Source organism: Triticum aestivum, chromosome 6D (assembly GCF_018294505.1).
Source record: "Triticum aestivum cultivar Chinese Spring chromosome 6D, IWGSC CS RefSeq v2.1, whole genome shotgun sequence".
In the NCBI taxonomy this organism is placed as follows: Eukaryota; Viridiplantae; Streptophyta; class Magnoliopsida; order Poales; family Poaceae; genus Triticum; species Triticum aestivum.
The window spans coordinates 41,038,680-41,110,768 of record NC_057811.1 but is presented as its reverse complement, the minus strand read 5'-3'; the positions used below and the strand labels follow the sequence as shown (position 1 = coordinate 41,110,768).

The window sequence follows — 72,089 nt, the reverse complement described above, 5'->3', positions numbered from 1 at the left end:
TTTGCAAATCTCTATGTCTCCCTCCTTGACTTGATCATGGATGGAGTTGAAGCGTCTCTTGATGTGTTTGGTTCTTTTGTGAAATCTGGATTCCTTCGCTAAGGCAATTGCTCTAGTAATGTCACAAAAGATTTTCAATGCACTAGGTATTACACCTAGATCGGATATGAACTCCTTCATCCAGACTCCTTCATTTGCTGCTTCCGAAGCAGCTATGTATTCCGCTTCACACGTAGATCCCGCCACGACGCTCTGTTTGGAACTGCACCAACTGACAGCTCCACCATTCAATATAAATACGTATCCGGTTTGTGACTTAGAGTCATCCGGATCAGTGTCAAATCTATCATCGACATAACCATTTACAATGAGCCCTTTGCCACCTCCGTAAATGAGAAACATATTGTTAGTCCTTTTAAGGTACTTCAGGATGTTCTTGACTGCTGTCCAGTGATCCACTCCTAGCTTACTTTGGTACCTCCCTGCCAGACTTATAGCAAGGCACACATCAGGTCTGGTACACAGCATAGCATACATGATAGAACCTATGGCTGAGGCATAGGGAATGACTTTCATTTTCTCTCTATCTTCTGCAGTGGTCGGGCATTGAGTCTAACTCAACTTCACACCTTGTAACACAGGCAAGAACCCTTTCTTTGACTAATCTCCATTTTGAACTTCTTCAAAACTTTATCAAGGTATGTGCTTTGTGAAAGTCCTATAAAGCGTCTTGATCTATCTCTATAGATCTTGATGCTCAATATATAAGCAGCTTCACCGAGGTCTTTCATTGAAAAACTTTTATCCAAGTATCCTTTTATGCTGTCCAGAAATTCTACATCATTTCCAATCAACAATATGTCATCGACATATAATATAAGAAATGCCACAGAGCTCCCACCCACTTTCTTGTAAATACAGGCTTCTCCGAAAGTCTGTATAAAACCATATGCTTTGATCACCTCATCAAAGCGTATATTCCAACTCCGAGATGCTTGCACCAGTCCATAGATGGATCGCTGGAGCTTGCACACTTTGTTAGCACCTTAATTTAGGATCGACAAAACCTTCTGGTTGCATCATATACAACTCTTCTTTAAGAAATCCATTAAGGAATGCAGTTTTGACGTCCATTTGCCAGATTTCATAATCATAAAATGCCGCAATTGCTAACATGATTCAGACAGACTTAAGCATCGCTACGGGTGAGAAAGTCTCATCGTAGTCAACTCCTTGAACTTGTCGAAAACCTTTCGCGACAAGTCGAGCTTTGTAGACAGTAACATTACCATCAGCGTCAGTCTTCTTCTTGAAGATCCATTTATTCTCTATGGCTTGCCGATCATCGGGCAAGTCCACCAAAGTCCACACTTTGTTCTCATACATGGATCCCATCTCAGATTTCATGGCCTCAAGCCATTTTTCGGAAACTGGGCTCATCATAGCTTCTTCATAGTTCATAGGTTCGCCATGGTCTAGTAACATGACTTCGAGAACAGGATTACCGTACCACTCTGGTGCGGAACATGCTCTAGTTGACCTACGAGGTCCGTAGTAACTTGATCTGAAGTTTCATGATCATTATCATTACCTTATTCTCTAGTTGGTGTAGGCATCACGGGAACGATTTTCTGTGATGAGCTATTTTCCAATTCGAGAGAAGGTACAATTACCTCATCAAGTTCTACTTCCCTCCCACTCACTTCTTTCGAGAGAAACTCCTTCTCTAGAAAGATTCCATTCTTGGCAACAAAGATCTTGCCTTCGGATCTGTGGTAGAAGGTGTACCCAATTGTTTCCTTAGGGTATCCTATGAAGACGCACTTCTCCGATTTGGGTTCGAGCTTATCAGGCTGAAGCTTTTTGACATAAGTGTCGCAACCCCAAACTTTAAGAAACGACGGCTTAGGTTTCTTGCCTAACCATAGTTCATATGGTGTCGTCTCAACGGATTTAGACGGTGCCCTGTTTAACGTGAATGCAGCTGTCTCTAATGCATAACCCCAAAATGATAGTGGTAAATTGGTAAAAGACATCATAGATCGCACCATATCTAATAAAGTACGGTTACGATATTCGGACACACCATTACGCTGTGGTGTTCCAGGTGGCGTGAGTTGTGAAACTATTCCACATTGTTTTAAATGAAGGCCAAACACGTAACTCAAATATTCGCCTCCGTGATTAGATCATAGAAACTTTATTTTCTTGTTATGATGATTCTCCACTTCACTTTGAAATTCTTTGAACTTTTCAAATGTTTCAGACTTGTGTTTCATTAAGTAGATATACCCATATCTGCTCAAATCATCTGTTAAGGTCAGAAAATAATGATACCCGCCGCGTGCCTCAATACTCATTGGACCGCATACATCGATATGTATTATTTCCAATAAGTCATTAGCTCGCCCCATTGTTCCGGAGAACGGAGTTTTAGTCATCTTGCCGCTGAGGCATGGTTCGCAAGTATCAAATGATTCATAATCAAGTGATTCCAAAAGTCCATCTACGTGGAGTTTCTTCATGCGTTTTACACCAATATGACCTAAACGGCAGTGCCACAAATTTGTTGCACTATCATTAGCAACTTTGCATCTTTTGGCATTAATATTATGAATATGTGTATCACCACAATCAAGATTCAACAAAAATAGACCACTCTTAAAGGGTGCATGACCATAAAAGATATTACTCATATAAATAGAACAACCATTATTCTCTGATTTTAAATGAATAATCGTCTTGCACTAAACAAGATCTAGATATAATGTTCATGCTCAACGCTGGCACCAAATAACAATTATTCAGGTCTAAAACTAATCCCGAAGGTAGATGTAGAGGTAGCATGCCGACGACGATCACATCGACCTATCGACCTTGGAACCATTTCCGACGCGCATCTTCATCTTGTCCTTAGCCAATCTTCGTTTAATCCATAGCCCCTGTGTCGAGTTACAAATATGACCAACCGAACCAGTATCAAATACCCAGGCGCTACTACGAGCATTAGTAAGGTGCACATCAATAACATGTATATCAAATATACCTTTGTTCACATTGCCATCCTTCTTATCCGCCAAATACTTGGGGCAGTTCCACTTCCAGTGACCAGTCCCTTTGCAGTAGAAGCACTCAGTTTCAGGCTTGGGTCCAGCTTTGGGCTTCTTCCGGGAATGGCAACTTGCTTGCCATTCTTCTTGAATTTCCCCTTCTTTCCCTTGCCCTTTTTCTTGAAACTAGTGGTCTTGTTAACCATCAACACTTAATGCTCCTTCTTGATTTCTACCTCCACAGCTTTGAGCATTGCGAAGAGCTCGGGAATAGTCTTTTCCATCCCTTGCATATTATAGTTCATCACAAAGTCTTTGTAGCTTGGTGGCAGTGATTGAAGAACTCTGTCAATAACACTATCATCTGGAAGATTAACTCCCAGCTGAGTCAAGTGATTATGATACCCAGACATTTTGAGTATGTGTTCACTGACAGAACTGTTATCCTCCGTCTTGTAGCTATAGAACTTGTTGGAGACTTCATATCTCTCAACTCGGAGATTTGCTTGAAATATTACCTTCAACTCCTGGAACATCTCATATGGTCCATGACGTTCAAAACGTCTTTGAAGTCCCGATTCTAAGCTGTAAAGCACGACACACTGAACTATCGAGTAGTCATCAGATTGAGCTTAGCAGACGTTCAAAACATCAGCATCTACTCCTGCAGCAGGCCTTTCACCTACCGATGCATCAAGGACATAATTCTTCTGTGCGGCAATGAGGATAATCCTCAAGTTACGGACCCAGTCCGTGTAGTTGCTACCATCATCTTTCAACTTAGCTTTCTCTAGGAACGCATTAAAATTCAAGGGAACGGTAGCACGGGCCATTGATCTACAACATAGACTAGTAAATTGTACGTGCTTTGCACGTCATTTAAATATATAAAAGGAACAAAGGATGGAAAAATACATTTGAATATGTATTTCCTTTCATAGAATCATATTGGGAAAGATACAACTTTGGTTCTTACCTCTCTAGAATCCAGATTATTCTAGTCTCTTTTTATTAGACAATCAGATAGGCTTGTGGAAAGATGCTTCTAGAACTCATGAGAATGATAGAGTTGGGGGTTCAGTTAGAAGGCTACATGGCTGAATCCTATGAGTCGAAAACTTTATCCAACGGATAATAATGCTCGGATTTGCCATCTCTCGACCGTTGCATGGAGCATATCCAGCGACTAATATTTGAAGCTATTGGCACACTATATAGTGGTATAGATATGCAAAAACTATCAGGACTAAGTTCATGATAAATTAAGTTCAATTAATCAAATTACTTAAGAACTCCCAGTTAGATAGACATCCCTCAAGTCATCTAAATGATACGTGATCCAAATCAACTAAACCATGTCCGATCATTACGTGAGATGGAGTAGTCATCAATGGTGAATATCTCTATGTTGATCATATCTACTATATGATTCACGTTCGACCTTTCGGCCTCCAGTCTTCCGAGGCCATGTCTGTACATGCTAGGCTCGTCAAGTTTAACCCGAGTATTACGCATGTGCATTGCACCCATTGTATGTGAACGTAGAGTCTATCACACCCGATCATCACGTGGTGTCTCAACACGACGAACTTTCGCAACGGTGCATACTCAGGGAGAACACTTATACCTTGAAATTTTAGTTAAGGGATCATCTTATAATGCTACCGCCGTACTAAGCAAAATAAGATGCATAAAAGATAAACATCACATGCAATCAAAATATGTGACATGATATGGCAATCATCATCTTGTGCTTTTGATCTCCATCTCCAAAGCATCCTCATGATCTCCATTGTCACCAGCTCGACACCTTGATCTCCATCGTAGCGTCGTGGTCGTCTCACCAACTATTGCTTCTACAACTATCGCTGCCGCATAGTGATAAAGTAAAGCAATTACATGGCGTTTGCATTTCATACAATAAAGAGACAACCATAAGGCTGCTGCTGGCTGCCGATAACTTTTACAAAACATGATCATCTCATACAATAACATATATCACATCATGTTTTGACCATATCACATCACAACATGCCCTGCAAAAACAAGTTAGACGTCCTCTACTTTGTTATTGCATGTTTTACATGGCTGCTACGGGCTTCTAGCAAGAACTGTTCTTACCTACGCACAAAACCACAATGGTGTTTCGTCAAGTTTGCTGTTTTAACCTTCAACAAGGACCGGCCGCAGTCAAATTCGATCCAACTAAAGTAGGAGAAACAGACACCCGCCAGCCACCTTTATGCAAAACTAGTTGCATGTCTGTCGGTGGAACCGGTCTCATGAACGTGGTCATGTAAGGTTGGTCCGGGCTGCTTCATCCAACAATACCGCCAAATCAAAATAAGACGTTGGTGGTAAGCAGTATGACTATCACCGCCCACAACTCTTTGTGTTCTACTCGTGCATATCATCTACGCATAGACCTGACTCGGTTGCCACTGTTGGGTAACGTAGCATGCAATTTCAAAAAAAAAACCTACGCTCACGCAAGATCTATCTAGGAGATGCATAGCAACGAGAGGGGGAGAGTGTGTCCACGTACCCTCATAGACCGAAAGCGGAAGCATTTGACAATGCGGTTGATGTAGTAGAACTTCTTCTAGATCCGACCGATCAAGCACCGAACGTACGGCACCTCCGAGTTCTGCACACGTTCAGCTCGATGACGTCCCTCGTCCTCTTGATCCAGCAAAGGTGTCGAGGAATAAGATGAGTTCCCTCAGCACGACGGTGTGGTGACGGTGATGGTGAAGTGATTCGCGCAGGGCTTTTCCTAAGCACTACGAAGATATGACTGGAGGCGTAAACTGTGGAGGGGGCGCCGTACACGGCTAACAATTGTTGGTGTGTGTTCTAGGCGCCCCCTCCCCACGTATATATAGGTGGGAGGGGGAGGGGAGCAGCCATGTGGGGCGCCCCAAGTAGGAGGAATCCTACTTGGGGTCCTATCCCAATTCGCCCCCCCCCCCCTTCCTTATTACCGGAAGGGGGAAAAGGGAAGTGGGAAGGGAGGAAGGAAAGGGGGGCTGAACCCCCTCTTCCTTCTCCTATTCGGCCTCCTGCCTAAAGGGGAGCGCGCCACCCATTGTGGGCTGGTGTGCTCCCCTCTTATGGCCCATAAGGCCCATTATTCCCCCAAGGGGTTCCGGTAACCTCCCCCCCCCCCCCCATACTCCGATAAATACCCGATACTATCTGGAACACTTCCGATGTCCGAATACTATCATCCTATATATCAATCTTTACCTCTCGACCATTTTGAGACTCCTCACCATGTCCTTGATCTCATCCGGGACTCCGAACAACATTCGGTCACCAAATCACATAACTCATAAATACTAAATCGTCATCGAACGCTAAGCCTGCGGACACTACGGGTTCGAGAACTATGTAGACATGACCGAGACACCTCTCCGGTCAATAACCAATAGCGGAACCTGGATGCTCATATTGGCTCCCACATATTCTACAAAGATCTTTATTGGTCAAAACCGTTATGACAACATACGTTATTCTCTTTGTCATCGGTATGTTACTTGTCCGAGATTCGATTGTGGGTACCTTCATACCTAGTTCAATCTCGTTACCGGCAAGTCTCTTTACTCGTTCCGTAATGCATCATCCTGTAACTAACTCATTAGTCACTTTGCTTGCAAGGCTTCTTATGATGTGCATTACCAAGAGGGCCCAGAGATACCTCTTCGATACTCGGAGTGAAAAATCCTAATCTCGATCTGTGCCAACCCAACAAACACCTTCGGAGATACCTGTAGAGCATCTTTATAATCACCCAGTTACGTTGTGACGTTTGATAGCACACAAGGTATTCCTCCGGTATTCGGGAGTTGCATAATCTCATAGTCAAAGGAATATGTATATGACATGATCAGAAAGCAATAGCAATAAAACTGAATGATCATTATGCTAAGCTAACGGATGGGTCTTGTCCATCATATCATTCTCCTAATGATGTGATCCCCTTCATCAAATGACAACACATGTCTATGGTTAGGAAACTTAACCATCTTTGATTAACGAGCTAGTCTAGTAGAGGCTTACTAGGGACACGGTGTTTTGTCTATGTATCCACACATGTATCAAGTTTCCGGTTAATACAATTCTAGCATGAATAATAAAAATTTATCATGATATAAGGAAATATAAAATAACAATTTTATTATTGCCTCTAGGGCATATTTCCTTCAGTATGCTCATGACACTGTTCTGGTTCTGCAAGCTGAGGATACACAACTTCTTAAGGTCAAATACCTCATTTTGCACTTTGTTGAGCATACTGCCTTAAAGTTAATTATGACAAAATCCATCTTGGTGCCTATCAATGTGAGACCTGAAAAAGTTTAAAGATTGACTGCCATCTTTGGTTGCCAACAAGGACCTTTCACCTTCACTTATTTGGGTTTGCCACTTTGTCTATCCAAGTCAAAGATTGAGGACTATCTCCCTATTGTCCAAAGAATAGAAAGAAGGCTACTAGGGTGTTCCTCTATGCTCTCCTATGATGAAAGAATTCTCATGATCAAGTATGTGTTCTCTACACTACCCATCTTTTTTACGTGTTGTCTCATGCTGCCAATGTCTACAGTGGATCAGATCAACAAATACTTGAGGCACTGCCTATGGTGGAAGTTTGGCATGGAGGATAGAGGATCTGCTCTAATTGCATGGGATAAAATTTGTAGGACAAAACACCAAGGAGGGTTGGAAAGAAAAGATGTTCACACTCACAACAAAGCCTTACTCATAAAAAATCTTCATAAGTTTCTGAATAAAAAAGACATGCCTTGGGTCAAACTCATCTGGGAAAAATACTATGCCTCGGATACCCCTGGTAACAAGTTGGAAGGTTCTTTTTGGTGGAAGGCTCAGATACCCCTGGTAACAAGTTGGAAAGCTCTTTTTGGTGGAAGGCTCATCTTAAACTCTTCCTCTTTATAAGGAGTTTTCAAAATGCAATATTGGCAAGGGTGACTCTGTTTTTATCTGGCTTGATAAATGGACTGATGTTCCCCTGTCTGCTAAGTTTCCAGAGTTTTACTCCTTTGCCCACAGTGACTCTATCTCAGTGGCCTCTGCTTCATTTGCTGAAAGTATCCTGGATCTCTTTCACACTCCCCTTTCCATTCAGGCCTATGATTAGTTTATAGAGCTTGTTGAAATTATTCCTGACACTCACACTGCTGAAAATGACTGTTGGTTCTTCAATAGCCCTAATAAGAAGTTTTCTGCCACTCAATATACTCTTCCTTAATAGTAATCACATGGCTCATGTTTTGTTCCAGAACCTATGGAGGACTGCCTGCATACTAAATCACAAAATAATTTTTTTTGGTTGATCTTGCATGACAAAGTTAAATCTAGGGCCATGCTAAAAAGAAAAAATTTCTTCCTCCCCAGTTAGAGTTGTGTTACATGTAATCTGGATACTAAAGAAACTCACATGCATCTGCTGTGGGACTGTGATTTTGCTCTGAACTGTTGGGACTCCATGGTTCCTAATAGAAGAAGGGGTACGTTGGTTTATGATGATTCACTTCTGCTTGGGGCGTCTCTCCCTGCAGAGATTAGACTGGAGGTGATCATCCTTGGGTGCTGGCATATTTGGCAGCAAAGAAATGTTCAGAAACATCCAGCCATCTTTGACTTCTTGGAAGATCTGCTTTAGAAGGGATTTAGAGCAACTCCTTTTCAGAGTTCAAGACAAGTATGTTACTCCCTTTGTCCTAAAATAAGTGTCTTAACTTTGTACTAACTAGTACAAAGTTATACTAAGCTTGAGACACTTATTTTGCGAGGATGGAGTACTTGTCTTCAGAATTGGATCCATAGCACGTTCTAAATGATGGTTATTTTTCTCAGGACTGGTCTAGGCTACTTGGTTTCCCCCTGTTTCTGGATAGCTATTTTTTTGTTCCTTCCTTTTCTTCCTTCCTCCTTGTACTATACTTTGATATTAATGAAAAATTACCGTGGAACTATTGTTCTACGGTGTGAGGCTTCAAAAAGAAAAGAAAAAGGCTCAGGATCCGGACCATGAAATAATTCGTAGGAACCCACACCGGCTCAAGGTCACGGGAGAAAAAGACTCGCTCCAATGTGACAGCGAGTCCAGTACTACGTGGCTCGGACGTACGTGTCGTCATGATGTGGGGGTTACCGACACAGCTGCTCTCTTTCGCTGCTGCTGCTGCAGCAGCTGATTCACCATACACTTCGCTTCCAGGACTGGGGCCGGCCGGCCGGCCATGCACTCGATGATGCCGAAACAGCTTGGATGGCAACGAATTGCACCATGGCAGCGACGTCTCTGGCAAGCCATTTTTTCACACAAGATTGCGTCGTCAGTTTTGACGTGTGCGATGACGATCATACATCGTACTACATGCACAAGTGCCGTGCTAGCTATGAGTATAGAAAGAACTGGCCGATGTAGCTAGCGACCCGAAAGCTAAGTAGAAGCAAAAAAAAAAAAACCTCCTCTTGAAAGAGTGTATTTTTAATTTTGTTGGAAGTCAACATCTTTTATTTTGACCGTATTTACATAATAATACATCAATATTTGTGCCATCAAATTAGTTGCATTAGATTCATGATAAAATATATTTTTATCATATATCTATTTGGTTTCACAAACATTGATATATTTTTGCATCAACTCGGTAAAACTTTGAGATAGTTTGACCCTCCAACAAAGTTGGAAGTCCACTCTTTTAAGGACGGATGGAGTAAACTCAATTAACCCCACGCATCGGTTCTATTGAAAAATAGATATTAACCATGAGTTGTAAAGCTTGTATATTTTTTTATTGGCGGAATATGAGAGAGCTTTATTTGTTTTATTTATGTGAAAACATCGTATCTATTATAAAAGTTCATCGGAAGTACAAAACATTTTAAACATAATAAAAATTACATTGAGATTCCGAGACCACTAATGCCGCTAGAACAAGCCGCCGACGCGCCGCTGTCGCCACTCCACTACCGGAGTCGGCTTGATCTTGTCAATGACAGCCGTGAAGTCTTCGTGCACATGCACCAGCACACTGGAGCCGCAGTCATCGTCGTTGAACCCTTGCATAGATTTGAAGCATCTGACAACAAATCTCGTCACATGCCGAGAAACCCTAACCTCACCGCTCCACGAAGACAGCGGGAATCTACGTCGGAGTTCCATCGACTACGTCCAGACGGATGAACCCGAGGAGAATCGAAGCCCGGAAGACAAACTCGAGGAAGAAGCACCGCCATCCGCCTGAGCGCCGCACTTGCGAGGAGTGAAAAAACCCTAACCTAAACTACTAACTGGAGCAGAGGCACCGAAATTCTCCTCCCCGCCACCGGCCGTCAGAGCAGCAGGCAGAGAGTGGGGGGTGCAAATCCAGCTCACCGATGAAGTCTGCAGGGAAAACTTTGCCCTAGCTTCCAAGAGAGAGCTTTATTCATTAAAGGCATTTCTAAGAGTTTCAACGAGCCAACTCTCAGTCATATTGACAGTACAAGCGAACTTAACACACATGTGAGCTAGGAGATCAGTCGATCTGTTTACACGATGGATACTAAAATTAGAAAACTGAAATGCTAGCCCTCCAATTTCATCTAGTAGAGCATCACAGGGGCCCAGTAAGCGACAGATCAACAAGCTCCTTGCAGTCCAATTCCATCATCACATGTCTGAAGCCTCGGAGCTGTGCAAATACAACATCATAACCGGTATATGTGAATATTATAAGTGTCCTTCTTTTCTAGACATACAAGAAATGGGCAATTTTTACAAGGAACCGCATATACGGTTGTATCATATACAAATACAATTTGGTCCCCGCAAAAAATATACAATTTGATCATCCACTCTAACACCCTCCCTAAGTCAAAAACGGGTGTCTTGCGATTACTAAGACTATCCCAAACATCCAAGAAGAGTGGAGCTGCTAAGCCCTTGGCAAAAATAAGCATGATAAGGTACGGTGCCGGAGCCTCACCCATGGCCACGCGATCTCGAACAAACTGTGGATCAATCTCTACGTGATTCACTCTTTGATGGTTAGCTCGATCCCGAGTCATGAATACCGAACTGACATTATCGCATAACACTATTGTGCGCTAATTAGATTCTTAGAGTCGGTCCACTGTCTCCTGCATAATAGGCATATGCATAGTGTTGATCATTTACGGCTTTACTGTTGCAGTTATGCTGGGTTTTTTTTTAACTTTTGTCAGATTGATGGTGTGTGACTGTGTGCATTCTAACTATGTAGATGTCGGGTGTTGCTCATTATGCTTTGTATCCACTTGGTGCTACATTTTGAGTTAATAAAAATACCTTTTATTAAAACAAAAAATATTAGAGTAGCCAACAAGATTCGCAACAACTCTATATTCAGCGTTTGCACTCGAGTCGTGAGACATCATGCTGGCTCTTCGCAGGCAGGACACCAAATTGGGCAAACGCATCCTCATAAGATACCTCTTGGAAGTTGGACCATGTCCCAATCCGTCAACAAGAATCTCACATGACATGGCAAAATTTCAGTCACGTAATGCGCTGTACCCCGTGTGTAACCAAGTAGTAACAAAAATCTGACCGGAGCATGGGTGGAAGCTCCACAGCTCTTGACTTGACTAGTGAAAGTGACAAAAGTGCACATGTTACACGAATGTCTACGTTCGTGAATCTGTGTCTAGCTTCCCTAGACACAGATTGTCAAAGTTGTTGATTACACCAGTCGCCAGTCAGTCCTCTCTTTTGGCATACGTACATTTTGAGGAGCTGTCACCTGTACTGTCTACTAGCTATAGCTTAGCTAGTGTACAAGACTAGGTATTCCATGTCCCCCTCAACCCGGCCAGCTCTCCCTGCAGCTCCGTGACTGTGGCCCGGGTTAATTCATGCCCTCTGAGGCAGAGACGCCTCAGCTAGTTGCGGCTGCCAGAGAAACCGCGAGCGCGTACATGTCAATGTCCCAATGAATATACGTGATACTTTTCACACGTAATCATCCGTGTCTGCTGCCTGGACAACGTAGGGCGACCGGCCTCGAAGACGACTTTTACCCGGCTTGAAATGGGTTCAGTGAAACAGCGAACTTCTGGACTACCTTGATGACTTTTCGGCCGATGCTTCAATAAACTTCTGAGTCTCAACAACTTTGCACCGTTAGGATGAAAACACATAGACCACAACGAGCTTGGCTCATGGCGCACCTCCGGTGGATCCAGGAGGAATAAAACTTCGACACCCACATAGATGCATTTTTCAGTTCATGTAATGTTGTTTATCATATACTCCCTCCGTTCCGAAATATTTGTCTTTCTAGTCATTTCAAATGGATTACCACATACGGATGTATGTAAACTTATTTTAGAGTGTAGATTCGCTCATTTTGCTCCGTATGTAGTCACTTGTTGAAATATCTAGAAAGACAAATATTTAGGAACGGAGGGAGTACTAAAGCATAATATAGGTCAAAAATAGATAAACATGTTAGAAAATCCGACAAAAAATAGAAAGTTTGTAAAACTTTGAAACTTGATAAAGAGTGAGGGATAAATTCACCAAGTTTCAAATTTTAAAACATAAACCCTAAACAAAAACTTAATATTACAAATTGAGCCAATTCATATGGAACTTGCATTGGTGAGACTTGGTAAAAACTAAATATTTCAATTATCAAGTTTCAGTACTTGAAACTTGGTAGAAAAACAAACTTGTAAAAAAAACGTATTTAAGAGTGGTCTTGTTTGGAAGCTCTCATCGCAAGGAATATGCACATGCAACTTGAAACATAAATTCAACTTTTGGTTCAAAGATATAATAGATACTCCCTCCCTCCCATAATATAAAAACGTTTTTCATATTATGTTAGCTTGAAAAACATTCTTATATTATGAAATGGAGGGAGTATAATTTTAAGGCACAAAAGGAAAAAAGGTATGAGAAATGGGGGAAGACTAGTGTGAGATCAGGACTTTGTGTGAGATCGTGCGATCAAGCGATATGGGCCATTGGATATGAAATTCGTGGTACAGATTGGTTAGGTGAGAGGGGCTTGACATTTTTGCGCAAAACCCCCTGATTTCATTGCATAGCGTTGCATGTGATCCTATCCCCGTAAGTTATAAGTTGGATTTGCAGAAACAGCCTGTGCATGTGATCGCTCACGGAACTCATGAGCCATCGCCCATCAGCCATCCATGCTCAAACTGTACTCTTTTTTTTGTGTGTATGTGAGTCTCAAACTGTACTCTTTTTTTGTGTGTTTATGTGAAAGTCTCAAACTGCATGCACTCTCGTACTGGAAGCATTCAAGAAAATGTTGAGCTAGTGGGGAAGTGTTAGTAATTTTTTTACTACATCCACGTTCAATTAACAGATTTTTTTCTATAAATATCAACTCTTTTCTTCCATCACCCTATGAGCAGTAAAAGCAATAGTACCAAACGAAAAAAATTAGCTAACAGGAAATAGAATAGTTATATTTAAAATATATATGCACGAGTCGAGTTTTAGAAGATGTGATGGCGAACATACTCAGTCCTTGGAATCAGAATTGCAACCATGTGAGCCAACAATAAGAATGGAAAAAATAATTAACAACCATTTTAGACAGCCATTTCCGTACCAAAAAATTCAAAATGTGCCACATGTCACAAACTAGATCTAATCTCGAGGAAGTGTAGGTTACTGGACTAAAATTAGTGCTTCTCAGATTGTAGCAGGACTGAAAAAAACCAAACTTCTTTTCAAACAACAAGCACAATTATTTACTCAGCAAAACCCATATTAAGGACAGCATCGCTACCTAGTTCACTTAACAAAATTAGCATTGTGCATAAAAAACTGCTACTAGGTCGTAGGAAAAATGTGATGAAAAGTGTGGACTGAATATATTGATTATCTCATAGGTAACATCAGTCTCACGACAAGAATGTCATTGTATTCGTTCATGTCTACAGTAACTCAACAAGTGTGTACTGAATAGGCACATATGTCTGAAATTTTTCAGTACACAAGAAGATTAAAAAAAATCAGTACACCACAATCAGGGCTAAGAACTTTTTTGTTCAATTGTGTACTGAAAATTAACGTGAGTTTTTCAGAAGCACCACTACCAGATGAAAATTTCTTGATTGTACAGTAAATGGTAGCAGGCACCAAAATTGGACACTCAACTAACAAAAATCCAGTGCTAGCAAAGTGTAACGTGGGTGGATTAGGAGATACAGTTCTACTTGTATGTGCAAACAAATTGTACTTACCACCGTGTCTCGCTTGGAAAACTGAACAGAAGATGTTCTGGCGCTGAGAATCCTCCACTGCCCTCGCTAGGCCCCAATAAGCAGGACAACAAGCATGGAACTGCACCATATGAGCCGGTACTCGTCGACGCTAGATGGAGACAGATGTGAGGAAGGGATTTCATGGTCTAGGGTTAAAGTACATTGAAGAGTTGGCTGGAACAAGGCCTCAGAGCAGTCGAAGGGAGGAGATTCATGGTCCGGGGATAGAGATGGAGAAGATCTAGCTGGACTAGGGCACTACTATCGACTGGGTGGTACGGGGGAAATCCGCCGCCGCCGCCGGTGGCAGAGGATTTAGAGAACGGAGAAGAGGACAGATCTTTTTCGCTGGAGGGTTTTCTTCGTCAAAGTAGATCATGTGTAGGGTGTAACTGAAAAATGTACCACCGAAGGGGCTGGAATCCCAGCTGAACCTATCTGTACCGTTCATTGCACATCTAAGGACCCATATTACTGGATCGCATGATCGCAGGTAAAGCCCAGATCCTATACTAGTCTTGCCCTGAGAAATGGGGTGGGTGGAGCATGCAGTGTCTGCTAAAAGAGCCAAACACTTGCAGGCTCCCAACCAAGTTTACATATCGCGAGGCAAACACGTGGCCGACCAAGTGTGCCCCTACCCATGCTTGCCACTACGGATCTCGTCGGAATCGAATCATTCAGGGTTCAAACCCAAGTATGTTCCATATAGTGTGAAATAAGCATCTGACGCAGTGGCAGAGTTTTATTTTCAAAGTACCAAATTTCTCTTTCTTCTAACTAATTCAGCTCAGACATCAGCATCTTTTTTTTTTGTCCATGACATCCTTTTAGATAATACAGTTGGGGGTGTACCATTGGATATGGCTTTTATACCCTTGTATATATGCTCAGTGCAACGATGAGCTCAATAAAAGCTTCAACTATCTAGTGAAAATGCACCAGTGAATTTTGCACGTGGCTCATCCGTGACACTTTGCTTTGTGCGGCGGTTTCCCGGTTCACACACCAGACACCACTCAAGGCACTCGCACATCAGGGAATCGATGCTGCGATCGAGCTCTCCTCTCCCTATAAATTTGCGGGGCATCCCTGCACAGCCCGCATCATCCATCCGAAGACCTGCCTAGTAAAGAGCCATTTGCATCAAGGAACTGATGGCTGCTGCCCAGATCACCTCCTTGTCCTTCTCCGCCCAGCCAATAATGTTCCATTCGTCTTTGCCAGTGGCCGGAAATGGTGGCCCGAGAGGCCGGCCAAATGCTTTCTTCTGCCCCTGGGCGCCGGTGATCTGCCATGGGCGACGGGAGGCCACACCCCATGCGCTGTCCGATGACTGTGACTTCCAGGTATATAGTTCTCGTATGACACAGCAATTAACTCACAGCGTGATTAATTAGTAGTTTATGGTGTATAGCACGTTTCTAAATGTGGTTTTCTTGTTACAAAGGATCTGCTCTCCGTGCAGCACCAAGAGGCCCTAACAAGTGTGCAAGCGTTGTTCCTTCAACATCCAAAAAGCAGCCGTGGCATGATGACCATTGTTGATCACCTCAAACACCTCTGCATTGACCAATATTTCCAAGACGAGATCGGCAATGTCGTGGACTCATGCATGGATCTCATACGTAGTGATAATCTCCTAGATGTAACCCTTTCCATGAGGCTGATGAGGGAAGCTGGATATCATGTTTCGGCTGGTCAGCAAACTACATTTTATATATTTTTACAAAATAGTGTGAGTGGTATAATAACATAGGTGTAGCCAACTCCAGAATAAAATATATTGTCTTCCTTAAGCAGATTTTCCCAGATAACATTTTTTTTTCATTATATGTACTTGCCTGAAAACCCTTCTCCTCACCGCGGCAGATGGGGTTCTTCAAAAGTTTGCAAATGGCAATGATGATTTCAGCCTAGCTCATAGCCAAGATATCAGAGGATTGTTGAGCTTGCATGATGTGTCACAACTCAATATGGGAGAAGCTTCACTCTACAAGGCAAAGGAGTACTCAAGGAAACACCTTAGATCTACACTGAATTACTTGGAGCCAAATCTGGCAAGATATGTAAAGCAGTCACTAGACCATCCCTATCATGTCAGCCTGATGCAGTTCAAGGCCAGGCACCACCTGAGCTACCTCCAGAGCTTGCCCACTAGGAACGCTGCAATTGAGAAGTTGGCAGTTGCAGAGTTTCAGATTAACAAGTTGCAGCATCAGAGGGAAATGCAAGAGGTTAACAGGTACTCTCCTTCCATAATTAATTTTATGGAGATTGTCTAATCTACTCATTCTCTTGATAAGAGAAACGCTAGAACTCCTGCAAATTTTCTATAAATTAATAATTTTAATTGCTCATGTAATCCCACAATTAAAAGTGGGGTGATTTTTACTATGAAATGTTCATTTCACACACAGATGGTGGATGGATCTGGGATTGGCCAAAGAAATACCGGCTGCAAGGGACCAAGTAGTGAAATGGTACATGTGGCCCATGACTATCCTCGAGGGTTACTCCTTCTCTAAGTATCGAATTGCGATCACAAAGATCATCTCAATGGTCTACATTGTGGATGACATCTTTGATCTCGTTGCCACACAAGAGGAGCTCTCCCTCTTTAATGAGGCAATCATAATGTGAGCATGCATGTTCCCATTATAGATTAATGCATTTAGACTCACCGCATAATTCCGTCCTGCACAAATAAATAGCCTCCTAAAACGTCCACTTAAACAATCATACTTTTTCTAACATTGACATGTTGCCACGGGAATTCGTGTTAAAACAAGTGCATAAATAGGTGCTTAAAAACAACCAAAACTAATGGAAAAAACAATGTGAGATTGTCCTTGGTTTATATTTTAGAAACAATAGAACATATGAATATCTGACAAAATTTTGTATAAAAAGAGAGAAGAAATTGAATTGAACTTAACGCGGCACATCTTCTAACAAAAATGTGAAGCATGAACTATATAAGTTTGCTCCAAGTCTCCAACACATATATATCATTCATGCCCACACAACAAATTAATGCAAAAGATTATAACATGCATGACTTGATTCCTCTGGAAGAGAATGACTTCATGTGGCATGTTGTACATGGATAGATTAGTGCAAAAAATGTATTTACGAGTATATGCATGACTTGCTAATGCCACAAGATTTTGATCGGACGGCTATCCGATCAATAATTGAGGTCGCATTGAAGCATGCACATGTCCGTAGAAATCTAGTAATGGGGGTTATTTATTTATATATAGAAGATATGTTAGTTAAACATACGAGGCTTGTGAGTATTTTTTGTAGATTTATACTTTTTTGTTTTAAATGGAAATAGCATATGGTAGAATTTTTGTGCCAATAGCGGCATCTATTTGCTAATGGAGGAAAAAATCGTGGTTTAATTAATGCCTTATACGATGATATATATAAGTACATGTTCTTAATTGTGATAAAAGTTTCACACACAAAATGCACATTTTGACAGGTGGAATCTTGAAGCTGCTGATTCACTCCCAAGCTACATGATATCATGCTACAAGGCTCTCTACAATATAACAAATGATATCGCTGACATGTCCATGAAAGAGCATGGACTGAACTCAATCAATCATCTCAAGAAAGCCGTATGTCTTCTGGAATAATTCTTCATTTTGTTTGCCTAAGAAATTAAATATATTAATAGTATCACCTCATATATTTGTATTTATGTATGGCTGTGTGTATCTCCTGATGCAGAGGACAGGGGTAATCCTTCTTTCAAAAAAATATATTTAAATTTATGTACTACAATTTTTTATTGATCATTTTTAAAAGTCTTACGAATATAACACTGGAGCTTCCTTGGAGAAAGCTTACCTCCTTTCCTTTATCTTGCAGTGGGCAACTTTGTTTGATGGATTCATGATTGAGGCAAAATGGTTGTCTGGTAATCACGTCCCTGCACGGGAGGACTACCTGAGAAACGGCATCATCACCTCAGGAGCACCACTTTTGTTTATGCATCTTCTCTTCATGCTAGGCCATGATATAACGGAGGAAAACAACGACCACATGTCTCGGATTATCTCATGCCCTGCAAAAATCATGAGGCTCTGGGACGACATGGGCAGTGCAAAGGTCAGAACACGCCAAAAACTTTGACTTGACATGCCCATGAAATGCATGTACAGCTGCACATGCACATATATACATCATCGTATTTTAAAAAAGGATTACTAATAGTAATTTTATGTGAATTAATTCACTCCATAACATCGACACCGGCTAAGCCTGATCTTAATTTTTTTTTTCTCTATGTCCCATGCAGGATGAAGCGCAAGAAGGGCTTGACTGTTCGTACAAGGAGCTCTACCTAAAAGAGAGCCCTCATGGGGACGCAGAAGAGCACATGTTGGAGATGATTGCAGGTGAGTGGGAGGGTCTCAACAGGGAGTGCTTCTCCAGGACAAGGTCATCACTATCCCCTACCTTCATTCGAGCATCACTCAATTTCGCACGGATGGTCAGCGTCATGTATGGCTACGACCACGAGCACAGGCTCCCTGTCCTTGAGGATTACACAAGAATGCTACTCTTCTGAATCATACATGACCAGTACATAAACTGTACAAAAGTCTTGTAATTGTAGTGTATCCTTGTTGTGGTGTTACATATATTGGAGTTAATACTATGAGGGAGGCTAATCAATGGGTGATCATGGGGATGCTCTCTTCCCTACAAACCCCGTGGTTCTGGAGCTCTTCTCGAACTTTACCTTCTGCTCATCTCATCCTGACGCCGTTCACCCGCCTTCCCTCTACACCTATCTTTCACCTCAAAGATCGAGATAATTGGACCCCCAAAAAATGAAATTATTTCAACTGAACCATCGAAAGATTATTTATTTAATTTTGGTGAACTTTGAACAAATATCCATAGGACTTTGAACAAATTTTAGAAAGTTCCGCCAACTAATCAGACCAAGATTTGAACTAATTACAGAAAATTCGTACCTGTACTTTAAGAATCCCCAACTAAATCTATATAATATAACCAAAATCATCAAAGCTTTCACCTAATCCCTGATGTCCTTCCAACCAAAAAAGAAAACCCCATTATCCCTACCCATACCTCCTCCCCGTGGCAAGGGTAAGCCCATCCCATCCACGAGCGTGTGGAGGCACCGTCCGTGGGGCCACATGGTGCAAGCGGCGACCATCGACTAACGGTGGTTGCGCGCATGGTGCACTAGTACCCTGCAAAGTGTCGCAACACACGTGTTAGATCTAGGTGGCCCAGCGGTGCACATGACGGGTTAGTGACGTGCAACAATTGAAGGGAAGGAAGCCTAAGGACTCCCCCAAACTCAGCGAGGGATTCCCCCCTTTTTCCGCGAGCGTTGTGATGAGAAGGATGACAACAAATCGCATGACTCACATGAGGCGCATCGTGCAGTTGGCAGGCAACTAATCGGGATCTAGCGCCAGTCGCCTAGCACCTAGCCCCACCCACTAAACAAACAATACATATTAAACATTGTCTCTCATACTTGTGCTAATGCCTATTTTTATTGAAACACCGAGTACAATATATTGTGCTAATGTCTCTTTGCGGGAGTCTGAACCTCCACCGCGTAGGACTTCGATCGACACCCCTAGCCCACGAAAACCACACCTGGATCCCGCGTCTATATCTTGCCTCCCTTGCTCTGCACCCGTTTCATCCCTGGACGACGCCACCACTGTACACACCTTGGCCGCCGGGTCGCCATGCCGCTTTGCCTACGTCGTTGTTCCACCTCTCATCCGTCCGTCATGCAGCAGGTACCATCCTCCTATGTGGATGTCGTCGCGTGGGGATCCCCAAGCCCGACAAGTGTTTGGTGAAATGGCCGTGCTAATTTTTTGACAAATTTTCTCCCTTCTTTGAAACGATGGATTCGGACTAGTGTCGCATTTGAATATTTTTCACTCATCAAAGATTGATATGCTATTATTTTGAGCGGTGCGGACTTAGAAAAACGGGGGCTATATAGGGGGCAGGGTTGGAGGGCCGGCTCCCGTATCCGTGTTCGCGGACGAGTACATACCAATTTGGCAAATATTGTGTCCGTTTTGAGAGTCAAAGATGCCCTTTATGCATGGCGGTTGATTGATAACCCATCATTATGCGCTACTATTCTGAAGGCCAAATAGTTCCCGGATAGTGACCTTCTTAATGCAACTTTGAAGAAACGGTCCTCCTATACGTGGCAGAGTATTATGTCAGAAGTTGATTTTTGTTTAAAAGGGACATATTTAAAGAGTTGGGAACGGAGAAAAAATAAATATCTAGAAAGATGCGTGGATTCCACAATCACCTACAAAGAAGGTTCTTATGAACACAGGCAGTCAACTTCCCTCTCATGTGAGCGATCTTATAGACCCGACCACTATAGATTGGGATGTTCAACTAGTGAATCATACCTTCTGGCATATTGATGCTCAAAGAAGCTTAGGTATACAGAAATGGCTTGTTTTCGGTTCGTTCTGCTTACCATTGTGAATGGGAAAATCAATATGGGAATACACTGGTAAATGAGAATGATGTAGGTACTTACGTTCCTAGTTTTATATGGAGTACGGTATGGAGTTTATTATGTCCATTAAAGGTCAAAATATCTAGTTGGGGGGCTTTGTGAAGCCACCCCTTGCCGTGCAGTCCTAGCTAATAGGCACATCAAGGTGCAGGCACATTGTCCGGTGTGCAACGCTAGTGCGGATATCATCAAACATCTTGTCTTCGAGTGTCCTAAAGCAATGATCTCTGGAGTTTACTAGGAGTTGAGGATTTCATAACAAAAGCATGTCATGTTGATCATTCTGGTCCAACGGTACTAGAGTTCCTTCTTAACATACCTGGCCATGAAGTTTCCGTCATTGGACAAGGAAGATTTAGAGATATTATTGTGGTTACTTGTCTGTACCTCTAGTGGGAGCGAAGGAAATTCAATCATGGGGAAGAAATGCAACAGGCAAACAATATCTCTTCTTTTTTTTTTTTGAAATGGAACACTCGTATTCCATTAAGACACGGCGGAATCGCCGGTTACAGCACGGGTTACATCATCAGGGTAGCTATCAAACCATTGACGATCGGCACCGATTGCTAACCCTGTACCCAACGCGGCCAACACATGGGCTGGCATGTTACAATCACGGCTAACATGTACTACACTTGCTTGGATGAACTGAATGGCCAACTTCAGCTTAAGTTCTCTGAATAGGTTGCCCAAGGGTGCATAGTCAAACTCATTGGAGGCTATAGCTTCCACAAGGGTCGAGTTGTCCGTTTCAAACATGGCTCTGGCCACCGCTTGGCGCAAAGCCTCTGTCTCAGCATGCAGAGCGCAAGAGTAATCTTGCCCAGCCCCTGCTGCTGCAAACTGAATTTCTCCTGAGTAGTCTCTGCATATAAAGCCCAAGCCACCCTTTCATGTTTCTGCTGAAAACGCCGCATCCACGTTTATCTTCACCATGTCCTGCGGCGGTGCTTTCCAGGAACTGCGAGGGATTTGCTGGGAAGAAAGCTTTGGTGCTAGAAATTATATCCACTCACTGACATGCCTACGGACTGTGAATTGAAATTCTTCAGTGTTGAGTTGGCGTTCGCCATGCCTGCCCTTGTTACGCTCCTGCCACCAGCACCATAAAAGCGCCACTGTAAGCAATTTCTTTTCTTCAGTCAGCCTCAAGGTAGCGTGCACCACCTCCTTGGCCGAGCTGCAATCAGCTAGGTGCCTTCTAACATCTTCCAGTTGTAGCGCTCGCCACCTCTGTTTGACAAACTTGCACTTGAGGAAAAGATGGCCACCATCTTCAAACAGTCGCCCACAAACTGCACATCTCGTATAAAGCTCAACTCCCCGTCTACTTATATTCATATACATTGGGTGGCTGTTTAGAGCTAATCTCCACAGAAAGTGGTGCACTTTGGGTGGACATGCGACCTTCCAAAGTTCAGTAAACATTTTTACCATATGGTCATCAGAGGTAGACCCCTGTCCAATTTGTCTGCTTGTCTCACGCTTGAGCATATTCACATGAACCTTGTATGCTGATTTGACTGAAAAGACGCCTTTGCTGTCAAAGTGCCAAGCCAAGAAATCGTTTGCATTGTCGCTGATGGGTATGCTCAGAATTGTTGGGACGTCATCCGGATGAAAGCACCCCTTTACCAGGTCATGATCCCATGTTCCATATATTGGGTTGATAAGTTCAGATACACGAGAGAGAAGACCCCGTCCCTGGTGGGATGACGGCTGCCGTGTCTCTCCTCGTGGTAACCATGGATCCTCCCATATTCTAATGTCATTGCCGTTGCCAACTCTCCCTATTAAACCTTCTTTTAATACCCCAATTCCTTTAAGTATGCTTCTCCACACAAACTCATGACCTGTTTTGGTTCGGCAGTGAAAACATTACCAGTGCAGCCTCCCCTAGGACGAGATGGGATCAGAAGGATGGTTGAAGCCAAGATGGATCAAAGCACTTGTTATAAATTTCATATATTGTGTATGTTGATATATTTTTTTTAAAACTCGGTCAAACTTGTACTCATTTGACTTTTAAGAAAACAAAGAGTACATTTTATATAAAGGAGTGGAGGGAGTATAGTCGTGGGAAGTCGCATGCATTTTCAACGCTGCCACGCTGACCACTTCTAATGGGCACGGCAGGGAAGCCGCCGGCGCAGCCGGAGCCCGCGTCGGTGGCGGCGGCGAGGAAGCTGCACCTCCTCCTCCGCTCCCGCGACCTGCGCCCGGCGCTCGAGTACCTCAGCTCCCTCCCCTCGCCGCTCACCCTCCTCCCCAACCACGCCCTCAACGCCCTCCTGCGCGCGCTCGCCGCCGCCGGCCGCGTCCGCGCCGCCACCGACCTCTTCCGCCGCATCCCCGCCCCCACCGCGCACTCCTTCAACTCCCTCCTCGCCGCCCTCCTCCGCCGCGGCCGCGGCCGCGCGGCCAACGCCGTCCTGGCCGCCTTCCTCCGCTCCCCACGGGCCACACCCGACGCCGCCACCCTAAACACCCTCCTCCACGGCCTCTCCACCGCCTCCCCGCGCCCGTCGCCTCCCGCGCTCGTCAGGCTCTTCCGCTTCCTGCCGGAGACCTACGCCTTCGCCCCCGACGCCATCTCCTACAACTCCCTGCTCTCCGCTCTATGCCGTGCCGGTGACCTGCACGCCGCGCGCAAGCTGTTCGACAAAATGCGCGTCGGAGAAAAGGACTGCAAAGCTTCTGTGTCTCCCAATGTCATCACTTACACGACCATGATCAAGGCGTACTGTGTAAGGGGCCTGGCCGACGAGGCGCTCGCGGTCTTCAACATGATGTCTGCAGATGGTGTGGCGCCAAACAGGATCACCTACAACACGATGATCCAGGGGTTCTGCGAGGCCGGCAGGATGGAGCTGGTGAAGGGGTTGCTGGAGACGGACTCATTTAAGCCAGACACGTGCACATTCAACACACTGATGGCCGCACATTGTGGCGAAGGGCGGGTCAAGGAGGCGATGGAGGTGTTCGGCCAAATGGCGGAGCTCCGCGTGAGTCGTGACTCTGCGAGCTATAGCACGGTGATCAGGGCATTGTGCGACAACAGGGAGTTCGTGAAGGCTGAGGCGCTTGTGGATGAGCTTTTGGAGAAGGAGGTGCTGACGAAACGAGGGGGTTGTGTACCGCTCATTGCGGCATACAACCCAGTTTTTGTGTACCTGTGTGAGAATGGGAAGGCAAAGAAGGCAAGGGTGTTGTTTGGGCAACTGTTGGATCGGAGGAGCAAGGTCGACTTCGCTGCATTCAAGACATTGATTCTAGGGCATTGCAAGGAAGGAGATTTTGAAGAAGGGTACCAGCTGGTGCTCTCGATGTTGAAGAGGGATCTCGTGCCTGATGATGAATGCTACATTGCCATCGTAGAGGGATTTTCACAGAAAGGAAGGATGAAGGTTGCGTGGGAGGCCCTACACAGGATGCTGAATAGTGGTCTCCGACCTAGCACTAGCACGTTCCACTCGGTTCTCTTGGGACTTCTGAAAAAGGAAGGTTGCGCAAAAGAAGCTGCAGATTTGATCGAGATAATGCTAGAGAGGAAGATCCGCCAGAATTTGGATCTTTCGACCAATACGATTGACGCATTGTTCAAAAGCAACCTAAACGACCGTGCTTACAAAATCATCACATCTCTATATGACCAAGGCTATTACATCAAGATGGAAAAACTAATCGGGGACCTCTGCGAGGAAAAGAAGTTCACAGAGGCAGCCGAACTCACCTTGTTTAGCCTGCAGAAGCGTCATGATTTGGGTGTGTCGGTATCCAGTACGGTTCTGGATGGCCTTTGCGCAACTGGTAGAGCTTCAGATGCGTTCCGGCTTTTCTACGAACTCATTGAGAGCGGAAACAGTTCTGGTGCCGTTGAACCTCGCAGTTTGGTTGCGCTTCGTCATGCGCTTGATGAAGATGGGAAAAAGAAAGAAGCTGATTTTGTTGCTAAACAGATGAGGCGTGCGGCTGCCAGAATTAGGGAAATGGTCTAAGAATTATCATTTTCCCGGGAACCAAGTCAAACTCTACGATGATCCGTACACACTCGGCCTTGATTGAACAGAGCAGGATGCTGAAGCTGGACTTCCAAGCTCTCGGCTTGATCAACTGCCTGACAAGAAATGGGTCATCGAGGAGTGTTTGATGTTGTAAGAACGCAGACAGCAAATCAGATCAATATATGTTCGTTAACCATCCTTAGAATGGTTTGCTTGGGTCATTGGATGGGCAGACTTCGAGACAGAAAGAACCCTCTGCGCCTGCGACAACATAAGCTTGTCAAGGCCGTCTGATCTGGTACCGTTCTTCTCGAGGGCTGCCATGTCCACCTTCCAGATGAAATGGAGTGATTGGAAACAAGACGGCAAGCTGCTCTGAAGACTTCGAAGAGCAGATTCGCCGGAGATCAAAGTGTGCGTCCACACCGTAATGGCTTTGCCAAAAGGTCCATATGAGCTATGGTGACTTGGAGAGTTTACAGTAATGGCTGTCAGACACATTTGGCACGAAATGCAGAGGCATTGCCAGAAATAAATTTATTTATTTTTGAAAGAAACGGCATTGCCAGAAATAATGTACACAGTTGTTTGCAGTGTGCGAGTCCTCATCCATGGCTTTCTTTTATCTTGCGGGAAGTACCCCTGTCGTTGCTCCCCGTGCAGTTAGGGTGCTAAGCATGGATGTGTGTGGAAGTGATTTCATCGTCTTCATGTTCTTGCTTTGAAGATCGATTGCGCAAGATAGGGCGATGACCGAGCCTTGTTCGGTATTGACATCAACAGGGATCTCAAAGAGGAAATCACGCCTTTTTTTGTTAGTGCGAAACACAAGTTTATACTCCCTCCGTTCCTAAATATAAGTCTTTGTAGAGATTTCATTATGGACCACATACGGATGTATGTAGATGTATTTTAGAGTGTAGATTCACTCATTTGTTTCGTATGTAGTCTATAGTGGATTCTCTACAAAGACTTATATTTAGGAACGGAGGGAGTAGATCATTAGCAAGAATGCCTGCGAACTTTCAGTGCTGAGATATAAGTTCTTTTTTCTAGGCAGAAACAGGAGTTTACAGAATCCTATGAAATTAGATCGCAATGCTCATTATCTCAGATCACAAGTTATCTTGTTTAGTTGCATCAGGTGTTACTGGCAATGATTGTACAACTTTGATTTAGCTTAATATCCCATCATCTATTTGGTAAATTCAGTCTCAAAAGTGCTGCGCCGCACTTATGTTTACATATGTTCTGGAAACATTAGGTTCAAAGAGTACTCTCGTTCAGAGTGACAGCCACAAAGAACAGGTACATAGCAATCAATCACATCAAATGTCTCAAGTGTCAAGTCTCAGATACTAGTTCGAATGTCGCCACTATTACAGACAGTTCTGGTTCCAGTTCCCTACCAGGCGACCACTAAGGAGAGCTTCATCCCACGCACGCACAGCTCAAGATAATAGCACAGCAGAAAAACTATTCTGCTTGGTGTGCAGCAGACACTATTTTGCAAGATGGCACGGCTCACATGATCGACACGCTCAAGTAATCACCTATCTGCAAACCAAGGTAGCATAATAAATGACATTATGTGCCAACCAAGAAAAAAAGAATGAAGTAACATACTGCGGAACTTATGCATACCTGGAAGCCAAGATCCCCAAGAGATTTGGCATCATCCCCTCTTCCATGACCATAAGAAAAGGTCGAACCCACCTTCACAATTGTCCAACAAGATGAGTTATCGCAGGTTGAAACTTCAACGGTTATGATTTATGAATGCAAGGGAACATAGGTTGTACAATGGAAATTTGTGGATGTAGCTAGCAGTTTAAGCACAACGCTCAATGGACTAGTAATAAGCATCAATTTCGGTATGGAACTGGCGATTACCATACTGTCTGGAACACTTTGCAATGGTCATATTGCCTAGGGTCATGTTGTTGCCCATTATTAGGAACGCATAGTTGAAACATAATTGCTTAACGGCGCAAGCTGCAAGTAGTAGCTCATCATGCTACTAACTAGGCCAAACCAGGAATAATGAGACAGCGCTAGAGACTTTTAATATCAAATGGAATTATACAAGATTATGAGCTCATAAACAGTAGCGAGAACCAGAACTAATAGTTAATGTATCCTGCTATTGATGTAACTCGTTCTTGAAAGTAGAACTAGCATCTCCTGTCATCCATAAAGGAGTGAATGAGGTATCAGGAATTTTGGATTTAGGACAGGGTGCTCTGCATTTGTAAATTACGAGTAGTATTGAAAAAACAACTAATTTGCTAGCTTATCACCATTGGGTACCGTGATATACAGAGCAACAATTAATTTGGTTGGCATTTGTAAATTGGTATTGAAGAAACAAATCAGTCAAGAACTTACCTGTTTGACAACAAAACGACCATTCTTATCCGGGTATACAAAAGCAAAAGATAACCTAGCGTTTCTTTTCCTTGCTGGAAGAGCAACCTCTTTGACCTGAAACATGATCAAAATTGTGCTGATTAGACTCTCATCCAAGCACTTGGGATTACCATACTGTCACACACCCAGTGGTATTTTATGACATGGAGGCCCAAGCACTAATTATAGCTGTCACACACCCCCAGTGGTATTTTATGAAATTCCCAAAAATGTCAAAAGTAAGATATGTAATATTACAAGATCAGTGAGCTCCCGGAGTGTGGCATCCTTCCACGTGTAAATCTGAACTTCATCTTTTGGCTCCTTCCCTCTCTCAGAAAACTCTTCATTTAGGTGATGGCCACCAACCTGGAAAAAAATAACCAGGATCAGTTTTCTGTATTACTGTGTGTTTATTCACAAATCTGCAGTCTGCACTGAGAAGACATTGTTCAGAACTGTTACAGAAGATAAAAGTTGGATAGTGTAAGGATCTCTACTTGTCTGATAAAAGTTGGAGAGTGTAAGGATCTCTACTTGTCTATTTTCCAGATCGCCCACAACAAAAAATTCTCAGATTTCTTGAGCACTACATGCTTACTAGAATTCTTTCTGGCAAGGATTAAGAATAGCCATAGCTGACTTGAAAATCAAAATGCAGAATCCAGTGAGTACATGAATAGCATCCATCTTCCTAAAACAAACAACAACAAAGCCTTTAGTCCCAAACAAGTTGGGGTAGGCTAGAGGTGAAACCCATAAGATCTCGCAACCAACTCATGGCTCTGGCACATGGATAGCAAGCTTCCACGCACCCCTGTCCATAGCTAGCTCTTTGGTGATACTCCAATCCTTCAGGTCTCTCTTAACGGACTCCTCCCATGTCAAATTCGGTCTACCCCGCCCTCTCTTGACATTCTCCGCACGCTTTAGCCGTCCGCTATGCACTGGAGCTTCTGGAGGCCTGCGCTGAATATGCCCAAACCATCTCAGACGATGTTGGACAAGCTTCTCCTCAATGTTGGACAAGCTTCCCAAAACATAACGTCCATTTTTTCAGCCAAAGATGGTGAACCCAACATTGACAGCTAAGTACTTCCCCTTAAATTGAGCTCACAGTTCCAACACCAACAGATACTCCTTTGAGCAAATGAACATATGTGGGTTTAAATTGTCAGGTTGAAAAAATGTATGACATGTAGTGACTTAGAATGCTCGTAAATAATGGAATTTGCGAACTGCATGTCTGTCAGCCATGATAAATAGGCTAGTGCTGAGCTGCTGATGGCCTTCACAAAATTTTGTTAAGATTCAATAACTAAGACATCCAAAATGTGTGATTTATATGTTCAATCCTTAGAGTTTATTACGGATAAATGGGTCTAGCTATGTTTACATGCCTTTTGGCCCCTGATTAGCCAGGTTTCATGTTGAACTAAAACTATAAGGCCTCAAACAAAACCAACATTTTGACAAATAAGTTTTGGGATCCTCCTCTGTATTACTGAGTCATGATAGTTATTTGCCAAAACTACAGTTAAACACCTAATCAAACTTCGCTACCGACCACCCATTCACCAGAAGATCCAATAAAATATTGCACAAACCAGGCGAATCGAGGATATCATAAGGCGCTCTCGACCATAAGTGCACTAAAAGGAACAAGAAAGAGTAGAAGAAAAGAAATCACTGGGCCTTACCTTGGTGAAAACCCGGAGCAGGAGAGGGCAGGTCTGCACAAGAAGAATTCAATCGATTAGTCAGTGCTCGCATTCCTCAAAATGCAAAACCTAACAGGCCTAAATACAGTGCTTCTGAACCGCACAGTAGTATAACAAAGTAAAATCGTTAGGGTTGCGGAGGAGGCCTGGCTGACCTTCTCGCGGTCGATGGGTTCGGGGCGGGGGCGCGCCATGGGAGGCGGGCCGCGGTGCATCGGCGGGCCCGGCCGCGGCCTCATCGACATCTCGCCCATGCCTGCCATCTCCCTCCTCGGAAAGCTAGAATCCGCCGCCCTGCTCTGCTCTGACCCTGCCGAGATCGATGCGACACGAACCAAGGAGATGCCTCAATCCACCAACCTTTTCAAGCCAAGAGAGCGAGAACGGGAAACCAGGGAGGCCGGGCTGACCTGCTCCGCTGCCGCTCGCCGCTCGCCGCCCGCCGTCCGCCGCCGGATTCTTCACGGGGTGGTGGGGGGTGTGGATGAAGGTGGGGGAGAAGAGTCCGCGGCGTGGATGTCTCTGGAAGAAACCCTAAGATTTTGTGGTTTGCACCCTTGCTTTGATGGAAATTCTGGCCCAGCCGTGAAATCGTTGTTTTTATAAGGTCTTGTATATACATCTAGACCGCTCGCTCACGGGCCAACGGCTGAGGCTCTCATAAGGGTGGCACACTTTTCATCTCCATCTTTGCTTTTGCATTCTTCCTAAATCATATTACTACTACTACTCCCTCCCATAATATAAGAACTTTTTGACACTACACTAGTGTCAAAAATGTTCTTATATTATGGAAGTGTCAAAAACGTTCTTATATTATAGGACGGAGGGAGTATGTTTTTGCATTCTCCCTAAACCATACTGCTACTTGGCCTTGCCTTTCTTTTTTCATTGTAGAGGTGACCTTTGGATTTTAAAGAAATTACGTCAAACCAATTGAGGGATTTATTTATCAGGGAAAGTTGAACGAAAACCATGCAATTTTCTATGGTTTTGCATTCCTACACCCAGATTCGTTAAGATTTCTAGCAAACAGGTTAGGCCTCAAGGGGTCTTCTATGTGTCTTACATGCATCTTCTATGTTTTCAAAACTCTTAGAAAACATCTTGTAGAACACACAAAGAGCTTTACACATAAATCCAAGTGTGTTGATTCCTTGTAAAGTTGTAAAATTCAAGAAGTTGTGTCATTTTCAATCGTGCATTTTATTACTTGTCTTATGAGAATTCTGCGCTCCAATGGAAGGGTTCCCAAGTTTCTTATGCATTTAGTAATGTTACTCTAGTGGAGGAGTACTTCTATTACAAACTCTAGGTCACCTTTGATTCAAAGGCACACGTGTCGCGTGCTACCTCTTGAGCACTGCGTTGCTTTTCCCTTGAAGAGGAAAGGGTGATGCAGTAAAGTAGCGTAAGTATTTTCCTCAGTTTTGAGAACCAATGTATCAATCCAGTAGGAGGCCACGCTCGAGTCCCTCGTACCTACACAAACAAATAAGAACCTTGCAACCAACGCGAGAAAGGGGTTGTCAATCCCTTCACGGCCACTTGCAAAAGTGAGATCTGATAGAGATGATAAGATAATATTTTTGGTATTTTTATGTTAAAGACTAAAAGTAAAGAAAACAAAATAAACGGCGCCAGAAATAGCTTGTTGACGGGAGATTAATATGATGGAAAATAGACCCGGGGTGAGGGAGTCCTAGACTAAGGGGTCCTAGGGCGTCTGGCCTGTTATTCATTGGGCCGGACTGATGGGCTGTGAAGATACGAAGGCCGAAGACTATACCCGTGTCCGGATTGGACTTTCCTTGGCGTGGAAGGCAAGCTAGACGACCAGCTGTGAAGATTCGTTCTTATGTAACCGAATCCATGTAACCCTAGATCTCTCCGGTGTCTATATAAACCGGAGAGCATAGTCCGGATAGGAGATATTCATTACTATATTCACATAGGCTCGACTTCTAGGGTTTAGCCATTACGATCTCGTGGTAGATCAACTCTTGTAACACTCATATTCATCAAGATCAATCAAGCAGGAAGTAGGGTATTACCTCCATAGAGAGGGCCCGAACCTGGGCAAACATCGTGTCCCCCGTCTCCTGTTACCATCGATCCTAGACGCACAGTTCGGGACCCCCTACCCGAGATCCGCCGGTTTTGACACCGACATTGGTGCTTTCATTGAGAGTTCCACTGTGCCGTCGGCAAAGGGCTTGATGGCCCCTTCGATCGTCAGTAATGACGTTGTCCAGGGAGAAATCTTCCTCCCCGGACAGACCTTCGTGTTCGGTGGCTTCGTACTGCGGGCCAACTCGTTTGGCCATCTAGAGCAAATCAACAGCTACGCCCCTGGCCACCAGGTCAGATTCGGAAGCTTGAACCACATCGCGGATATCCATGGAGACTTGATCTTCAAGGGATTTGAGCCCGCGGCGATCGCTCCCCCTCACCCCGATGAACGTGACTTAAATCTGTCATCGGATCACACCCAGGAGATGGTTCCTGCTGCTGTGACAAAGCAGATCGTGCCATCCGAGGCCGCAGAGTCTGCGGCGTTAGAGCCGCACGCGGACTCAACGCCCTGCAATATTCGCTTCAACGGAACTTCGGACTTGTCTCCGGCCATAAGTTCCGGACTGTGTACGCCCGCGGACACCGAGCTAGATCGGTTATCGATCTTCGAGTTCAGCGCCGCTAACGTTTTCCAGCACTCGCCTTTGGGTGACGTGCTAAAATCTTTAAATAATTTGTCCTTGGAAAAGGACTCACAGCCGAATTACGTCCAGTTCGAGCTAGAGACGGATGACGAAGAATTTTGCTCCCCACCCGCCACCCACTTCATAGCCACCGTCGATGACTTAACCGACGTGCTTGACTATGGCTCCGAAGACATCGACGGTATGGACGACGATGCCGATAAGGAGCAAGGCCAAGACCCGCCATTCACCGGACGTTGGACGGCTACCTCTTCGTACGACGTGTACATGGTTGATACACCCAAAGGATCTGGCGACGACAAAGAAGAGCCAGATGCGAATAAAATCTCTGAGACGCAGTCCAAGCGCCGACGCCCCAAACGCCGTCCTAAGCCTCGTCGCTCAAGGGATGGCAATACCGGCTACAGAGAAAATAGTACTCCAGGCGACGCCGAAAACAATGAAGACCCTGTCAGAGCTGCATCCGACCAGGAGGAACATAACAACAGGCAAGACAACCCCGATGAACAGGCCATAGAAGATGGCTCGGAGGACGGAAGTTACCGTCCACCCTCCGAGGAGGAGACAAGCCTCGGCGACGAAGACTTCATCGTGCCTGAGGGTCCTCTGGAGCAGGAGCGCTTTAAGCTTCAGCTCATAGCCACTGCAAGGAGCCTGAAAAAGAAGCAGCAGCAGCTTCAAGCGGAACAAGATCTGCTCGTCGACAAATGGACTGATGTCCTGACAGCTGAAGAATACGGCCTCAAGCGCCCAGCCAAGAGCTACCCGAAACGCAGACTGCTACCTCAATTCGATGAGGAGGCACCAGAGCACACATCTCCCTCGCGTAATGCGGAACGACCACCACGTGGTCGAGACAGGGCGGCCGACCGGCCACCCCGCGGTCGGGATAAAGCGGCAACTCAGGACGAATAGCCGCCTGCCCCACCGCCCCGTAAAAATAGAAACGAAAGAGTTCGGGGTCACACGTACGACCTCCGGCAGACCCTGGACAGTAGAGCAGGACACACAAGATCGATCTACGGATCGCGAGGACGTGCTCGAGGCACGACGACGGCTACCTATTCGGACGTGACAAACCTAACCACGCCTTGGCCGAATACCGCAGACGGACTCCGTCAGAGCTACGCCGCGAGGCGGCCCGCTATAGAGGCGCCGCACACCCTCTCTGCTTCACAAATGAGGTGCTGGATCACGAATTCCCCGAGGGGTTCAAGCCTGTCAACAATGAGTCATACGACGGCACAACCGATCCTGCAGTATGGGTCGAGGATTTTATTCTCCATATCCATATGGCTCGAGGAGATGACCTCCACGCCATCAAATACCTCCCATTAAAGCTCAAAGGACCAGCTCAACACTGGTTAAATAGCCTGCCTGAGAATTCCATTAGCAGCTGGGAGGACTTGGAAGAGGATTTCCTTGGTAACTTCTAAGGAACTTATGTCCGGCCACGACACGCCGATGACTTAAGCCACATAGTTCAACAAACTGGAGAATCAGCCAGAAAATTCTGGACTAGGTTCCTAACCAAAAAGAACCAGATCGTTGACTGTCCGGATGCCGAAGCCCTTGCGGCCTTTAAGTATAGCATCCGGGACGAATGGCTCGCCCTCCACCTCGGCCAGGAAAAGCCGAGGTCCATGGCAGCCCTCACGGCACTTATGACCCGCTTCTGCGCGGGAGAGGATAGTTGGCTGGCTCGCAGTACAAACACAGCCAGCGACACTGGCCCCTCCGAGGCCAAAAATAGCACCGGCAAGCTCCGGCGCAACAGACACAAACGCTGAAGCAATGGCGATAACACCGATGACACAACAATTCACGCCGGGTTCAGTGGCTCCAAGTCCGGCCAGCGAAAGAAGCCCTATAAAAGGAGCAACGGAAGACCATCCAGCTTGGACCGCATACTCGATCATCCTTGACAGATACATGGCACCCCATGTTGGAAATATGCCCTAGAGGCAATAATAAAATGGTTATTATTGTATTTCCTTGTTCATGATAATTGTCTATTGTTCATGCTATAATTGTATTAACTGGAAACCGTAATACATGTGTGAATACATAGACCACAACATGTCCCTAGTAAGCCTCTAGTTGACTAGCTCGTTGATCAATAGATGGTTATGGTTTCCTGACTATGGACATTGGATATCATTGATAACGGGATCACATCATTAGGAGAATGGTGTGATGGACAAGACCCAATCCTAAGCATAGCACCAGATTGTGTAGTTCGTTTGCTAAGAGCTTTTCTAATGTCAAGTATCATTTCCTTATACCATGAGATTGTGCAACTCCCGGATACCGTAGGAATGCTTTGGGTGTACCAAACGTCACAACGTAACTGGGTGGCTATAAAGGTGCATTACAGGTATCTCCGAAAGTGTCTGTTGCACGAATCGAGACTGGGATTTGTCACTCCGTATGACGGAGAGGTATCTCTGGGCCCACTCGGTAATGCATCATCATAATGAGCTCAATGTGACTAAGGAGTTAGCCACGGGATCATGCGTTATGGAACGAGTAAAGAGACTTGCCGGTAACGAGATTGAACGAGGTATTGGGATACTGATGATCGAATCTCGGGCAAGTAACATACCAATAGACAAAGGGAATTGTATACGGGATTGATTGAATCCCCGACATCATGGTTCATCCGGTGAGATCATCGTGGAACATGTGGGAGCCAATATGGGTATCCAGATCCCGCTATTGGTTATTGGCCGGAGAGGTGTCTCGGTCATGTCTGCATGGTTCCCGAACCCGTAGGGTCTACACACTTAAGGTTCGGTGACGCTAGAGTTGTTATGGGAAATAGTATGTGGTTACTGAAGGTTGTTCGGAGTCCCGGATGAGATCCCGGACGTGACGAGGAACTCCGGAGTGGTCTGGAGGTGAAGATCGATATATTGGACGAAGGGTGTTGGAGTCCGGAATTGTTCTGGGAGTACCGGGTGACGACCAGCGTGACCGAAAGGTGTTTCGGAGGCCCCGACAAGCATTGGGGGGCCTTATGGGCCAAGGGGGGGCACACCAGCCCACTAAGGGGCTGTGCACCCCTCCCTACCCCTCTCACGTAATGTGGAGAGGTGGGGGCGCCTCCCCTAGGGCAGCCACCCCTCCCGGCTTGGGGGGCAAGTTTTAGAGGGGTGGGGGCGCCCAAACCCATCTAGGGTTTCCCTTGTGGCCGCCGCCCCTCCCCTAGGGAACCCTAGGGCGCCTCCTCCACACCCTTCCCCCTATATATAGTGAGGGAGAGAGAGGGCAGCCGCACCCCTTGCCTGGCGCAGCCCTCTCCTCCTCCAACTCCTCCTCCTCCGTAGTGCTTAGCGAAGCTCTGCCGGAGAACCACGAGCTCCATCGCCACCACGCCGTCGTGCTGCTGGAGTTCTCCCTCAACTTCTCCTCTCCCTTGCTGGATCAAGAAGGAGGAGACGTCCCCGGGTTGTACGTGTGTTGAACGCGGAGGCGCCGTCCGTTCGGCGCTAGATCGGATCTTCCGCGATTTGAATCGCCGCGAGTACGACTCCATCAACCGCGTTCTTGTAACGCTTCCGCTTAGCGATCTTCAAGGGTATGAAGATGCACTCCCTCTCTCTCGTTGCTAGCATCTCCTAGATTGATCTTGGTGACACGTAGGAAATTTTTGAATTATTGCTACGTTACCCAACAGTGGCATCATGAGCTAGGTCTATGCGTAGATTCTATGCACGAGTAGAACACAAAGTAGTTGTGGGCGATGATTTGTTCAATTTGCTTACCGTTACTAGTCTTATCTTGATTCGGCGGCATTGTGGGATGAAGCGGCCCGGACCGACCTTACACGTACTCTTACGTGAGACAGGTTCCACCGACTGACATGCACTTGATGCATAAGGTGGCTAGCGGGTGTCTGTCTCTCCCACTTTAGTCGGATCGGATTCGATGAAAAGGGTTCTTATGAAGGGTAAATAGCAATTGGCATATCACCGTTGTGGATTTTCCGTAGGTAAGAAACGTTCTTGCTAGAAACCCATAGCAGCCACGTAAAACAGGCAACAACAATTAGAGGACGTCTAACTTGTTTTTGCAGGGTATGCTATGTGATGTGATATGGCCAAAAGGATGTGATGAATTATATATATGTGATGTATGAGACTGATCATGTTCTTGTAATAGGAATCACGACTTGCATGTCGATGAGTATGACAACCGGCAGGAGCCATAGGAGTTGTCTTAATTTATTGTATGACCTGCGTGTCAATGAAAAACGCCATGTAATTACTTTACTTTATTGCTAACCGTTAGCCATAGTAGTAGAAGTAATAGTTGGCGAGACAACTTCATGAAGACACGATGATGGAGATCATGGTGTCATGCCGGTGACGAAGGTGATCATGCCGCGCCTCGAAGATGGAGATCAAAGGCGCAAGATGATATTGGCCATATCATGTCACTTTATGATTTGCATGTGATGTTTGTCATGTTTACATCTTATTTGCTTAGAACGACGGTAGCATAAATAAGATGATCCCTCACTAAAATTTCAAGAGATGTGTTCCCCCTAACTGTGCACCGTTGCGAAGGTTCGTTGTTTCGAAGCACCACGTGATGATCGGGTGTGATAGATTCTAACGTTCGCATACAACGGGTGTAAGCCAGATTTACACATGCGAAACACTTAGGTTGACTTGACGAGCCTAGCATGTACAGACATGGCCTCGGAACACAAGAGACCGAAAGGTCGAACATGAGTCGTATAGTAGATACGATCAACATGAAGATGTTCACCGATGATGACTAGTCCGTCTCACGTGATGATCGGACACGGCCTAGTTGACTCGGATCATGTATCACTTAGATGACTAGAGGGATGTCTATCTAAGTGGGAGTTCATTAAATAATCAGATGAACTTAATTATCATGAACATAGTCAAAAGGTCTTTGCAAATTATGTCATAGCTTACGCTTTGGTTCTACTGTTTAAGATATGTTCCTAGAGAAAATTTAGTTGAAAGTTGATAGTAGAAATTATGCGGACTGGGTCCGTAAACTGAGGATTATCCTCATTGCTGCGCAGAAGGCTTATGTCCTTAATGCACCGCTCGGTGTGCTGAACCTCGAGCGTCGTCTGTGGATGTTGCGAACATCTGACATACACGTTTTGATGACTACGTGATAGTTCAGTGCGTAATGCTAACGGTTTAGAATTGAGGCGCCAAAGACGTTTTTGAAACGTCGCAGAACATATGAGATGTTCCAAAGACTGAAATTGGGATTTCAGACTAGTGCCCACGTCAAGAGGTATGAGACCTCTGACAAGTTTCTTAAGCCTGCAAACTAAGGGAGAAAAGCTCAATCGTTGAGCATGTGCTCAGATTGTCTGAGTACTACAATCGCTTGAATCGAGTGGGAGTTAATCTTCCAGATGAGATAGTGATGGTTCTCCATAGTCACTGCCACCAAGCTATTAGAGCTTCGTGATGAACTATAACATATCAGGGATAGACATGATGATCCTTGAGCAACTCGCGATGTTTGACACCGCGAAAGTAGAAATCAAGTAGGAGCATCAATTGTTGATGGTTAGTAAAACCACTAGTTTCAAGAAGGGCAAGGGAAAGAAGGGATACTTCATGAAACGGCAAATCAGTTGCTGCTCTAGTGAAGAAACCCAAGGTTGAACCCAAACCCGAGACTAAGTGCTTCTGTAATGAGGGGAACGGTCACTGAAGCAGAACTACCCTAGATACTTGGTAGATGAGAAGGCAGGCAAGGTCGACAGAAGTATATTGGATATACATTATATTAATGTGTACTTTACTAGTACTCCTAGTAGCACCAGGGTATTAGATACCGGTTCGGTTGCTAAGTGTTGGTAACTCGAAATAAAAGGCTACGGAATAAACGGAGACTAGCTAAAGGTGAGATGACGATATGTGTTGGAAGTGTTTCCAAGGTTGATGTAATCAAACATCGTACGCTCCCTCTACCATCGGGATTGGTATTAAACCTAAATAATTGTTATTTGGTGTTTGCGTTGAGCATAGACATGATTGGATTATGTTTATCGCAATACGGTTATTCATTTAAGGAGAATAATGGTTACTCTGTTTATTTGAATAATACCTTCAATGGTCTTGCACCTAAAATGAATGGTTTATTGAATCTCGATCGTAGTGATACACATGTTCATGCCAAAAGATATAAGATAGTAATGATAGTACCACATACTGGTGGCACTGCCATTTGAGTCATATTGGTATAAAACTCATGAAGAAGCTCCATGTTGATGGATCTTTGGACTCACTCATTTTTGAAAAGATTGAGACATGCGAACCATGTCTATTGGTAGATATGCATGAAGAAACTCCATACAGATGGATCGTTTGGACTCACTTGATTTTGAATCACTTGAGACATGCAAATCATACCACATGGGCAAGATGACTGAAAGGCCTCGTTTTCAGTAAGATAAAACAAGAGAGAAACTTGTTGGAAGTAATACATTTTGATGTGTGCAGTCCAATGAGTGCTAAGGCACGCAGTGGATATCGTTATGTTCTTACTTCACAGATGATTTGAGTAGATGCTGAGTATATTTACTTGATGAAACACAAGTCTGAATTATTGAAAGGTTTAAGTAATTTCAAAGTGAAGTTGAAGATCGTCGTGACAAGAGGATAAAATGTCTATGATATGATCATAGAGATGAATATCTGAGTTACGAGTTTGGCACACAATTAAGACATTGTGGAAATTGTTTCACAACTAATACCGCCTGGAACACCATAGTGTGATGGTGTGTCCGAACATCATAACTGCACCCTATTGGATATGGTGCATACCATGATGTGTCTTATTGAATTACCACTATCGTTTATGGGTTAGGCATTAGAGACAACCGCATTCACTTTAAATAGGGCACCACACAATTCCGTTGAGACGACACCGTATGAACTATGGTTTAGAGAAACCTAAGCTGTTGTTTCTTAAAAGTTTGGGGCTGCGACGCTTATGTGAAAAAGTTTCAGGCTGATAAGCTCGAACCCAAAGCGGATAAATGCATCTTCATAGAATACCCAAAACAGTTGGGTATACCTCCTATTTCAGATCTGGAAGCAAAAGTGATTGTTTCTAGAAACAGGTCCTTTCTCGAGGAAAAGTTTCTCTCGAAAGAATTGAGTGGGAGGATGGTGGAGACTTGATGTCAACTAGTGTGTAGCAGGGCACAAGAAGTTGTTCCTGTGGCACCTACACCAATTGAAGTGGAAGCTTATGATAGTGATCATGAAACTTCGGATCAAGTCACTATCAAACCTCGTAGGACGACAATGATGTGTACTACTTCAGAGTGGTACGTAATCCTGTCTTGGAAGTCCTGTTGCTAGACAACAATGAACCTACGAGCTATGGAGAAACGATGGTGGGCCCAGATTCCGACGAATGGCTCGAGGCCATAAAATCCGAGAGAGGATCCATGTATAAAAACAAAGTATAGACTTTGGAAGAACTACTTTATGGTCGTAAGGCTGTTGGGTGCAGATGGATTTTAAAAGGAAGACGGACAATGATGGTAAGTGTCACCATTAAGAAAGCTCGACTTGTCGTTAAGATGTTTTCCGACAAGTTCAAGGAGTTGACTACGATGAGATTTTCTCACTCATAGCGATGCTAAGAGTCTGTTGGAATTATATTAGCAGTTACTGCATTATTTATGAAATCTTGCAGATAGGATGTCAAAAAAACATTGTTTCCTCGACGATTTTCTTGAGGAAAGGTTGTATGTGATACAACCAGAAGGTTTTGTCAATCCTGAAAGATGCTAACAAGTATGCAAAGCTCCAGCAATCCTTCTAAGGACTGGAGTAAACATCTCGGAGTTGGAATGTACGCTTTGATGAGATGATCAAAGATTTTGGGTTTATACAAAGTTTATGAGAAACTTGTATTTCCAACGAAGTGAGTGGGAGCACTATAGATTTTTGATGAGTATATGTTGTTAACATATTGTTGATCAGAAGTGATGTAGAATTTCTGGAAAGCATACAGGGTTATTTAAAAAGTGTTTTTCAATGGAAAACCTGGATTAAGCTACTTGAACATTGGGCATCAAGATCTATAAGGATAGATCAAAAACGCTTAATAGTACTTTGAAATGAATACATACCGTGACAAGATTTTGAAGGAGTTCAAAATAGATCAGCAAAGAAGGAGTTCTTGGATGTGTTACAAGGTGTGAGTATTGAGTACGACTCAAGACCTGACCATGGCAGAAGAGAGAGAAAGGACGAAGGTCGTCCCCTATGCTTTAGACGTAGGCTCTACAGTATGCTATGCTGTGTACCGCACCTGAAGTGTGCCTTGCCATGAGTTAGTCAAGGGGTACAATAGTGATCCAGGAATGGATCACATGACAGCGGTCGAACTTATCCTTAGTAACTAATGGACTAAGGAATTTTCTCGATTATGGAGGTGGTAAAAGAGTTCTTCGTAAGGGGTTACGTCGATGCAAACTTTGACACTAATCCGGATGACTCTGAGTAGTGAACTGGATTCGTATAGTAGAGTAGTTATTTGGAATAGCTCCAAGTAGCGCGTGGTAGCTGCATCTACAAGATGACATAGAGATTTTTAAAGCACACACGGATCTGAATGTTGCAGACCCGTTGACTAAAACCTCTCTCGTAAGCATAACATGATCAAACCCTAGAACTCACTAAGTGTTAATCACATGGTGATGTGAACTAGATTATTGACTCTAGTAAACTCTTGGGTATTAGTCACATGGCGATGTGAACTTTGAGTGTTAATCACATGGTGATGTGAACTAGATTATTGACTCTAGTGCAAGTGGGAGACTGTTGGAAATATGCCCTAGAGGCAATAATAAAATGGTTATTATTGTATTTCCTTGTTCATGATAATTGTCTATTGTTCATGCTATAATTGTATTAACTGGAAACCGTAATACATGTGTGAATACATAGACCACAACATGTCCCTAGTAAGCCTCTAGTTGACTAGCTCGTTGATCAATAGATGGTTATGGTTTCCTGACCATGGACATTGGATGTCATTGATAACAGGATCACATCATTAGGAGAATGATGTGATGGACAAGACCCAATCCTAAGCATAGCACAAGATCGTGTAGTTCGTTTGCTAAGAGCTTTTCTAATGTCAAGTATCATTTCCTTAGACCATGAGATTGTGCAACTCCCGGATACCGTAGGAATGCTTTGGGTGTACCAAACGTCACAACGTAACTGGGTGGCTATAAAGGTGTATTACAGGTATCTCCGAAAGTGTCTGTTGGGTTGGCACGAATCAAGACTGGGATTTGTCACTCCATATGACGGAGATGTATCTCTGGGCCCACTCGGTAATGCATCATCATAATGAGCTCAATGTGACTAAGGAGTTAGCCAGGGATCACGCGTTACAGAACGAGTAAAGTGACTTGCCGGTAACGAGATTGAACGAGGTATTGGGATACCGACGATCGAATCTCGGGCAAGTAACATACCGATAGACAAAGGGAATTGTATACGGGAATGATTGAATCCCCGACATCGTGGTTCATCCGATGAGATCATCGTGGAACATGTGGGAGCCAATATGGGTATCCAGATCCCGCTATTGGTTATTGGCCGGAGAGGTGTCTCGGTCATGTCTGCATGGTTCCTGAACCCGTAGGGTCTACACACTTAAGGTTCGGTGACGCTAGAGTTGTTATGGAAATAGTATGTGGTTACCGAAGGTTGTTCGGAGTCCCAGATGAGATCTCGGACGTGACGAGGAACTCTGGAGTGGTCCGGAGGTGAAGATCGATATATTGGACGAAGGGTATTGGAGTCCGGAATTGTTCTGGGAGTACCGGGTGACGACCAGCATGACCGAAAGGTGTTTCGGAGGCCCCGGCAAGCGTTGGGGGGCCTTATGGGCCAAGGGGAGGGGCACACCAGCCCACTAAGGGGCTGTGCGCCCCTCCCAACCCCTCTCATGTAACGTGGAGAGGTGGGGGCGCCTCCCCTAGGGCAGCCACCCCTGCCGTCTTGGGGGGCAAGTTTCAGAGGGGTGGGGGCGCCCAAACCCATCTAGGGTTTCCCCTGTGGCCGCCGCCCCTCCCCTAGGGAACCCTAAGGCGCCTCCTCCACCCCCTTCCCCCTATATATAGTGAGGGAGAGAGAGGGCAGCCGCACCCCTTGCCTGGCGCAGCCCTCTCGTCCTCCAACTCCTCCTCCTCCGTAGTGCTTCGCGAAGCTCTGCCGGAGAACCACGAGCTCCATCGCCACCACGCCGTCGTGCTGCTGGAGTTCTCCCTCAACTTCTCCTCTCCCCTTGCTGGATCAAGAAGGAGGAGACGTCCCCGGGCTGTACGTGTGTTGAACGTGGAGGCGCCGTCCGTTCGGCGCTAGATCGGATCTTCCGCGATTTGAATCGCCGCGAGTACGACTCCATCAACCGCGTTCTTGTAACGCTTCCGCTTAGCGATCTTCAAGGGTATGAAGATGCACTCCCTCTCTCTCTCGTTGCTAGCATCTCCTAGATTGATCTTGGTGACACGTAGGAAATTTTTGAATTATTGCTACCTTACCCAACACCCCAGACAAACCGGCAAACCATACTAACAGAGATTGCCGGGTCTTTAAACAAGCCAGCAAGGTAAACAGCAAAAACAAGGAAGGGGAATCTCAGAGCGAGGACGATGACGAGGAGTCCCGGCAGCTGAGCACGGGGGGCACAAGAAATCTCCCCCTCAAGTAACATGATATACGCGACACACATCCCCAAAAGGGAACGTAAGCGCACTTAGGGACGTCTACGCGGTAGAGCCAGTCGCCCCAAAATTCAATCCGTGGTCGTCGTTCCCGATCACCTTCGATCGCCGAGATCATCCAACCAGCATCCGCCATGGCGGTTCAGCCGCAGTGGTCCTCAACCCAATCATCGACGGATTTTACCTGCCACGAGTCCTAATGGACGGTGGTAGCAGCCTCAACCTGCTCTATCAGGACACAGTGCGGAAGATGGGCATCAACCCCTCACGAATCAAACCAACAAAGACTACCTTTAAAGGAGTCATACCAGGCGTGGAGGCCCGTTGTACGGGCTCAATAACGCTGGAGGTAGTATTCGGTTCCCCGGATAACTTCCGAAGCGAAGAACTAATCTTCGATATCGTCCCATTCCGCAGCGGCTATCACGCCATGCTCGGACGAACCGCTTTCGTTAGATTCAACGCGGTACCACATTATGCTTATCTCAAGCTCAAGATGCCCGGTCCACGTGGCGTTCATTACAGTAAATGGAAACACGGAACGCTCCCTTCGTACAACGGAGCACACTGCCGCCCTAGCAGCAGAAGTACAGAGCGGCCTTCTCAAGCAGCATTATAATTCGGTTGCTGAGCCCCTGGACATCGTCAAGAGGGTCCGGACAACACTGCAGCAGGACAGCTCGGCCCATCGCGAGCCGAATTAGCAATTCGGCCTCCATCCCAGCCCCGATGAGGCAATGGCATTACTACCGCGCGTACATAAACGATGCACTCAAAACCCCATGGGTATTGACGGAGGCATAACCCGTTCGCGATCCACAGTACGGCTTGACCGACCCTGGGATTCGCCCACTTTTCCTTTTTCTTTTTATGGGTTTCCTCCTCTTTTCAAGGTCTATACGGACAACCCGCTTGCAGAACACACCAAGGAGGCAAGGAGCTTTGGCGTACAAGGGAACCCCCAGGTGATCTCTAATAAACGATTACCATACTTGTTTTACATACCCACACGCAGCTCACCCTTGGTCACGGCATGTTAAATAGCCTTACTCGCTTATCGCATTACTTGTACAAAGTACGCCTCGACGTACTAGTTACATCACAATGGTGAATAAATGGTGGTGTCAGCTCATTACCCTTTTTTCCCCGTTTCCTCACCTCAGTATCTATTACTCATTGCACACGTACACCATGGTACGTACTGCTACGCCAGGGGCTTCATTACACCCCGCATCACGGCAATAAAAGTCCGAACACTTTTACAGTATAGTTCGGCACCCCGAACTTATAGCCTTATATGCATCGGCTCCGAATCATGTCTTTGGTCAATAGTTGGGTTGCCCGGCTCCTGTGTTTACTACCTTACGTTCCGCTATATCGGCTAGGATAGTAAAGGAAGAACTACTGTGATTGTGTCCCGGTTCTTCCGGACGAGCACCTCAGTAGAGAAAACCAAAAACTGACTGTCATGATGCGGCGAGAGCCGGTCAGCTGTTCGAGAGGTTTCAAATTGTTGGAGATTTTTTCCGCTTCTTGTGAAGAATCGGTTCTTCCGATTAGGCGTGTATAACGCCCCTAATCCGGCCTTCCAAACACCAGGGGCTTCGCCAACTTTCTTAATTGTCAAACTCCTATGGCTAAGTGAGGGCGGTAAAGGCCGCATAGTCTGATTGCCTTGTTCGTTGCGCTAAACACCTCCTTTAAGGACCAGAATATGGAGTAAAGAGTGTTTAGATTTATCCCGAACACCCCCGTACTATCTACGTGGGGGCAGAAACCGACGACTGGTCAACCCTCAGATTTAATAAACGGCCGCACAGGAGGTAAAATTTAAATCATAAGCGTTATACTACATAACATCTTTGTTCCATATTACAGGGCAAGGTAATATACATGTTCTCGTGGGAATATAACATCCGTCGAACATTGCTCCGCCACAAGGCGGGACCCCTCCAGAACACCCTCGAAAAAGTGCTCGGGTCGACGATGCTCCTTGCCCTCCGGCGGTCCCTCGGTCATCAGCTTTTTGGCATCCAGCTTCGCCAATGCGTCTTGACGCGGGCAAATGTCATACGCGCACCTTCAATACAGACCGATCCTCTTCACGGCTTCGAGCCGCGGACAGGCACTCACAAGCCGCTGCACAAGTTCGAAGTAGCTGCTAGGTACAGGATCAGTAGGCCACAGCCGGACTATCAGGTCCTTCATGGCTAGCTCTGCCAACCTGTGCAGCTCGACCAACTGCTTTAGCTGGTCGCTGAAGGGCACCGGATGTTCGGATCCCAGATGTTGGGACCAGAATAGCTTCTCCGTAGACATCCCTTCTTCGGCTCTATAATGCTCGGCCGCATCTGACACTGCGCGGCAGATCCATAAACGCCCTTGGAAAATCCAAATTCAGGATAAGTACAAGGAACGTTTCTTCTACATACTTGCTATGCATGGTGACAGACTTACCCGCTGTAATTTTCTTGGCCGCCTGAATTTCCTGGAGGGCGCTCTGGGCTTTGGCTCGTGCATCCTACGTGCTCTGGCGGGCCTTCGCCAATTCGGAGTCTTGCGCCTTACAATTGCGCTCCAGGGACTCAAATCTCTCTATTGTGCCCTGGAGCTGTTGCTGCGCCTCACCAACCCGGGCCTCGTGCTTCTCGCGCGAGGCGCGTTCCTTGGCCGCTTTGTCCTCGGCCTCGGATAGCGCCTTCTTAAGGGTTGCCACCTCAGTCGTGGCCCCTAATAAAGTTTATGACACTTTAGTCCGGTCGACTATCCATTTTTTCGAAAATATACCAACAGGTTACCGCATACCCTGGCTATCCTCCAGCTGCTTCTTCACGAGGCCGAGCTCCTCCTTGGCCCGCTCCAGTTTCTTCTTTAGTCCGGAGACCTCCGCAGCATGAGCAGTGGCAGCCTGAAGCGATACCTGCTTATTCACATAGACAACTCATGTTAGACTCCTGCGATATTTTTGATCCTCTGTTCGGCTTTTCTTCCCGAACATCCAACAGAGCATCAGGGGCTACTGTCTACACTGTGATATTTTTCCTACAATCACATTACTTACCTCAAAGCCCGTTAGAAGGCTAGTGCAGGCTTCGGTCAGTCCGCTTTTGATGAAATGAACCTTCTCTATCACCTTGTCCATAAGGACACGATGTTCATCCACAATAGAGGCGCCTCGTAGCGCCTCCAGCAGATTATCCGGCGCCTCTGGTTGGACAGAGGTCACCGGTGGAATAGGCACATTCCCTCCTTGCAGGGAATGCCGCTTGCTGGACCCTGGAGCCGTATAGATCTCCGGAATAGTATCCGGCTGAGGTCCAAAGGGAACTCGGGCCCCGTCACCAGTCCCCATGGGGACTTCTTTCCCCGCATGTCCGGCGGCCGCAAAGTCATCCTGGGGCATCACCCCGATGATCTCCGGGATCTCCCCCCGCCCTGGAAAAGTCTTTTTGGACACCACCTCGTCATCACCCTTGGGTGAGACGAAATGAGCAGGTGGCGGAGATATGCTAGCCATCTCCTTCGAGTCCAGTGAATCCTCAGTCGAGGATTGCGGGGAGCCATCGCGTGCCGGACTGCAGTAACAAGGCTTACAGTATGTCAATACTACAAACCAGGAAGGCCATACATTTGCAGATTCTGGTACTTACGAAGCGGCCCGAGGCTTGGTCCGGTGAGGTCGCTCTGGACTGCTATCAATATCCCACACGGAGTTATCCGCTTGGGAGCCTTTAACCCTCTTAGGCGCTTTTGCCTCAGGATCCGCGGGGGCCGCCCTCTTCTTCCTCCCCACCTCAGGTGGGGAATCGTTTTCTTCTTCTTCCTCTTCCTCTTTGTCGTCGTCATCGGACGAAGAGGAAGCCTCGTTCTCAAACGACATGTCCGGAGCGCCTTTTTGGCAATGGCCCTTCTTGGCCCCTTTGGCCGCTTTCTTGGCCGTCTTCTCTGGCACGTCATACGGCGCCGGAAACAACATCTTCGTCAGAAGTGGGAATTCTTCCTCCTCAGGAAGCGGAGCCGGACAGTCAATCTGCTCCGCCACCTCGATCCAGGCCTGGTAAAGTAGGTGGAGGAGCTCAGTATCCGTCCTCAAAATATGCCGGTGAAGGGTATACCTCGAAAACATTAAAAGACCTACCGGATTGGCCTGGCGCTTTGAGCTAAGCCCGCGATTTTCAGTCATGGGCGGGGGCGTCTCGCCAGCCTTGAAGAGCGCTTTCCAGATGCCTTCGTGCGTTGTGCCGAAGAGCCCTCGCAGCGTCTGGTGCTTGGCGGGGTCGTACTCCCACAAATAGCAAGCCCGGCGTTGGCACGGAAGGATCCGGCGAATGAGCATAACCTGGATCACATTCACAAGCTTGATCTTCTTGGTTATCATGTTCTGGACGCATGTCTGGAGCCCAGTTATCTCGTCTAAGGATCCCCATGTCAGGCCCTTCTCTTGCCAGGAAGTGAGCCCCATCGGAACTCCGGATCGGAATTCGGGGGCTGCTACCCAATCGGCGTCACGCGGCTCGGTGATGTAAAACCACCCCGACTGCCATCCCTTCACCGTCTCCGCGAAGGAGCCTTCGGGCCAGGTGACATTGGGCATTTTGCCCACCATGGCGCCTCCGCACTCTGCTTGTTGACCGCTCACCACCTTCGGTTTCACGTTGAAGGTCTTTAGCCATAGGCCGAAGTGAGGCGGGATACGGAGAAAGGCTTCGCACACAATGATAAATGCTGAGATGTTGAGTATAAAGTTGGGGGCCAGATCGTGGAAGTCCAACCCATAGTAAAACATCAATCCACGGATAAATGGATGAAGGGGGAATCCCAGTCCGCGGACGAAGTGTGTGAGAAACACAACCCTCTCATGGGGCTCGGGGGTAGGAACGATTTGCCCTTTTGCCAGGAGTCGGTGAGCAATCTCCTTGGCTAAATAGCCGGACTCCCGGAGCTCCGCGATGTCCTTCTTCTTAACGGAGGAGGCCATCCACTTGCCTCCAGCTCTGGATTCGGACATGATTGGAGCGCCTTCTCAAACGAGGAAAAGCTAAAGCTTGGGCGCTAGAGCTCGAGGACGGAAGGACTGAAGATGAAGAAGGGTGTGGGTAAAGGGAGAGTGTCCTTATCCCCTTATAAAGGCCGCGAATATTAAGCGCCTCCTCACTCGCCTTAGGATTCGCCTGTTCCCAAGGGCTGTATAAACGGCACGGTTGAGTTACCCATGCCCGCATTGATGAGAATCCCGCGATAAGGAGACACGATCTCTGTTTCGACAAGACATGCCAATAGCAACCGCGTCTCGAAATGTGGGATGGCAGAAGAAAAACGGTTCAAAATTATGACCGGACAGACGCGATGTCGTGTTGAAAAGAAGCTGTCAACAGATTAGATTCGTGCAAATATTATATTCTCTCTGCGGTTGTGTATGGTGTATAACAGGTCCGGATACAAATTATCACGTCCGAAGACTATCTTGGAGTTCGGAAAAAGGGGAACCCGCCATGCAATGCCGAAGACAATCTGCGCGTCGGACTCCTCGTCATTGAAGCCAGCTTCAGGGGCTACTGAGGGAGTCCTGGACTAAGGGGTCCTCGGGCGTCCGGCCTGTTATTCATTGGGCCGGACTGATGGGCTGTGAAGATACGAAGGCCGAAGACTATACCCGTGTCCGGATTGGACTTTCCTTGGCGTGGAAGGCAAGCTAGACGACCAGCTGTGAAGATTCCTTCTTATGTAACCGACTCCATGTAACCCTAGATCTCTCCGGTGTCTATATAAACCGGAGAGCATAGTCCGGATAGGTGATATTCATTACTATATTCACATAGGCTAGACTTCTAGGGTTTAGCCATTACGATCTCGTGGTAGATCAACTCTTGTAACACTCATATTCATCAAGATCAATCAAGCAGGAAGTAGGGTATTACCTCCATAGAGAGGGCCCGAACCTGGGTAAACATCGTGTCCCCCGTCTCCTGTTACCATCGATCCTAGACGCACAGTTCGGGACCCCCTACCCGAGATCCGTCGGTTTTGACACCGACACGGGGGCCATAGGTTTCACTAGTGGCTTCTCTCAAGATAGCATAAGTATTACGGTGGGTAAACAAATTACTGTCGAGCAATTGATAGAATTGAGCATAATTATGAGAATATCTAGGTATGATCATGTATATAAGCATCACGTCCGTGACAAGTAGACCGACTCCTGCCTGCATCTACTACTATTACTCCACACATCGACCGCTATCCATCATGCTTCTAGAGTATTAAGTTCATAAGAACGGAGTAACGCTTTAAGCAAGATGACATGATGTAAAGGGATAAACTCATGCAATATGATGTAAACTCCATCTTTTTATCCTCGATGGCAACAATACAATACGTGTTTTTTTCCCTACGGTCACTAGGATCAAGCACCACAAGATTGAACCCAAAGCTAAGCACTTCTCCCATTGCAAGAAAGATCAATCTAGTAGGCCAAACCAAACTGATAATTCGAAGAGACTTGCAAAGATAACCAATCATACATAAAAGAATTCAGAGGAGATTCAAATATTGTTCATAGATAATCTGATCATAAACCCACAATTCATCGGATCTCGACAAACACACCGCAAAAAGAAGAGTTACATCAAATAGATCTCCAAGAGAATCGAGGAGAACTTTGTATTGAGATCCAAAGAGAGAGAAGAAGCCATCTAGCTAATAACTATGGACCCGAAGGTCTGAGGTAAACTACTCACACATCATCGGAGAGGCTATGGTGTTGATGTAGAAGCCCTCCGTGATCAATGCCCCCCCCCCCCGGCGGAGCGCCGGAAAAGGCCCAAAGATGGGATCTCACGGTACAAAAGGTTGCGGCGGTGGAAATAGGGTTTTGGCTCTGATTCTGATGGTTTGGGGGTACGTAGGTATATATAGGAGGAAGAAGTAGGTCGGTGGAGCCACAAGGGGCCCACGAGGGTGGACGGCACGCCCAGGGGGGTAGGCGCACCCCCCTGCCTCGTGGCTTCCTCGTTGGTTGCTTGACATCCACTCCAAGTCCTCTGGATCACGTTTGTTCCGAAAATCACGTTCCCGAAGGTTTCATTCCGTTTGAACTCCATTTGATATTCTTTTTCTGCGAAACACTGAAATAGGCAAAAAAACAACAATTTGGGCTGGGCCTCCGGTTAATAGGTTAGTCCCAAAAATAATATAAAAGTGTATAATAAAGCCCATTAATCATCCAAAACAGAATATACAATAGCATGGAACAATCAAAAATTATAGATACGTTGGAGACGTATCAAGCATCCCCAAGCTTAATTCCTGCTCGTCCTCGAGTAGGTAAATGATAAAAACAAATTTTTTGATGTGGAATGCCACTTAGCATAATTTTCAATGTAATTATCTTATTTGTGGTATGAATATTCAGATCCGAAAGATTCAAGATAAAAGTTTAATATTGACATAAAAGTAATAATACTTCAAGCATACTAACTAAGCAATTATGTCTTCTCAAAATAACATGGCCAAAGAAAGTTCATCCCTACAAAATCATATAGTTTGGTCATGCTTCATTTTCGTCACACAAGAATGCTCTCATCATGCACAACCCCGATGACAAGCCAAGCAATTGTTTCATACTTTAGTAATCTCAAACTTTTTTCAACTTTCACGCAATATATGAGCGTGAGCCATGGATATAGCACTATGGGTGGAATAGAATATGATGATGGGGGTTATGTGGAGAAGACAAAAAGAGAGAAAGTCTCACATTGACGCGGCTAATCAACAAGCTAGGGAGATGCCCATCGATTGATGTCAATGCAAGGAGTAGGGATTGCCATGCAACGGATGCACTAGAGCTATAAATGCATAAAAGCTCAACAAAAGAAACTAAGTGGGTGTGCATCCAACTTGCTTGCTCACGAAGACCTAGGGCATTTGAGGAAGCCCATTGTTGGAATATACAAGCCAAGTTCTATAATGAAAAATTCCCACTAGTATATGAAAGTGACAAAACAAGAGACTCTCTATCATAAAGATCATGGTGCTACTTTGAAGCACAAGTGTGGAAAAAAAAGATAGTAGCATTGCCCTTTTTTTTGGGCCTTCCTTTTTTTTCCTTCCCCTTCTTTTTTTGGGACAATGCTCTATGAATGATGATCATCACACTTCTATTTATTTACAACTCAATGATTACAACTCGACACTAGAACAAAGTATGACTCTATATGAATGCCTCCGGCAGTGTACCAGGAAGGGCAATGAATCAAGAGTGACATGTATGAAATAATATGCATGGTGGCTTTGCCACAAATATGATGTCAACTACATGATCATGCAAGGCAATATGACAATGATGAAGTGTGTCATAATAAACGGAACGGTGGAAAGTTGTATGGCAATATATCTCGGAATGGCTATGGAAATGTCATAATAGGTAGGTATGGTGGCTGTTTTGAGGAAGATATAAGGAGGTTTATGTGCGATAGAGCGTATCGTATCATGGGGTTTGGATGCACCGGCGAAGTTTGCACCAACTCTCAAGGTGAGAAAGGGCAATGCACGGTACCGAAGAGGCTAGCAATGATGGAAGGGTGAGAGTGCGTATAATCCATGGACTCAACATTAGTCATAAAGAACTCACATAATTATTGCAAAAATCTACAAGTCATCAAAAACCAAGCACTACGCGCATGCACTACTGGAATCCACTTTTTTGCCGTCTGCCACCTCTTTGCCGTCCGCTGGCTAACGGCAAAGAAGGTCTTTGCCGTCAGCCACAAAAAAACAGACGGCAAAGATGTGGCTGATGGCAAACGAAGTCTTTGCCATCAGCCAGTTCTTTGCCGTCCGCTGACTGACGGCAAAGAATCTTTGTCGTCCGCTAGCAGACGGCAAAGAGGTGGGTGGGTCCAGTTATTGTTTAACCAACTCAAGCCCACCGGCCCCACCTCTTTGCGGACGGCAAAGAAACTTTGCCGACCGTTGGCTGACGGCAAAGAGGCGGGTACGTTAACGGCCGTCCCGCCCCGTCTCTTCTCCCCACTCTCTCATTCGTCCCCACCCACACCCGCGCCGCCGCCGCCGACCCCGTCTGCCGTAGCCGGCTGCCCCGCCGCCCCACACCCCTCCCCTGCGACCCCCGACCTCCACCGCACCCCCGCCGCCCCTTCCACGTCACCCCGCCCCCACCGCCCCTCCCCTCCGTCACCATCCCCCACCCACACCGGCCCGCGCCGCCGCCGTCGACCCCGTCCGGCGTAGCCGGCCGCCACGCCGCCCTGCATCCCTCCACGACCTCTACCTCGGCCCCGCCGCCTCTTTCACGTCGGGAAGCCGCGCCGCGGCTGTCCCCGCCCCGTCCCGCCGCGGCCGTCCGGCCTCCCCCTCCACCGGGTCGCCGCCTCCTCCAGCGGCCGCCGCAGCCGTCCGGCCTCCCCCTCCACCGGGTCGCCGCCTCCTCCAGCGGCCGCCGCAGCCGTCCGGCCTCCCCCTCCACCAAGTGAGCTCCTCTCCCCCTTTTTTTGTTTAATTAGTTTCTTTTTGTTTATTTTAGTTTAGTTTCTGTTTTAGTTATAGTTTTAGTTTAGTTTTAGTTTAGTTTATTTTAGATTAGTTTTAGTTTAAGTTTATTTTAGATTAGTTTTAGTTTTAGTTTATTTTAGATTAGTTTTAGTTTTAGTTTAGAAGAAGAAGTAGAAGGAGGAGGGAGGAACAGGAGGAGGGAGAAGAAGAAAGAAGAAAAGAAGAAGAAGGGGAAAAAGGAGAAGAAGAAGAAGAAGAAGAAGAGGAGGAGGAGAAAGAAGAAGAAGAAGAAGAAGAAGAAGAAGAAGAAGAAGAAGAAGAAGAAAAGAAGTAGAAGACGGGGGATGAGAAGAAGTAGAAGAATGAGAAGAAGTAGAAGTAGTAGAAGAATGAGAAGACCCCCTGACCCCCCAACCCCGACACCACACCCCGACACCCGACCCCGACTCCACCCCGACACCCGACCCCCTAACCCTCTGACCCCGACATGACACCCCGACCCCCCGACCCCGAAACAGCACCCCGACCCCGACACGACACCCCGACACCGACACGACACCCCGACCCCCGACACCTCCCGAAAAGGTGTTCTTTGGCCTTGCAGAGGCCGATGGGGTCATATATTTGTGAATTATTAGTTAGGTCATATATTTTTCTATTTTGTTATGAAAACATCATATATAATTGTGTTGATCGGGTAGATTTAAATGTGCAGTTGTTTCATCGCTGCGAGGTTTGGTGGTCGATGACCTCGCCGTGCGTTTGACGAGCTCTGCCCCTTCGTTCGTGGGTGAGCACAAATGACATGTCCTCCTCCCCCGTTAATTATTTGCTCTGTTCTGGTGTTCATGCCGATGAAACTTGATAGCTTGCTATATATGTGTCTTGAATCATCAGTATGCGTAACCAATATGTGTCTCCCATTCGAAAGCGTCATAGTTATAAATATGCATGCATTTGCATATTTATAACCTTGATTCTTTCGAATTGTCCAACGCTATCCATGGACAGCCCGAGTATGTTTAGATTGGGTTCGTTTTCCCATATGCTTTGCTCCGGATCCGACGCATAAGTTTCGTCAGTGCCTCCCCTGTTGTTCTCCGGGTACACATCCTCTCTGTTTATTGCAGAGACGTGTATCAGGAGAACAGCGGGGAGGTGCTGCCGAAATTTTGCGTAGGATCCGGAGCATAGCATGGGAAAATGAACCCAATCTAAACATACTCGGGTGGGATTAGGACCTATCATTACCTATTAGAGTGTAGGTTGCATGGACGTAATAAAATTGACAAAGTAGATCAACTGATGAATATATACATGGTGAATTATATATATATATTTGTTGTGTGTCTAGTAGCTCTGAAAGTCAAGATGAGTGATCGTGCGTGGATGTACACCGGTCACACTGGTCAGAACAAATGGAGCACTGAATGGTTCACAAAAACCAAGGGGTTTGTGCGAGCCGCATTTGCAAATGGCCAGAGGAAAACCTGGTGCCCCTGTTTACGGTGCGGCAATTGGGAAAAGAGGACAGAGGCTGAAATGGGCAAACACCTGCAGAAGAGTGGTTTTACGCCCGATTATATGGTGTGGACATTTCATGGTGAGTCTGCCCAACGTGACCGAGCTGAGGTGGATCGTCGTCGCACCGACGAGCATGGTACCGGGATGGAAAACATGGTGCAAGACTTCGATGATGCTCGGGATTCGGACGAGGAGATGGAGGAATCTGCAAAGGCCTTCAATGAAATGTTGGAGTCTTCAAAACGTTCGCTCCATGAGCACACTGAGCTTTGTCAGTTGGATGCCATCTCACAAGTAATGGCTCTGAAGGCTCAGTTCAACTTGGGCAGAGAATGCTATGATGCAATGATGACAGTATTTGGACGCTTTCTACCCAAAGGCCATGTAATGCCTGCAAACCTGTACCAGTCGGACAAAATCCTCCGTGCACTGAAGATGCCATATGATAAGATACATGCCTATGAGAAAGGATGTGTCTTGTTTAGGCTTGAATATGCGGACTTGAACTATTGTCCCATTTGCAAGTCTTCCAGGTATGTTGTGGTAGACAACGGTATGGGTGAGAAGACACAGACCAAAATCCCCGTTAGTGTTCTTCGGTATATGTCAATCGTACCAAGACTTCAACGTGTTTTCATGGTCGAAGAGACGGCCAGACAGATGACATGGCACAAAACGGGCAAAAGAACTGAACTAGATGCAGATGGGAATCTGATGATTGTACACACATCGGATGGTGTTGCGTGGAAATTTTTTGATGAATTACATGATGACAAAGCGGCAGATCCGAGGCATCCTCGAGTCGGCATCAGCACGGATGGGTTCAGTGTGTTTGGTATGACGGCAACCCAATACAGTTGTTGGCCCGTATTTGTCTTTCCACTCAATCTCCCCCCGGACAGATTATGCAAAGAAAGAACATTTTCCTAACGTTGATAATTCCAGGGCCCAACTATCCGGGGAAAAATATGAATCTGTACATGCAGCCGCTTAAGGACGAATTGCAAGAAGCCTGGGATAATGGGTTCAAGACATACGACGCCTATAGCAAACGGAACTTCATAATGCGTGTCTGGTATATGTACTCGACGCATGACTTGCCGGCGTATGCGCTATTCGTTGGCTGGTGTGTGCATGGAAGGTTCCCGTGCCCCACATGCAAGGGAGCTCTTGAGTTTCGTTGGCTTCAGGCCGGTCGCAAGTTTTCTTGCTTCGACATGCATAGACAGTTCCTGAATCCTCGCCATAAGTTCAGGAAAGACAAGAAGAACTTCATCAGAGGTAGAGTTGTCAAAAACTCTGCACCACCTGCATTGACAGGCCAACAGACCCTGGATCAGTTAAACGCTCTCGAGCCAGATCTAGAGCGTCCAGGGTACTTCAAGGGGTATAATTCTAAGCACGCCTGGACTCACAAAACATGCTTATGGGATCTGCCTTACTTCAAAGACCTCCTTTGCCCACACAACATCGACGTGATGCACACTGAGAAGAATATCGCCGAGGCACTTTTTGGTACATTGTTCGGCATAGATGGGAAGTCAAAGGATAATACTAAGGCTAGAGTCGATCTGGAGGCGCTATGTGATAGGCCGTTACAAAACATGAAAGAACCGAAAGGAAAGCAGAACTGGACGAAGCCAAAGGCATGGTTCAATCTTGGAAGGCCAGCTATGAGGGAAATTATCTTGTGGATGAAAATGCAGTTGATGTTCCCCGATGGGTATGCGGCGAATCTATAGAGGGGAGCCAGTCTTGATAAATTGAAGATATTTGGTCTCAAGAGTCATGATTGGCACATATGGATTGAGCGGGTAATGCCGGTGATGTTGCGTGGCTTCATCCCTGAGGATGAATGGCTAGTACTGGCAGAACTCAGCTATTTCTTCCGTGTTCTTTGTGCGAAAGAACTATCGCCTGGCGTGCTAGAAGAAATGGAAGAGTTGGCGCCGGAGTTGATCTGCAAGTTAGAGGAGATCTTTCCACCGGGCTTCTTTAATCCAATGCAACATTTGATTTTGCATCTCCCGACCGAGGCAAGATTGGGGGGGCCCGTGCAAAATCATTGGTGCTACCCAACTGAGAGGATGCAGAAGATGCTTCGACAAAAATGTAAAAATAAACGTAGAATTGAAGCATCGATGGCTGAGGCATTCATCACTGAGGAGGCGGCAAACTTCGTGACAGCACACTACGAAGCCAAAAATCGTCATTTGCATAATCCGAAGCCTCGGTACAATGCTGACGACCCTAAAAAGGGTGGATCCAACCTCAGCCTATTCAAAGGGAATCTGGCACCAGCCAGTGTTTCAAATCCAGTATCTTTGGATAACGAACAATGGCGGACCATTTCGTTGTATATCTTCAACAACCTGATAGAAGTGCGGCCGTACATCGAGTAAGTTCTCGGTACATAGTTTCGCAACTTCTATTTCCTTTGAACTGCTCTTATTCCTGGATATTTCATACAATCGATACGTCGCCTTATTCTCGTATGGAGCGGTGATCCAAAAGGATTCTGTCAAAGAGTATGAGCTTCTCGCAAAGCAAGGAGGCGGCTATCCCGGTTTCATCTCTTGGTTCAAACAAACGGTAATTTCTATTAGACAATTTCATTTCATTCGCTAATTTGTGCGTAATGCAACAATCCTTATTAAACTTGTAGGCTAATTCAGAGTCTATGGACGCCGAATTGAGACAAGTCGCTAATGGTTTTGACTATAAGGTCCGTTCGTTTGACAAATACGACATCAACGGGTATCGCTTTCGTACCTATGGCAAAGAGCTATCTATGGCCGACCGAAAGTCTACAAATTGTTGTGTATCTGCTATCGGCGAAGGAGGTACCGAGTATTATGGGAGAGTTGAAGCAATTTATGAACTTCTATTCTATGGTGAAAACCCATCGAATGTCGTAGTCTTCAAATGTTATTGGTTTCAGCCGAAGGAGACTAGAAGGACTCATGAACATATAGGGCTAGTTGAAATCAACCAAAGCACCCATTTAGATGTTCCTGATGTCTATATTACGGCTCAACAGGCGACCCAAGTATTCTATCTACCGTGGGCCTGCCAAACTAATCCAAATCTGAAAGGTTGGGATGTCGTTTATGAAGTGCCGCCACGTGCTAGACTATCTCCCCCAAAGGAAGAGGATTATGAACCTCACATTAACCCAGACACATATGAAGGAGAATTCTTCCAAGAGACACGTCTTTGCAAAAAGCGTTTTAAGAACCGCTATACTTCACCCCAAAACATTGAAGTAGACAGTGACAGTGAATCCGACATCACCCCAGAGGAGGAACAAGAAGAGCCGAAACAAGAAGAAGTTACTGCTGCGGATGACCTGTCATTGCTTGACCAATTACGTCAAGGTGGCCTTCCACATGTTGATGCCACTGAACCCTATGAGCCCGTCATTGATAATAGTGATGATGATGATTATGCATTTATTGATGATACTGATCGAGATTATTAGTAGTGTCAGGTATTAAATTTTTTTATGTTGTACTTGATGATGATACACTTAAGTGATACACATATTATTATTCATGTCGGTCTTTTTTTTATGTTGTACTAATTTCATTTACTGTTTGTCATGGCAGGTGTTGAAAGATGGTGGGCGCTGGTCGGGAGCGCGCCAAGGCCCCTTCTTCGTCGGCGCGTGGTCTGAGGTCTTCCATTCCAGACGCACCTCTCCGCCGAGCGTTGCTGGACAGTATGGCCACACCGCCGGGCCCTTCTTCGTCGACCGCGGTGCCCAGCAGGGGACGAGGTAGGAAGAGAGGGGGTGGGGCACGTGGTCGCGGGAGAGGAGGTAGGGTGACTGCTACGGCGCCTTCCTCGCCGCCACCCCCAGCTATTTCACCCGAGCACGTGACTGCTAGGGTGGACTCGTCCGAGGAGGAGGCTACACGGACTCCGGTCCACGAGCCTCCAGTCCATGGGTCTTGGGCCCACGAGCCTCGGGTCGACTGGCCTTCGGCCCACGAGAGTTCGGCCCACGAGACCCCGGAGGAGCACACGTCCGGATAGGGTACCTGGCCGGATCAGCCCGAGGAGCCGAGTGGCCATGCTAATGATGGCAGGGAGCCGACTGATATTGAGGAGGAGGGGGGCACCGTCTACCAGCGTGGTGCTACTCGGCTCCCGTCCGTGCCGGCGACCCGCGAGCAGAGGTGGTTGATTTTCCCTGATGGGGAGAGGTATGTAAGTGCATTTAATATTTTTGTACCTTCTGCATTCACGTTTCTTCAAATAACTAATGCGTTGGCCTTGTCATGCTGCAGGGGTTGGGACCACCATCATAGTGTCCGCCGGCCCAACTCCGTCCTTGGAGTTCTTTGCCGGCAAAACTTCCCGGGGTTTGTCACGTTGCCTGGTGAGGGTCGGCTTCCAGAGCTTGGATTGAGCTGGGAGCACTACATGGCTGCCCCGGCCCCGCCGGATGAGATTATCGACGGTGTCGTGTGCGACACGAGGGCAGACATGGTGATCAGAAAGTTCTGGGTAATTTCTCCTTTACACATTTAAAAATCTTCAACTAGCTAGTTATTAATTGTACTAATCAATATTGTCTCATTTGATTGCAGACATTCTACAGGTGTGAGGAGGGATACGAGGAGGACGCGGCACATGTTATCGAGAACGTCTGCAAGCGCCTACTACAGAACTTACGGCACGAGGCTCGGGTGCAGGCTGTTCGAGACTACTACGCCTTGCGTGGTATCAAGAAGACCAAGCCGGCGTGCCGCGATAAGTTCCTGAGTAAGGAGCAGTACATGAAGGTAATTCTTAAGGCCTTCTATTTAAGTTCCTTCATTTAGTAATTCTTAGCCGTAGCGCTCAAGTTTCTATTTTGCTAACTTAGGCGCCCCCGAGATGGTGTGCGGATCGGATGGATTGTTGGGAGGTGTTGGTCAATGAGTGGTGCTCAAAAGAATGGCTAGCCCTCCACAACGAGGCCAAGGACAAACGTGCCCAAATGGAAGGTGTGCCACACCATCAAGGCAGCTCCAACTTATATCAGTTCGGGCGCAACTGGGTATGTGGTTTGCTTCATGATTCATGCAATTCATTCATCATGCTAGCTTGAGCCCTTTAATTACTAATTTACATTGTTTCTCTCTTTCAGGCACGCCACAATAAGGTGGATAAGGTGCCAGAGGTGTACGACCTGTATGCCATGGCCCACACTGCCTCTTTCAAGAAAGTCAAGGCTTTCTCTCAGTCTGACCTCGATGATGCAAACAACTTCACCAACATCTCCTCCCACAACAAGCTCGTGAGATATAGAGACGAGGGGAAGGCGAGGAAAGGGGAGGACTTTAACCCGAGCCAGCGTCCCATTGATCCAGAGCTGGTGATGATATCTGGTGGCGGGAGGTCCCATGGCTCCATAGCCATTGGAGATGGACTTATCCGTTGTCCTAGCACTCTCCCGGAGATCAAGGCGCGCCAGTCGAGCTCTGCTCCTGAGATAAGGCCTCGTGAATGGCCAGTGCAACTCGCCATCAAGGTTAGTGATACGTACTCAGTTATCTTTCTCCATTACATTGTGTGCGCTTCCATCAATGATTACAAATGGTCATGTGAGTGGTGTTGCAGGCTGCTATACAGAGTGAGAGAGATAGAACGGAGAAACTTCTGGCGGAGGCGGCGGAGAGGCAGCGGGAGTTGGAGGAGAGGACGACAAAGATGATGGAGGAGGAGAGGGCACAGAATGACATGCAGGCAAGGGCCATGTACGAGCTCCTTGTGGTAAGTTTCTTCTGCAGATTAGCCAAAACATTCATGTAGTGTTTGTCTCATTACTAACTAGTATGACTGAGTCGTCAAAACCAAATGTGCAGTCTGTGTGCGAGAAGACCGGTCAGACCGCTCCGCCGATGCCAGTGATTGCTCCTGGGACCACGGTGAGTTTAATTTGAATGGACATTACTTGCTAGTCTTAACATCTGAGTGTCATCATGCTAAGAAGACATTGGAAATGATCTTTGGTGCAGCGTAACTCCAGACAAGCATCGCACGATCCTTCTCCAGCTACCGACACGAGCCAGCCCGCTCCTACACCTCCTGGATCTTGGTAAGTTTATCTAGTGTTTTGCTTAACACATGCATAAAGACCTAGACTTAGCTTTATTTCCTCCAATGCTTACCATAATGACCTAGACTTAGCTTCTTCTCCTCCAAAATGACTTAATAAGCTTACTGACCTCCAAAACCATCCATTTTACCTAAGTTAGCTCTAAAACGATCTGTACTTAGCTTACTTATGTGAAAAATTGCATAATTAGCTTAGTTAGCTCATAAACGATTCATTTTACCTAAGTTAGCTCTAAAATGACCCATTTTACCTAGGTTAGCTTATAAATGATCCAGTTCATCCAAGTTAGCTCAAAAATGACCCATTTTACCTAGATTAGCTCCTAAATGATCCATTTTACCTACGTTAGCTTTAAAATGACCCATTTCACCTAGGTTAACTCCAAAATGACCCATCTTACCTAGGTTATCTCATAAATGATCCATTTCAACTAATTTAGCTCATAAACGATCCATTTCACCAAGTTAGCTAAAAATGATCCATTTCACCTAAATTAGCTCTTAAATGATCCATTTCACCTAAGTTAGCTCAAAAATATCCATTTCAACTAAATTAGCTCATAAATGATCCATTTCACCTAAGTTAGCTAAAAAACGATCCATTTCAACTAAGTTAGCTCATAAATGATCCATTTCACCTAAGTTAGCTAAAAAAACGATCCATTTCACCTTAGTTACCTCAAAAACGATCCATTTGACCTTAGTTAGCTCATAAACGACCCATTTCAACTAAGTTAGCTCATAAATGATCCATTTCACCTTAGCTAGCTCATAAACGACCCATTTCAACTTAGTTAGCTCATATATGATCCATTTCACGTAAGTTAGCTCATAAATGACATACTCTTCTTGTTCTAGTCTTCTTCTTGTTCTAGTCTTCTTATTGTTCTACTCTTCTTGTTCTAGTCTTCTTCTTGTTCTACTCTTCTTGTTCTAGTCTTCTTATTCTAGTCACCTATTTCTAACTTTCTTATTTTTCATTTTGCAGATTTCATTCACTTGACGAAAGCTTGCATAGATGGAGTGCTCCTTATCCCTTTCTCTATTTCTTTTGTATCGTTGAACTATGCATGTATCGTTGGATGAAACTATTGTAATATATATGGTTGGATGCCTCTATGTTGAACTTGCTATGTATGATGGAACTATGCATGGAACTTGGTATGGTTGGATGGAACTATGCATGTATGATGAAGTTATGTGTTGGATATCTTATATGTTTGCTCTGTAATTGCCTTGTGAAATATATCTATATATGTCATATATATTTCCTGTGAAAATTGTTGGATTTAATAAAAAACAGAAAAAAGAGCCAATATGCAGGCTCTTTGCCGTCTGCCACCGACGGCAACGGGCTCTTTGCCGTCTGCCGCGGACGGCAAAGAAGCCACGTGGCATCCAGCTGTGCTTCCTGGGAGCTGACCCATTTGGTCAGTTTGCCTACAGTGGCAGACGGCAAAGAGTAAACGATTTTGCCGTCAGCGGCGGACGGCAAAGGCCTGCCATGTAGTACCGTGTAGATGACATCATAAGGCAGACGGCAAAGACACTAGAAAGTTTGCCGTCTGCCGCGGACGGCAAAGGCCTGCCGTTAGCCACTTAACGGACTGACAACGCAATTATTGCCGTCCGCTCTCTTTGCCGTCCGCGGCAGACGGCAAAGGGCCTTTGCCGTCAGCCGCCAGGAAGCAGACGGCAAAGAGGCTGTTTACCGTAGCCTACTTTGCCGGAGCCTTTTGCCGTTCGCGGCTGACGGCAAAGGCCTTTGCCGTCCGCCGTTCATGCCTTTGCCGTCCGCCGTGGCAGACGGCAAAATAGCTGATTCCTGTAGTGATGCTCCTAGGGGGATAGATTGGTAGGAAAAGACCATCGCTTGTCCCCGACCGCCACTCATAAGGAGGACAATCAAAGAACACCTCATGTTTCAAATTTGTTACACAACGTTTACCATACGTGCATGCTACGGGACTTGCAAACTTCAACACAAGTATTTCTCAAATTCACAATTACTTAACTAGCACAACTTTAATATCACTACCTCCATATCTCAAAACAGTCATTAAGCATCAACCTTCTCTTAGTATTCAACGCACTTATAAGAAAGTTTTTACTAATCTTGGATGCCTACCATATTAGGACTAATTTCACAATTTAAGCAAATTACCATGCTGTTTTGTAGGACTCTCAAAATAATATAAGTGAAGCATGAGAGACAATAGTTTCTATAAAACAAAACCACCACCGTGCTCTAAAAGATATAAGTGAAGCACGAGAGCAAAAACTATATAGCTCAAAAGATATAAGTGAAGCACAAAGAGTATTCTAATAAATTCCGAATCATGTGTGTCTCTCTCAAAAGTTTAGTCAGCGAGGATGATTGTGGTAAACTAAAAAGCAAAGACTCAAATCATACAAGATGCTCCAAGCAAAACACATATCATGTGGTGAATAAAAATATAGCTCCAAGTAAAGTTACCGATGGACGAAGACGAAAGAGGGGATGCCTTCCGGGGCATCCCCAAGCTTTGGCTTTTTGGTGTCCTCGGATTTACCTTGGGATGCCTTGGGTGTCACAGCCCCAGATCAGCCCTTGTTTGACTTTGCTTGTTCCTCATGTCATCATGTTTTTTTTCAAAGAAACTTGAAATGGGGATGTTGAAACCCTAGCACCAAATGCATTCAACTAGGTTCAAATAAAAAATATTTTCAATGAACCCAAATGCCCTTTAGAAATGTTCATGATTTTTGATAAAGGTAAAAAACCTCTGCCAAAAATGATGCACCTATTTCTAGGCCATTCTGGATTTTTGAATTAAGTCTTATTGTATTTGACTTTTGGGCATTTAAATACTATAAATAATTCAAATGTTCAAATAATGTTGGAACTATTTTTGGGCCACTGAAATAATTCAGCAACTGTCCATGAATATTTTCAGGATTTTAGGAAATGCCTTGGTATTTTTCCTAAGCTCAAAACAGAGGCAAATAATTAGAAAACAAAAACAAATTAGAAAACAGAAGAGAGGGAGAGCTTACCTGGCCTCACTTGTGTAGCCACCAGAGGGGCCAGCCCACCACTGTAGCGGCCCAGCCCACCTCCTCCTCCCCTGTCGTCTTCCTCCCCCTGCCAGGAGGACGGCGCGTGCCCGACACGCGCACGCACGCGCCCCGGCCACCTCCTGCGTCCTGCCGCTTCCCCCTCGTCGCCCTGGGCCTCCCTCGCGACGCCACGCAGCCCCGACCGCTCTCTCCTCTCTCTCACTTTCCCCTCTGGCCCTCTCTCCTGCAAAAACAGAGCGCCACCGAGCGAGCTCGCCGACGCCGATCGCCGTACCCGCGGCCACCGCCACCACCTCGCCTCTCCGAGCTGTCCAAGAGCTCCGCCTCATCTGCTTCTTCCTCCTCGACGATCCTCCCGGCCTCAGACGCGCTGCTTCATCGCCACCGTCGCCGTTTCCGTCACCGGCCACCGAGGCTCCTCGTCGGTCGATTCGCCGCCGTCTCCGCCTCCCCGAGCCCGCTGAGTCCTTCCTTGAGATCACTGTGAGCCCCTGAACCGTTTCCCCCTACTCCCGTGCTCGATTTCGAGCTCTAGCTAGACTAGCCACCGTGCCCGAAGCTCGCCGCCGCATGAGCTCGTCGCCGCCGTGGCTCCGGCGACCAAATGGCCCCGCGCGTGCGTACGTTGCACTCGCGACGTTCCGTAGAGCAACTCTAGCGCGATAGCCCGTTTGTTTGCAAGCCGCATCGCTAACCCCGCACCCACCCGAACTCCGGCGGCCGCGAAAGAGCTCGCCGCCGTCGACTCCGGTCAGCACAGGCCCAGCCACTACCACCATTCGACGCGCGCCTGCAAGAGCTCTCCAATGAGCCCAAGAACGGCCTCGTCCGTGCCCTGTGGGCGCTTTCCGAGCCGCGCCGCCGTCTCGGGCCTCGCCGGCGTCGAGTCGCCGGCGGGTTTGACCTTGTTTGACCCGGTTTGACCCCAGTTTGACTCTCCCTGAGTCACTGACGTGTGGGCCCATGCTCCTAACTAAACTAGATTAGTATTAGTTTAGCGCTAATTAATCTGGATTAGTTAGGTTAGTCACTGACAGGCAGGTCCCACGGGTCAGGTTTGACCCTGGCCAGCCCGTTGACTCGCTGGCGCAGTGATGATGTCAGGCTGATGCAGTATTACATTTTCTGGATTTATTTTTATTCAGGAAATTCCAGAAAATAGTATAAACTTCAAAAAATCATATAAAATCAACCGTAGCTCAGAATGAAATAATTTATATATGAAAAATTATCAGAAAAATGCAATCCATCAATCTGTATCATTTTCATGCACGTCAAACTAAGTTATACCTGCTGTATAGGTGAAAACATGATAATGCACTATTTGAATTCATAGTTTGAATGTGAATTTGAATCTTTGGTTCAAATCAACTCAAACCATTCTGCTCTAGCTTGCATTAGCCCAAAACACATTCATATTGCCATGTCATAGCATGCATCATATTGTGCATTGCATTGATCGTGCCCTTCTCTGTTTGCCGGTAATCGTCCCCTCTCAGTAGCCGATGCTCCGATGACGTGATCGATGACACCGATGAAGAACTATAATATCTTCAGAAGTGCCAGGCAAGCATAACCCCCTTGTTCATTCCGATACAATCCCACTCTCTCGCTCCTGCTCTCTTTTACTACATTAGGACAACAACGATTCAACTGTTACTTGTTGCGGTAGTTGAACCCCTTATCCTCTGCATGACCTGTCATTGCCACAGTAAATAGATGAAACCCACTAGCATGAGTAGGAGTTGTTTGAGCCCTGATGTGCCTACTCATTCATGCTTGTTTGTCATGCCTGCTATTGCTTAGAGTTGTGTCAGGTCTGATTCATCGGGGATGAATTGGAAAGTTGTGAACATGTCCTACTGTGTGTGAGCCAAGTGTGTGAACACGATTTGGTAAAGGTAGCGGTGAGAGGCCATGTAGGAGTACATGGTGGGTTGTCTCATTGAAGCCGTCCTCAGGAACTGAGTTCTGTGTTTGTGATCCATGATACAGTTACTACCACGCATTGGGCCCGAAACCAATGGACCCTCTCGGCTTCTTAATCACCCTTGTCCTTTGTCCAGGAGTTGCAAGTAGTTTCTGGTGTTTGTAGTATGCTGGAGGCCGTGGACAGCGCTGACCGAGGGGTGGGCTGTGATGCGGTAGGCATGTGGCACGGTGTACCGGGCGCCCGTTTGGTGTCTCGGGAACCCTGCACACATCATTCGGGGCCGTATGTGGAAACCTCGGCCGGACTCCCTGCGGATGGAACCTGAATAGGCGATAAACCTGGACTAGAGACTTGAGTGTTTAGGTAGGCTGTGGCCGACTCCCTCGCCAGGCTTCCGCTTGAAGGTTGCCGAGGTACACGACGTGTACATGGTGGTAAGTGGCGAGAGCGTGTGGACGAAGTACACCCCTGCAGGGTTAACATCATCTATTCGAATAGCCGTGTCCGCGGAAATGGACTTCTGGGTTGCCTATAACAGTTCATAGACAAGTGAAAGTGGATACTCTAAAATGCGCAAGATAAGCGTGAGTGCTATGGATGGCGTTCTCGTAGGGAGACGGGAGCGGATCCATAGTGGTGTATTGGTATGGTGATTATGTGGACTCGTGTGCGCCACCTCAAAGAGTTACTTGCAGTCATAGTTTAGGATAGCCACCGAGTCAAAGCTGGCTTGCTGCAGTCAAACTCCACCACCCCCCTTTGTTGATACCGATGCATATGTAGCTAGTTCTGATGTAAGTCTTGCTGGGTACATTTGTACTCACGTTTGCCTATTTTATGTTTTGCAGAGAGACGTCAGTCTCGCTAGTAGTTCCGTGTGGACTTCGACGTTTAGCTTGATACCTCAGCTACGATCTTGTGCCCTCGGCAGGATCTGGTAGATAGTTAGGCTTCTCAGCCTTTTTCATTTGTAGATGTCTGTACTCAGACATGTTAAGCTTCCGCATGTGTTTGACTTGTATGCTCTGAATGTTGGGTCATGAGACCCATGTTTGTAATATCTGGCTCTTCGGAGCCTAATGAATAAATACTCTGAGTCGTAGAGTCTTGTTGTGATGCCATGTTGTATTTGCACATATCAAGCATATTGTGTGTATGATTGAAATGCTTGGTATGTGTGGGATCCGACAATCTAGTTGTCTATCCTTAGCAGCCTCTCTCATGGGGAAATGTAGTCTAGTGCCTCCTTGAGCCATAGTAGTCCGCTACAGCCCGGTTCACCGGAGTCCTGCTAGCCCAGCACTACTGCTCTGGACACTTGACTGGCCGGCATGTGTTTCATATCGTTCCTGTGTCTGTCCCTTCGGCGAAATGTCACGCGGTGACATCCGGAGTCCTGCTTAGCCTGCTACAGCCTGGGTTCCCGGAGTCCTGTTAGTCCAGTGCTACAGCCCGGATTCGCACGCTGCTGACCGACACGTTCGATGTTGATTCATGTATGCCTGTCCCCATACGTTAGTGCCGCTTTGGGTTCACGACTAGCCATGTCGGCCCGGGTTCTCTATCATATGGATGCTAGCGACATTGTCATATACGCGAGCCAAAAGGCGCAAACGGTCCCGGGCCATGGTAAGGCGACACCCGTGGGAGTACCGTGCGTGAGGCCGCAAAGTGATATGAGGTGTTACAGGCTAGATCGGTGTGACTTGGAATCGGGGTCCCGACAGCGTTGGTATCAGAGCCTGACTGCCTGTAGGATTACCAAGCCAAACTGGTCGAAGTTGAGTCTAGAAATGCTTTAGTTATATAAGGGAATTGATTGTGGAAGGGAACGTAAGGCTCTTTTTACTCCTTTACCTTATGCCGTTCTGATCTGAGTCACTCTCTTCTTTTCTACGGGGGTTAAGAACTAGGCTTCTCATCTTTCTATCAGGATCACGTGTTACTAATCCGTAGACTCGTAGGATTGTTGGTCTTAAGCCTCAGTTCAGTTCCTACTACTTCCGTATGTTGACCATTGATCCCGGAAGTTTATATTGTGATGTTGAGTGGTCATGCCACTATTTTGCAGGATGTCTCAAGTATTTTTGAGCATTTACAGTCGTTATGCTGTCCAAGTCATCCCAGGTTTCTAAATAGTCCGATGCATTTGCAATCCCTTCTTTCCGTTCTCGATGTTCCTTTGGGCCAGATTAACCACACTAATCGTTGAGTTGAGGTACTCTGTTGCCTTGACATATATGTTGGAGTTATTATTACGACCCTAGGTGTCTTAGAAGATTACCTAGTAAGCTAGCTATGCTTGTATTCCCAGTGTGCAGATTCTGGCCATTATTCTCGAAAGCATCCCGTGATGCCATCTAGTTAGTAGGCATTCTACTTCTGGGTTCTTGAGCCCAAGATTCACTCCACTTACCTCCTGTTGATAGTGTTTGCTAGTTCCCTTAAGTTATTAGTAACCTTTGCATTAGTCCTCGAGGTCCGAGGTATATCGTTCTTCTAAATACCATGAACCATTCTTGGCAGGAGTTCGTTTGAACCAAAAGGTCACGACCAGAGTGCTCTTAATGAGTTCTCCATTCTACATTGTGAATCTGCCAGTTCTACCCTTTCTCCATGGGTTATCCGGAAGAAATGTTGAGCTTCGCCCGACATACTAATCTATGCATCCACAACTCAGAAAACCATATGTTCCTTTGAGTTGTCCCTCTTTAGTTATTTTCTGGCCCTCGTCTATCAATTGATAGTCAGGAGTAATTGTGCATTTGTGTTATCAATGCCTATTATTCTTGTGGTCCGTCAAGCCATTCTATTCCGGAATGACTAGGAGAAACAAACTCCAGTACCTCGTCCATCTCTGGGATTGGGTCAAAGTAGTTGTATTCCGCAGATCAAATGCCTAACCAGCTTTTGTTCTAATCTACCTATGAGTATTACCCTCTTTATGTCAGGAATGTCATGAGGATTGCACCAACCCTTATGAATTCTTGTTGCAGTGATACTTCTGGCCATCGTTATTCATTCCTCGGTCTCTGTGTTATTATCACCGGAATACCGACAAGCGAACTGTGATTTGTGAAATCTATACTCCTAGCAACTCCGTTGCTTGGTAGTTAATGGCAATACTCTCATTCCTATCGTGCTGGTTATTGAATCATCATCCTAAGATTGATCGTGCTACCAGTCCTTATTTCCGGTGCACTCTTCGATCAATGAGTTAGGATAGTGTCAGTCCTTGCTTATTCGGTCATATCGTCTTGCCCTGAAAAGCAAGATTGTTCTTGAGCTTAGCAACATATCGGTGGTGCGTGATTTCCCGAATATCTTCTCGGAAGTATCACCAGGTTGTCACCTGACCGCTATGTTGAATTCGTGATCAAGTTGGTTTCCTGTAAACTACCCCTTCTCCAAGAATCCGTGTTGGATACCCCTTAGCTAGTTGGTCAAGCTAAACAACAACTTGGAGAGTTGAAAGATAAAAGCTTGTCTAACTTAGTTCATGTTAAGGGATATATTTGCGTGTGTTGAAGATAGATGATATCTTCATCGATTGGTCCCTGTGATCAGTTGTTGGACCTATTGTCGTATCAAGACTTTGATTTGAGTATGGGCTATCATCAAATCAAATCAGGACCAGCGATGTTCATAATGTTGTCTTACTCGTGGTTGATCCCTCGAGCATACACCATTATATCTTTTGGGTCTGACCAATGCTATCACTTGTTCACATAATTATGGAATTCCATCTCCATGGAAACCTGGATGCATTGTTGTTGAGCCCATCAGCAACACTGCTACCTTCTCCATGAGTCGTGTTGAACATCCAGCTAGTATTGGAAACTTTATAAGCATTATCTTCGTGTTCCGTTATGAAGCATATGTTGGATGGAAGAAGTGACTTACTCTAATTCATGTGCATTAGATGCAAGTTGCCGCCGTGAATTCGAGAAAGTTTGTTTTGCCTCCTCTGGAATCGTCCCAAGTCAGTCATGCATATGTGCGAAGTATACCGCGGTTTGGAGACTTGCAACCTTCATTCTATATGTATCCCTAGCACACCAAGCCACTGATTGATTTGTTCAAGGAGAAGGAGTTCCTTCATAAGAGCTAATCCGGACTTATGAAAGAACTTCGATATCCTCGTTGATGGTTCCCAACCAGAACTCGGTAGTGTTTTATTATAAGACTACCATGTGATCATGCTTGTCTGGGACAACGTGCTCACATGTTTGTAGCAGAACCAGCTCGTGTTTTGGAGCTTGCTATCGTAGTTCATCCCCTGAGAATCTTGCAACGTCATCTCGTCGATTTGTGTTGCAAACCTTCATTTTTCTTCCTACTTGACGAGTCTGGAATATTCTGACACCAACCAGATCTAAATCTCAGGCAGACATGATGGTTGGAACATTCTCCAAGAATTATAATATTGCCCTCTCGATAACCGGTAAAGTGGATGTCGTGGCCAACACATCCAGCCGGAAGGCCTATTATTGTAGTATCTTGATTGATAAAGTTGGCCACCTCCCCATAAGGATTTCGTAGGACTTACCTCCGTAGTTATTCCTTATGGATTCTTGTGCTCCTGAAGTCCGACCTTTTACTTGATGTTCTAGATACCAAACCACATCTAATGGGTTACGCTAGAACATCAAGGAGAACATTAGAAGCGGAGTGCTAAATGTCTCTCGGTCGATCATCCAGATTTTGCTCCCTTGGCTTCGCTAAGGTGAAATCTGAGAAAGTGTTGTCCTCCTTTGCACCTGCATCCTCCATCACCGTTCATCATGGTAGTATGTTGTGTTGCCAGGATCCTCGACACGGACGTTGGTAAAACCTTGATGAATATGGAAATGCTCAAGTTCTTGAGAGCACGCACAAGCACTAGGTGTTATCATCGGCACTAACTGGGATTGCTCCCAGTTTCCTTCGGTTATGCTAAACCTTTCAAACAGTAGATTCACTCTCTACTGTTGAGCTCCTCCCCAGTTACTAGAATCATTCCTAGCATTTGCATTTTTGTCCCAGCTTGCACCGTCATTGTGCCATCCTACCTTGGATTACCCTTCCCAGTAATTACTGATAAGGACCATCTTCAAAAGTGGTCCCACCAGGGGTTCCGACCATTTCCGGTGATAAGCAAATCACCCCTTGTGTTGTCTGTAACAAGGTAGTCCACATCATCCATTCTGGTCCGAGTATGCCATTCTTTAGAATCCGTTCACACGATCGTTTGTGATTGCCTTAGGCTAGTATAAAGAGTTTCAATGATCTTAGGATCAAAAGTAATTCTTTTTTCCACTTAAGGAATAGTTCTACGAGTCACCTTCCCCAAGGTGCCCCGTTATGGAATCGTGGCAATTATCTCCTCGCTACTTTGAAACCATGCACCGTCTTATTCAACGTGGAATTGTGTTTATCAACTTGAATCTTCGTTCTCTGTTTCACTTCATCCCTCTCTCGATGTATGTGTTGAGTCTCAGCTCAAGAGATACTCAACGTCGCATTCCGTGAGTTGATCGTGAGTTGCTCGATCTTTAAGGAGATCGATTTCTATAGAGTTTCCCTTGTCGTCATCGTGTCGGATGAAAATCTCGAAGGCAAAGATATCAACGTTAATTGAAGCAACGGATCAACGTCTTCGTGAAGAGCAATTGGGTCATGAAGATCGTGTTAGCTTGGTGTCCCCTCTGTCTTCTTACCTCACGTCTTGAATCTCGGGACGAGATTCTTGTTTAGTGGGGGTGAGCTGTCACAGCCCCAGATCAGCCCTTGTTTGACTTTGCTTGTTCCTCATGTCATCATGTTTTTTTTCAAAGAAACTTGAAATGGGGATGTTGAAACCCTAGCACCAAATGCATTCAACTAGGTTCAAATAAACAATATTTTCAATGAACCCAAATGCCCTTTAGAAATGTTCATGATTTTTGATAAAGGTAAAAAACCTCTGCCAAAAATGATGCACCTATTTCTAGGCCATTCTGGATTTTTGAATTAAGTCTTATTGTATTTGACTTTTGGGCATTTAAATACTATAAATAATTCAAATGTTCAAATAATGTTGGAACTATTTTTGGGCCACTGAAATAATTCAGCAACTGTCCATGAATATTTTCAGGATTTTAGGAAATGCCTTGGTATTTTTCCTAAGCTCAAAATAGAGGCAAATAATTAGAAAACAAAAACAAATTAGAAAACAGAAGAGAGGGAGAGCTTACCTGGCCTCACCTGTGTAGCCACCAGAGGGGCCAGCCCACCACTGTAGCGGCCCAGCCCACCTCCTCCTCCCCTGTCGTCTTCCTCCCCCTGCCAGGAGGACGGCGCGTGCCCGACGCGCGCACGCACGCGCCCCGGCCACCTCCTGCTTCCTGCCGCTTCCCCCTCGTCGCCCTGGGCCTCCCTCGCGACGCCACGCAGCCCCGACCGCTCTCTCCTCTCTCTCACTTTCCCCTCTGGCCCTCTCTCCTGCAAAAACAGAGCGCCACCGAGCGAGCTCGCCGACGCCGATCGCCGTACCCGCGGCCACCGCCACCACCTCGCCTCTCCGAGCTGTCCAAGAGCTCCGCCTCATCTGCTTCTTCCTCCTCGATGATCCTCCCAGCCTCAGACGCGCTGCTTCATCGCCACCGTCGCCGTTTCCGTCACCGGCCACCGAGGCTCCTCGTCGGTCGATTCGCCGCCGTCTCCGCCTCCCCGAGCCCGCTGAGTCCTTCCTTGAGATCACTGTGAGCCCCTGAACCATTTCCCCCTACTCCCGTGCTCGATTTCGAGCTCTAGCTAGACTAGCCACCGTGCCCGAAGCTCGCCGCCGCATGAGCTCGTCGCCGCCGTGGCTCCGGCGACCAAATGGCCCCACGCGTGCGTCCGTTGCACTCGCGACGTTCCGTAGAGCAACTCTAGCGCGATAGCCCGTTTGTTTGCAAGCCGCAGCGCTAACCCCGCACCCACCCGAACTCCGGCGGCCGCGAAAGAGCTCGCCGCCGTCGACTCCGGTCACCACAGGCCCAGCCACTACCACCATTCGACGCGCGCCTGCAAGAGCTCTCCAATGAGCCCAAGAACGGCCTCGTCCGTGCCCTGTGGGCGCTTTTCGAGCCGCGCCGCCGTCTCGGGCCTCGCCGGCGTCGAGTCGCCGGCGGGTTTGACCTTGTTTGACCCGGTTTGACCCTAGTTTGACTCTCCCTGAGTCACTGACGTGTGGGCCCATGCTCCTAACTAAACTAGATTAGTATTAGTTTACGCTAATTAATCTGGATTAGTTAGGTTAGTCACTGACAGGCAGGTCCCACGGGTCAGGTTTGACCCTGGCCAGCCCGTTGACTCGCTGACGCAGTGATGACGTCAGGCTGATGCAGTATTACATTTTCTGGATTTATTTTTATTCAGGAAATTCCAGAAAATAGTATAAACTTCTAAAAA

At 46.1% G+C, this 72,089-nt stretch overlaps 3 protein-coding genes across 3 annotated transcripts; 2 read left to right on the top strand and 1 right to left on the bottom strand.

Annotated features, from left to right (window-relative positions):
* Positions 1-15,471: 15,471 nt before the first annotated feature.
* LOC123140976 (S-(+)-linalool synthase, chloroplastic) lies at positions 15,472-19,103 on the top strand. The gene is made up of 7 exons (XM_044560231.1): positions 15,472-15,697; positions 15,799-16,048; positions 16,221-16,593; positions 16,769-16,987; positions 17,842-17,980; positions 18,234-18,473; positions 18,664-19,103. The coding sequence occupies exons 1-7, from the start codon at positions 15,506-15,508 to the stop codon at positions 18,934-18,936; spliced, it is 1,686 nt and encodes a 561-aa protein (XP_044416166.1). The 5' UTR covers positions 15,472-15,505; the 3' UTR covers positions 18,937-19,103.
* A 3,897-nt stretch (positions 19,104-23,000) lies between these two features.
* On the top strand, positions 23,001-25,545 carry LOC123143376 (pentatricopeptide repeat-containing protein At1g02060, chloroplastic). Its single transcript, XM_044562294.1, has one exon. The coding sequence runs from the start codon at positions 23,040-23,042 to the stop codon at positions 24,912-24,914; it is 1,875 nt and encodes a 624-aa protein (XP_044418229.1). The 5' UTR covers positions 23,001-23,039; the 3' UTR covers positions 24,915-25,545.
* Positions 25,546-26,127: 582 nt separating this feature from the next.
* Positions 26,128-29,639, bottom strand: LOC123143377 (histone deacetylase complex subunit SAP18). Its single transcript, XM_044562295.1, has 7 exons — positions 29,461-29,639; positions 29,206-29,360; positions 29,030-29,062; positions 27,588-27,698; positions 27,309-27,404; positions 26,565-26,636; positions 26,128-26,477 (listed from the first exon to the last, which is right to left on the bottom strand). Exons 2-7 carry the CDS (start codon positions 29,311-29,313, stop codon positions 26,445-26,447), a joined length of 453 nt encoding a protein of 150 aa, XP_044418230.1. The 5' UTR covers positions 29,314-29,360; positions 29,461-29,639; the 3' UTR covers positions 26,128-26,444.
* Positions 29,640-72,089: the final 42,450 nt, after the last annotated feature.

Coding starts and splice junctions, on each gene's coding strand:
- LOC123140976 (XM_044560231.1), top strand. CDS start 15,506: ATGGCTGCTGCCCAGATCACCTCCTTGTCCTTCTCCGCCCAGCCAATA. Junction 15,698..15,798: donor CCGATGACTGTGACTTCCAG/GTATATAGTTCT, acceptor CTTGTTACAAAG/GATCTGCTCTCCGTGCAGCA. Junction 18,474..18,663: donor ACGACATGGGCAGTGCAAAG/GTCAGAACACGC, acceptor TGTCCCATGCAG/GATGAAGCGCAAGAAGGGCT.
- LOC123143376 (XM_044562294.1), top strand. CDS start 23,040: ATGGGCACGGCAGGGAAGCCGCCGGCGCAGCCGGAGCCCGCGTCGGTG.
- LOC123143377 (XM_044562295.1), bottom strand. CDS start 29,313: ATGGCAGGCATGGGCGAGATGTCGATGAGGCCGCGGCCGGGCCCGCCG. Junction 27,699..29,029: donor TGCTCCGGGTTTTCACCAAG/GTAAGGCCCAGT, acceptor ATTTTTTTCCAG/GTTGGTGGCCATCACCTAAA. Junction 26,478..26,564: donor TTGGGGATCTTGGCTTCCAG/GTATGCATAAGT, acceptor CTTGGTTTGCAG/ATAGGTGATTACTTGAGCGT.